Below are 69549 nucleotides of genomic sequence, written 5' to 3'. Positions count from 1 at the left end.
ATCATATCTTGGGTCACAAATCAAGCCTTGGTAAATTTAAGAAAATTGAAATCATTATCAAGTATATTTTCTGACCACAACGCTATGAGATTAGGTATCAGTTACAGGAAAAAATCTGTAAAAAATACAAACACATGGAGGCTAAATAATACACTACTTAATAACCAAGAGATCACTGAAAAAATCAAAGAGGAAATAAAAAAGTACCTAGAAACAAATGACAGTGAAAACACGATGACCCAAAACCTATGGGATGCAGCAAAAGCAGTTCTAATAGGGGAGTTTATAGCCATACGATCCTACCTCAAGAAACAAGAAACATCTCAAGTAAACAACCTAACTTTACACCTAAAGCAATTACAGAAAGAAGAACCAAAAACCCCCAGAGTTAGCAGAAGGAAAGAAATCATAAAGATCAGATCAGAAATAAATGAAAAAGAAATGAAGGAAACAGTAGCAAAGATCAATAAAACTAAAAGCTGGTTCTTTGAGAAGTTAAACAAAATTGATAAACCATTAGCCAGACTCTTTAAGAAAAAAAGGGAGAAGACTCAAATCAATAGAATTAGAAATGAAAAAGGAGAAGTAACAACTGACACTACAGAAATACAAAGGATCATGAGAGACTACTACAAGCAACTCTATGCCAATAAAATGGACAACATGGAAGAAATCGACAAATTCTTAGAAAAGCACAACCTTCCGAGACTGAACCAGAAAGAAATAGAAAATATAAACAGACCAATCACAAGCACTGAAATTGAGACTGTGATTAAAAATCTTCCAACAAACGAAATCCCAGGACCAGATGGCTTCACAGGCGAATTCTATCAAACATTTAGAGAAGAGCTAACACCTATCCTTCTCAAACTCTTCCAAAATATAGCAGAGGGAGGAATACTCCCAAACTCATTCTATGAGGCCATCATTTTCACAAAGAAAGAAAGCTACAGGCCAATATCACTGACGAACATAGATGCAAAAATCCTCAACAAAATAATAGCAAACAGAATCCAACAGCATGTTAAAAGGATCATACGCCATGATCAAGTGGGGTTTATCCCAGGAATGCAAGATTATTCAGTATATGCAAATCAATCAATGTGATACACCATATTAACAAATTGAAGGAGAAAAACCATATGATCATCTCAATAGATGCAGAAAAAGCTTTCGACAAAATTCAACACCCATTTAGGATAAAAACCTTCCAGAAAATAGGCATAGAGGGAACTTACCTCAACATAATAAAGGTCATATATGACAAACCCACAGCCAACATCGTTCTCAGTGGTGAAAAACTGAAAGCATTTCCACTAAGATCAGGAACAGGACAAGGTTGCCCACTCTCACCACTATTATTCAACATAGTTTTGGAAGTTTTAGCCACAACAATCAGAGAAGAAAAAGAAATAAAAAGAATCCAAATCGGAAAAGAAGTAAAGCTGTCACTGTTTATAGATGACATGATACTATACATAGAGGACCCTAAAGATGCTACCAGAAAACTACTAGAGCTAATCAATCAATTTGGTAAAGTAGCAGGATGCAAAATTAATGCACAAAATCTCTTGCATTCATATATGCTAATGATGAAAAATATGAAAGAAAAATTAATGCAACCCTCCCATTTACCATTGCAACAAAAAGAATAAAATACGTAGGAATAAACTTACCTAAGGAGACAAAAGACCTGTATGCAGAAAACTATCAGACACTGATGAAAGAAATTAAAAATGATACAAACAGTTGGAGAGATTACCATGTTCTTGGATTGGAAGAATCAACATTTTGAAAATGACTATACTACCCAAAGCAATCTACAGATTCAATACAATCCCTATCAAACTACCAATGGCATTTTTCACAGAACTGGAACAAAAAATTTCATAGTTTGTATGGAAACACAAAAGACCCCAAATAGCCAAAGCAATCTTGAGAAAGAAAAACGGAGCTGGAGGAATCAGGCTCCCTGACTTCAGACTATACTACAAAGCTACAGTAATCTAGATAGTCTGGTACTGGCACAAAAACAGAAATATAGATCAATGGAACAGGATAGAAAGCCCAGAGATAAACCCATGCACATATGGTCACCTTATTTTTGATAAAGGAGGCAAGAATATACAATGGAGAAAAGACAGCCTCTTCAAAAAGTGGTGCTGGGAAAACTGGACAGCTACATGTAAAAGAATGAAATTAGAACACTCCCAAACACCATACACAAAAATAAACTTAAAATGGATTGAAGACCTAAATGTAAGGCCAGACACTATAAAACTCTTAGTGGAAAACATAGGCAGAACGCTCTATGACATAAATCACAGCAAGATCCTTTTTGACCCACCTCATAGAGAATTGGAAATAAAAACAAAGGTAAATGGGACCTAATGCAACTTAAAAGGTTTTGAACAGCAAAGGAAACATAAACATGATGGAAAGACAAGCCTCAGAATGGGAGAAAATATTTGCAAATGAAGCAACTGTCAAAGAATTAATCTCCAAAATTACAAGCAGCTCATGCAGCTCAATAACAAAACAAACAACCCAATCCATAAATGGGCAGAAGCCGTCAATAGACATTTCTCCAAAGAAGATATACAGATTGCCAACAAACACATGAAAGAATGCTCGACATCACTAATCATTAGAGAAATGCAAATCAAAACTACAATGAGGTATCACCTCACACCCGTCAGAATGGTTGTCATCAAAAAATCTAGAAACAATAAATGCTGGAGAGGGTGTGGAGAAAAGGGAACCCTCTTGCACTGTTGGAGGGAATGTAAACTGATACAGCCACTATGGAGAACAGTATGGAGGTTCCTTAAAAATCTAAAAATAGAATTACCATAGGACCCAGCAATCCCACTACTGGGCATATACCCTGAGAAAACGATAATTCAAAAATCATGCACCACAATGTTCACTGCAGCTCTATTTACAATAGCCAGCACATGGAACCAACCTAAGTGTCCATCGACAGATGAATGGATAAAGAAGATGTGGCACATATATACAATGGCATATTACTCAGCCATAAAAAGAAAGGAAATTGAGTTATTTGTCGTGAGGTGGATGGACCTAGAGTCTGTCATACAGAGTGAAGTAAGTCAGAAAGAGAGAAACAAATACCGTATGCTAACACAGATATATGGAATCTTAAAAAAAAAAGTGGTTCTGAAGAACCTCAGAGCAGGACAGGAATAAAGACGCAGATGTAGAGAATGGACTTGAGGACACAGGGAAGGGGAAGGGGAAGGGGAAGCTGGGACCAAGTTAGAGAGTGGCATGGACATATGTACACTACCAAATGTAAAATCGATAGCTAGTGGGAAGCAGCCGCATAGCACAGGGAGATCAGCTCGGTGCTTTGTGACCACTTAGAGGGGTGGGATAGGGAGGGTGGGAGGGAGACGCAAGAGGGAGGAGATAAGGGGATGTATGTATATGTATAGCTGATTCAGTTTTTTATAAAGCAGAAACTAACACACCATTGTAAAGCAATTATACTCCAATAAAGATGTTAAGAAAAATAAAAAAAAGTGGGAGACCAGTAATGGGGTTATTGCAGTAATCCCGGTGAGAGATGTTGTGGCTTGGACCCAGGTAGTAGCAGTATAGGTATGAGAAATAGCTGGATTCTGGATCTATTTTACAGGTAGAGTCAACAGGATTTCTTGATGGATTGGGTGTTCGGGTGTAAAGACAGATAGGAGTCAAGGATGACTCCAAGGGTTTTGGCTTGAGCAACTGGAATAAAGAATTGCTATTAACTGGTCAGGGAAGACTGTGGGAGGCGCAATTTTAGGGGAAGATCAAAAATCGGTTTGGGGCATGCTGAGTTTGAGATGTCTATCAGACGTCTAGGAGGAGATGAGTCTGGAGTTCAGGGGAGAGGTTCAGGGTGGGGATATAGATTTGGGAAAAATTAGTATATGTCTGGTATTTAAAATGTGGAGACCAGATGAGATCATCTAGGAAGTGAGTATAAAGACAAGTGGTTCAAAGACTGAGCTCCTTGCTAAGTCAAGGAAACACATACAAGGGACATTTTGGGGGAAATGGAAATGTTCTAAAACTGTATTGCAATGGTGTGGTCGCGTGACTTTGTAAATTTACTAAAAATCATTGAACCGTACACTTAAAACATGAAGTTTATGGTATGTTCCTTATGCCTCAGTTTAACAGCCTTATTCATATACATTTAAAAAAAGAACTCAAAGAGATGAGAAGGCACTAGTAAAGGCTATTTGAGGAGTGGCCAATGTTAAGGGAAAAGAGCCAGGAAATTACGGGGTTCTGGCAAACAACTCAGTATGACTTTCATTCTTTCTGTTTGTCCTTCCTTGTATCATTTCTCTACTGTATTTTTCACAGCTAAAGTTGGATAAAAGAAGTGGAAAGTGGTGTTACTTGCATTTGCTTGAATATATTCTTAATATATTATTAATCCAGGTTCACGTCCCTGTTCTGCCAGCTTGAATTCTCCCAGACTAAAGGAACTGATAAATATTGGAGAATAGGGGTAATGAGAAGGGGAAAAGGTGACTTCACACAGAAGAATCTTTGCTTAGATGAGCTCTGCAGGTGTATAAACAACAGTGGAGAAAGGGGTCATCCGGATGTGAGTCCTGGAGCCCTGGGCATCCTCCATAGTGGTGGTGGCATCTTTGTAAATAGAGAAGCAAAGTTCATAACAGGTTAAAATGATATTAAACAAATGTCGAAAATTCTGTGGCAATGGCTTTTATATGAAGCTTAAGACATGTGGGTCATGCTTTGTGGCTTTGGGAACTGATAGAGTAAGAGACACTGGCAGATGCCTATCTTCTCATATAAGGGCTCCGGTAGCATTATGCAAAGTAGTGTAGGGTTTAGTCATCATCCCATGGAACACTTCGCTTTATTTAAAGGGTGTGATGTGTTGCAAGATGCATGAAGTCACTTCTTAGAGGTGTACTTAATATGGGAGGATTAAAGAGAAGCAAATACAGTTCTGAGGATCAGAAGAATAACTTGTGAGCAAGCACATATTTTAATTTTTTCCTCCATGCTCAGAAATTGTGTAAAATTTTGTAAAACTTTTCAGAAATTATGTAAAAATCTGAGGCCCAAATAGGGAAACTGAAAAATGAACTCAATATATTGAAATATAAAAATTAGGAGGTGAGGAAGTAACCTATCATAGGTGGCAAATTAAATCGGAACAAATTCATGCCAGCCTTTTATTTTTTTATTTTTACATCTTTATTGGTGTATAATTGCTTTACAATCGTGTGCTAGTTTCTGCTTTCTAACAGAGTGAATCAGTTATACATATACATATGTTCCCATATCTCTTCACTCTTGGATCTCCCTCCCTCCCACCCTCCCTATCCCACCCCTCCAGGTGGTCACAAAGCACCGAGCTGATCTCCCTGTGCTATGTGGCTGCTTCCCACTAGCTATCTACCTTACGTTTGGTAGTGTATATATGTCCATGCCTCTCTCTCGCTTTGTCACAGCTTACCCTTCCCCCTCCCCATATCCTCAAGTCCATTCTCTAGTAGGTCTGTGTCTTTATTCCTGTCTTACCCCTAGGTTCTTCATGACTTTTTTTTTTCTTAAATTCCATATATATGTGTTAGCATACGGTATTTGTCTTTCTCTTTCTGACTTACTTCACTCTGTAAGACAGACTCTAGGTCTATCCACCTCATTACAAATAGCTCAATTTCGTTTCTTTTTATGGTTGAGTAACATTCCATTGTATATATGTGCCACATCTTTATCCATTCATCCGATGATGGACACTTAGGTTGTTTCCATCTCCGGCATGCCAGCCTTTTATATCTTCTACTAGATAATGTGAATCAATATGTTTCTTGAGAATGAAAATAAATGAGCTAAAGACCTTGAGTGAAATACTTGTATTTTGATAGATTGGAGTATGGAGCATTTCACTTTCGCTGCTCCATTAGCATGGGAGATAATATTTGTTTTAGCACATCTCATCCAAGAAGCTCAGGACTAATATAAGTGGATTATTTAGGTTAGAAAGAAACCATTTTTTTCCCCTAATAAACAACAGTTTATTAGATGTGGCTAATCCACAAATCAGAAACCTTTTAAAATTAATTTGAACATATTGCCATTTCATTTTAACTGGTGAAGAGGACCTGCCACCCGGAAGGAGCAGGAAAGCTGGTCCATTGGCCTCTCAGGCAGGGTCTGCTAGGGCTGGGGGGTGGGCAGAAAGGAGCTGGAGGGATTAAAATGCTCGTTTCTGATAGAATGGTGGTAGTTGAAGAGAGCGGGCTCCCTCTGAAGCATGGTGATTGCACTCCTGTTCCTGCAGCCATGGGAGAAGGAACAGAGTGGCCGCCGGGAGATGTGGCTGCTTTGTTTCCTGAGGGAACAGTGCTTCTAGTGGCACTTGACTCATAAGTGAATTTCTTTTCTATGCCAAGCCGTAGGGACAATAAATAAACTGTCCTGTTGAGTGGGCGCCTCCTGACCACGGGTGAGTCGCCTGAGACGGTCAGTGGGATCAGGCAGCATGGAGTAGCCGGGTGGATGCAGGTAGCCATTTGCTCACCCATCCATTTAAAACGTAAAATCAGGGCTTCCCTGGTGGCGCAGTGGTTGAGAGTCCACCTGCCGATGCAGGGGACACGGGTTCGTGCCCCGGTCCGGGAGGATCCCACATGCCGCAGAGCGGCTGGGCCCGTGAGCCATGGCCGCTGAGCCTGCATGTCCAGAACCTGTTCTCCGCAACAGGAGAGGCCACAGCAGTGAGAGGCCCGCGTACCGCAAAAAAAAAAAAAAAAAAAAAAGAAAGTTCCGTCGAGCATCATCTAGGTGCCAGGAATGGTAGTATGGTAGTAGGTGCTAAAATATAATAATGAGCTAAGTAGACATGGATCCTGCCTCCGTTAGTTTAGTAAACTAGTATAGAATTAGAGCCTGCGCTAAGTACACTGTAAAGAAAAGGCACGGAAGTCTGCGAGAGAGCACGATGGGGTGTGGGGAGGCAGGAGCTGAGGTAGTAGGGTGGTCAGGGGTATGAAAGGGAAGAGAAAGGGGGCAGCGAAATGGCCTTGCGGCCTTGCCCAGTTTTCCAGGAGGTGTGAGGCCTGCCCTGAAGGAGTGGGAGGCCAAGCGGAAAGGCCACTTCTGAGAGTGGAAGCTCACCTGGGTGAGCAGCAGAAGGAGCGCCGGGGTGGGAGTGGGGTGATGGTGGCAGGGATGGGGGTGAAACAAGGTCTTCAGAACAAAGCTAAGGCACAAATGCATCATGCACGGGGGAGGAGGGAGTGCTGCCTTCCGTGCAGCCTAGTGGCTGTTAAAAAAAGAAAAAAAGCAGTTACCTGCTTATTTGTAGGCAAAAAACCCTTAACACAGTGCAGCAGTCCCACCTTGTCCACGGTTTTGCTTTCTGCACTTTCAGTTGCCCACGGTCAACTTCGGCCCAAAAATATTACGTGGAATATTCCAGAAATAAACAATTCATAAGTTGTAAATTGTGCACTGTTGTGAGTAGTGCAATGAACTTTCTCACCGTTTTCTTCGTCCCACCCAGGATGTGAATCGTCCCTTTGTCCAGCGTATCCCACCCGTTTAGTTACCTAGTAGCTGTCTCTGTTTTCAGATCGACTGTCTCGGTATAGCAGTGCTTGTGTTCAAGTAACCTTCATTTTACTTAACAATGGCCCCAAAGCACAAGAGGAGTGATGCTGACAGTTTGGATATGCCAAAAAGAAACTGTAAAGTGCTTCTTTCAAGTGAAAAAATGAAAGTCCAACTAGAAATGAATCCCAGTGTCTCTCTCCCTGGACAGGGCTGGGTGAACACAGATACGCTCTAATTCTTGTGCTATCATCTTCCTTAAGTCGTCACGAACCACCATCCTTCAGTTAGCCAGTTTACATTTACCATTAAAACAACCAAATACTTGGCTTCATGGCTCTGTCAGGCAGTTTTAAAAAGTCAAAAGTGAGCCATGACTTGAAATCATTTAAGGAAGAGGAATAAAAAGTTAATGAACGAGAAAGACCCCAGAAGGACATCCTCCATATTCATGACGATCTTACTTTTTGTTCCTCATTTAATTCCACATGTTTTTATTTCTGAAACAAACTTCTAAGATTTTCTTAACGTCGTCTTTTTTACTTTAACTATCCTCCCCCTTTTTAAACTTCCCTCCCAGTTTTAATTGACTGCTATTTTTATTTATGCCTTTGGACTGCAAAACTCAATTGGGATGTTTTCTTCTTTATTATTTGAATATTGTACTGTGCTTCCATCTGTGTCTTATATTTTCTCTCCTATTTTTCATGATTTGACTCAAATCCCCTTGATACCTCAAGCCATTCAGGACCCTCACTCACGCACTTTTCTTCCTTTTTACTTTTTGAATTACTGAATGACGTTTCACCACCTACTCCTTCTCCCTCCTCCACAGGTGGTTGTGATACCAGAGTAGAGCTCTCCATTATGGACTTCGAAGACTTCATCAGTGCTTGAGTGGCTGCTCTCCTGAGGGGCAGTGGCCATCTTGTGCACTTCTCTTATTACTAAGAGACAGGGTGATGCCACAGTCTTTTTCATATTTTATTGACAGATAAATTGAAGTGATAAAGGTTAAATAGCTTTCCCAGTAACAAACAATGGGTCAATGATAAATGTTTTGCCAATTATCTCTCCATTAGAAGTTGGTCCATTGACAATATTCTTCTTCCATAATACATCTCATATAAACATAATAAATACTCTTCTAAACAGAAATGACAGCTTTGTGAAGATCCAAATGCAGGCTCTTGGAAGGGTTCCCTGTTTCTCTGCCCTCTAGTCCTCCGAAGCACCCTCTTTTTCTCAACCGGCTCAGATGTTCAACCCAACTGCTATCCAGCCCAATCTTCCTTCTAAGCTGAGATCCTGTGACCTACTTCTCCTCCCCTTTAACAAAGCAAGTATCAGAGTTTAGAGTTTCCCAAAGATACTGAGCACGTAATTTGTTCCTACATGCTTTGCTTAAGGTCTCTGCTATTATCTCCAGTTTACACACGTTTAATACCATATATTTAAGGCCTGATTCAATCCCTGGAACTGTATCTCTTGGTTCTCCCTGTTCAAACATACAGAATCTCATAGAATATGTCTTTCAGTTAACATGTTTCCAGTTTAGATGTCTTGACTGTTCTGATGGTGAAATCAGTGTGGTTCTATTGGACACTGGGTATTTATGTGTGGCAAGATGGGAGTGTTGCCTAAGGATTGGATGAGGCCTTCTCTCCAAACATCTCTGGATGGTTCATTGCAGTAAATCATCTTCCTTTCACCCCAGGAAGTATCACAAAGAAATTTCCCTTCTCTGTTCACAACACTGGATCTATTTCTGCTGCATGGCATGAGGTAGTTTTACAAACTTAAAAATAGCCTCTTCCATTTTTTCCCATTCTTCTGTTACTCCACCCCTCTGCTCTTCTTATCCTTGTTTCTTCTCTTAGCAAGTTATTGTATTTGCTGAAGGATATAGAAGTCCCATGATGGGTGAGGGGAAGGAACTGGGACTGTAAATGGGAAACACAGCTGCAAAATGGAGGGAGGTGAGGACAGTGCTTTTCTCTAATTAGAAAAACAAAACTGTTTCAAGTTTTCAGTGATCATATGGCCGTGCTTATTAATCATCATCACAACACAAATAATAGTTAACAAAGTGCCACGTACTTTACACGTGTTAAATCCTATACGGTATTTAACACATGTTCTTCCTTTTTTTTTACGTTCACTTTACAGGTGAAGAAACTGAGGTTTAGAGTTTTTACAGGTTGCCCAAGGCTACACAGGCAATAAATAGTGCAGCAAGTTCCAAACCCAGGTCAGGATGACACCCAAGCCCACATTGTGCTGCTTCTCTGCATTCAAAGGTGGTGTGAGAGGTCCATTGGGAAGAACTTGTTGCTATAAAATAAAACGTATATAATAAAAACACAAAATCTGGACAACCTGATACGTTGCAGTATAAGTGTAAATGGAAGCACACACAAATGGTTCTAATTAGTATCACTCTTATGCAGTCAAATCAATTTTTTACTGTTTCTTTCCTCGTTTTGCTAGTTTTCACAGATCTCCAACCACTTTTCCCAGATGCCTGGAAGGTCATTTCCTATCTTCCAGTGATATGCATGTAATGACGACATCAAAGGCTGTCTCTGTTTGGGAGGTCCTGGGTGTTGCCAGGTAGTTCCTAGTTCATCTTTTCCAAGATCAAACTGTAAATAACTATTATCTCAATCCAAATGTATTAGTTTTTCATGCTACCAGAATTTTATAGTGCAGTGATGCAGTGATTGAGAGGTTGAGATTTGGCATTTCATAGGCCATTGTTTGCAGTTCTCTCTCCGCCATTTCTCTAGTTCTGTGGCCTTGGCTATATGCTTTCTAAATTTCAGTTTTTCTCTCTTTAAAAGGGATATAACAAGAGTACTTAAGGTGGTTATTAGGATTAAATGAGCCAAAGCTGAAAAGCGCCTAGTATAATCCTTGATGTAATAAACACCCAATAAATGTTAGCTGTTACTATTAAGAGTAAAATACTAGTCTCATACTTTATTATGCAGTGAGAGAAGGCAAGAAATGGCTGAATGAATCCTCTGAATTTTGTAATATTAATTTAGATTTTTTTTCAGGGGCAATATTATGTTCTCTAAATCCTGTAATGTAGTAGGAAGTATCCATTTTGAATGGATTCTTCTGAATTAGGAGATTGAAAATATTAGTGAACAGCTTTCAGATGGATTCAGTTCGTTTTGTTTTCCCTAATTTCTTTTAAATTTTATTTCTATTTATTTTCCCAGTTTTATTGATGCATAATTGACAAATAAAATAGTATATATTTAAAGTATACAACATGATTTTTTATAACTGTATATTACTTTATTTTTTGTTCAGAGTAAGATTTAATTGACAAATAAAATTGTAAGATATTTAAAGTGCACATCAGGATTATCTGATATACATTGTGAAATAATTACCACAATCAGGTTTATTAACACCTCGTCACGTCACATAGTTACCATTTTTTTTGTGTGTGATGAGAATGCTTAAGATTTATTCTCTTAGCAAATTTCAAGTACACAATACAGTATCATTAACCATAGTCACCATGCTGTACGTTACATCCCCAGAATTTATTCATCTTATAACTGAAGGCTTGTACCCTTTGACAGCATCTTTCCATTTTCCCCACCCCTCTGGTAACTAATGTTCTACTCTCTGTTTCTATGAGTTCAAAAATTTTTTTATTTTTTAGAGTCCACATATAAGTGAGAGCATACAGTATTTGACTTTCTCTGTCTTATTTCACTTAGCATAATGTCCCCTAGGTGTATCCATGTTGTTGCAAATGACAAGATTTCTTACTTTCTATGGCTGAGTAATATTACATCTTATGTATATATATTTGTATATATAGATAAATCTCTATATATACATGTATATCACATTTTCTTTAGCTGTTCATCTTTTGATGGACACTTAGGTTGTTTCCATATGTTGTCTGTTGTGAATAGTGCTGCAGTGACTGTCTGTGTGCAGGTATTTCTTTGAGATGCTGATTTTATTTCCTTTGGATGTATACCAGAGATGGAATTGCTGGATCATATGGTAGTTTTTATATTTTTAATTTGTTGAGGAACTGTCCTACTCTTTTCCGTAATGACTTTACCAATTTGCATTCTCATAAACAGAGTACTATTTTTTGGTGTGTGTGTCAAGTATTTTCATGTGAATGTAAGAGGATTTCAAAGTCAGTTTTTAAATCTGAGCGCTGCTCTTTCTTCCCAGAGTTTAGGGTTAACATGAGGAGAAACTATATTTTCTATTCTGGATACTTTTTTTTTTGGAGATGTTTCCAGGACTTGTTTCTGTGTTTCAGAGACAGCCACAAATGTTGTCTTTGTACCCTTACAAACCAGCAGACGTCATTTCCCAGGCCATCTCTAAACAGGGACCTGGTGGACAATTTTGATGAACAGCTAAGCTCAGGTTATTTATGAGGCATGTGGAAATATGCATGAAGCTTTAAGGATGCTGCAGCAGGTACTTAAAACACAAGACTTGAATGTCTAATGCAATGAGAAGGCTGTGCTTTAAGCAGAAAAGGGAAATCTCTCTTCAAAGTTGCACTACTTGTTTTCAGTGTTCTTTTAATTTTACCATCCCAGACACTTAAAGCCTGTAAGCTCTGCCAGTCTCATACCTGAAAAGAGTTGCTATAGGGATATTTGTGTCTGGTAAAAGATCATAGGCAGATCTTGAGATTAATTGGCAGGAGGGCATAACTCATGATAAATTCTTTTGAGATGTTCGTTCAGAATTGTATTGATTATCTTAAAGTTGTTTTTTTACAGGAACATGGGCAAAAGTACTCTGTAAACTGTAAAGTTATGAATAACTCTTACAATAAACAATATGAGGGTCTTTTAGCCTTAAATAAATGATTAAACTTATTCTGAATAATCTTAAGGAGAGTGCACAAGACTAATGAGAGAGAACACCTAGCATGGCAGTGAGAGGAACTCTAATTATCAGAGGTGTTTTGGGGGAGCCGTGGGCTTTCTTGGGAACTAGTGAGTTTGCAGTCACTGAGCATGTTCAAGTGTGACCCGTGTGTCTACTTGTCATGGGTGTTACAGAGAATGTTGACGAGACCAGCGACTTTCATTCTTACTCTCTTACAAGGGTATAGTGGAGTTCTCCAGAAACGACAAGATCTGCGATTTCACAAGTGATTAAATGCACAAGTAGATATAAGAATCCAGCTATCTTCCATTAAAGTAGACATTAAAAAGATTTGTAAAGTTGTAAAATGATGCCATTCTTCTAAGTAAACAATTTTAGTTTGGGAAAATTGATATTTTTCACAAAAATGTTATTTATGTTAACATGTATTATATTTATTAACGTTATTTTTAATGAATTAATACACAACTATTTTGAACACTTCTCACTTTTTATTTCTAATAAGGTAAATATAAAGAGTTATAATTCATATACACACCTGTTGTCTGAGATCCTCATATTTGTTATCTGTTGCCGTGTAACAGATCATCCCCAAACTTAATGGCTTAAAAACAACAAATATTTATTGTCTCACAGTTTCTGTTGGTCTGGAATTCAGGAGCAGCTCAGCTGGGGAATTCTGAGTCTCACGAGGTTGCAGGCAAGACCACAGCTGCCGTCATTGGAAGGCTTAACTGGGGCTGGAGAATCTGCTTCCAGGAAGGCTCACTCACTGGCTGTGGGCAAGAGGCCTCAGTGCCTTTTGTTATGAATCCTCACAACATCATAGATGGTTTCTTCAGAATGAGTGGTCCAAGGTGGAGAGAATAAAATGGAGGGCATGGTGTCTTTTGTGAGCCAGCCTCAGAAGTCAAACTTTATCATTTGCCACCATCTCTTCATTAGAAATGATTAAGTACAGCCCACATCCAAGGGGAAGTGCATTAGGTTCCATTGATGGGATGAGTATCAGAGAATTTGTGGACATATTTTAAAACCACAACTGTCCTCTTTAAGGACCCCTGGACTGGATGATCTTAAAGGGTATTTTTAACCCCAAGTTTCCATGAGGAAGGGAAATGAGGTAAATGTTTAGGTCAGAATAAAGATCCAATCCAAGAGGCCCTCTTGAAAGGATTTCCCTTCTTACCTACCTGGCAAATTGCCATAATTCTTTAAAACTAAATTTGGAAATTACTTCCTTCTGAAAATATTTAGGCCTCTTCCTCTGTACTATCTCTGTACCTATGTATATGTCTGATATTATGCTTTTCACACTGTACTGCAATTATTTTGTTTCTTATTCTCTTTTCTTATTGGACAGTGAGATTTGGAGGTCAGGGATGTTATCCTATTTCTTTCTTTCTCCAGTATCTGGCACTGTGTCATACTTATTCATCTTCTGAAGTCACATTTACTCTATGTTTGTTTATTTATTCTTTCCTAACTGTTCCATCTTCAGTGCCCTATACTGTGTTAGGCGTTGGGACAAGATTCCTGTTCTTATGGTATATTTTACTAGGAAGACAGACAATAAATAAGTAAACAAACAAACAAGATAGTTTCAGAAAGTGACCCATGCTATGAAGAAAATAAATGCAGACTTAACTATGTGGGTTGCATGGAACGGGGGTTACTTTAGGTGGGGTGGTAAGGGCACACTATAAGTCTACATGTCTGGCCTTCAGTGGCCCAGCCTTGTATCTGAAACTGGGATGGACCCAAGTCCCCCAGCATGGGAAAGAAGTGGACAGACCTCAGAGTTCTGAGTGTAGGGCCTTAGGACATTCAGAAAATGTCAAATGCAAGGTTCCAATGTAAAAGCAAGAAACAGATCTGAGGTGAAGAATCTGTAGGGTCAGTGTGGCCAGAAGGGGCACATCTGTCACTTGCCTCAGGCCATACCTACAGACTGAGAGAGAGTAAGCAAGGTTGCCTGGGCAGAAATGTGAGCACAGTGGGGGCTGCGGATCATCCGGGGTCACACAGAGCCCACAGTAAGTAGTGGAGTTGAGCCTCAAACCCAGGCCATGGGCTCAATACAATTACATTCTTGCTGTCTCCACTAAACTCTGGGAACTTAATGGAGGGGTGTGAGACTTGCCTATTTTAGAGGATCAGAGAGTACAGGTGGTGGTGTCATTGCAGTGTGTGTGGGACATGGAAGTGCAAGGCAAGGTGATGAGTATGGGAGTGCAGAGCTCATTCTAGCCTTTTGCGCTCGCACTAGTCCCATCCCTTCAGGCCAGGTACCCTCGTGTTCTTTTCCTCCCCTGTCCAAACCTGCTCTCAGGGAAAATTCCCTAGTCCAGGAAATGTTCAGCTGGTACATAATACAGGTGTGGTCCAGCAGGTTTCTGCACAGCAGACATGCTGAGTTCCCAGAATCTCCTGGGGGAAAGATTCTGGAGATTTCTCATGACTCTGAAAATATTTTCAAAATTAAGTCTTAATATCCTAGAAACAAGCAATTAACAAAGCAATAAACAAAAACCCCTCCAAATCCTCAAATGTTGGCTCTTCCGTAAAACCTCCCCTGAGTGGTCAACCTTCTCTCCTTTTTGTGGCCATAGCATTTTGTATATGCCTCTTTTCAAGCCCTTCTCATATTTTAAGCAATTAATTGTTTACAGGTCTCTCTCTTTTGAGGGCAGGGACTGCCATTTATTCACTTTTGGTATATTTTACTTGGGTAAATAAAGGAAAAGGGGAAAAAGGAATCTAAAGCCATGCACACAAAGGTGCCATGGGCTGGCGTCTGCTTGAGACATTGCGCCTTCCCCCAGACGGTATCAGTGTACCGCCACAGGAGGCTGGTGAGCTGAATGATGGCATATCTTTCTTACAAAGAATCCCTAATAAGGGAAATGCTTATGTTATAATATTAAGTAATAATAGAGCCAATTGAATTGAATGTCATGTATAATAATGCATAGGAGGAAGATCTGGAAGGAAATGAACCAAAACGTTGAAATCATAATCGCTAATGGGTAGCATTGTTTATGATTTTATTTTCACCTCTCTAATTTTATGTGTTATCTGAAGTTTCTAGAATAAGTATGTATTATTAATATATGTGAGATAAGGAAATTTGGTCTCCCCCCGCAAATATCTCTCAGGAAACAGGGAGTCTCCTTACATTCTAGTCCTTCCAGTGTCCTTTGCATTATGGAATGCTCTCTCTGACATTTTTTGACCCACAAAGTACTATCTGGGGAAGACACATTAGTTTTAAATGACCTCAAGAAATCATAAAATTTTAGATGATTATGGTGACCTTCTAAATAAAAAAAAAAGAGAGCAAAGACACTTAACATGAATTTAATGAATTCCTCCCTAGGGATAAGATCCCTAAATTGCAAGCCTTAGATGTCACTGTAAGTCAGCTTTCTGGAGGTCCCTTTACAAAGCAATAATGTAAGTGATTACACTGTTAAGATTATGAATATACACTTGTAGGATAAATGGAAAAACAATTGTCAGTATTTTGTGAATAGGTACTTGTGGCTTGATATAAAAATTCCAATGGCAGCATCATAGTTAAAAAACACACACACGGGCTTGCCTGGTGGCGCAGAGGTTGAGAGTACGCCTGCCGATGCAGGGGACGGGAAGATCCCACATGCCGCAGAGCGGCTGGGCCCGTGAGCCATGGCCGCTGAGCCTGCGCGTCTGGAGCCTGTGCACCGCAACAGGAGAGGCCACAACAGTGAGAGGCCCACGTACCGCAAAACAAAACAAAACAAAACAAAAAAAATACACACACACACACACAACAGATTAGATGAAAGAGAAGATTATGTCCGGAAAACTGTCAGATGACTCGCAAGTGTCTCTCATGATATGGAGGACACTTGCCTCTAAAGACACATATAGCAACTTTGAATCAAATACCTTAATGGATGAAAGAGTAGGAGAAAAGATACTTCTAAATTGAATGTTATTTTATATAATATGATTTTAAATATGTACACTTAATTATATTAATAAGTTGAATATTGAAATTAGATATATAACTATTTCATCTATATCCCTAAAGGCTTATATTCAAGTTAGTCAAAACCATTAAACATTTTTTTTTCTCTTTGGGAAAGTGACCTTATGTTAGGGTCACTTTCTATTCCTATATACTTTTTAATAAGAGAAAAATCAAGAGCACAACCTTGTTATCCCTTCCAGGGACTCGTAAAAGTTAACAGGGATTTATGCCCTTATGTAAGTAGTTAAACTTTAATGGTGAGATCCCAGTCATCAGCTGGTGGATGGGGAAGATATTTAGGGGAGGCAGATGGGTCTCACTGCCCTCAGAATTGCACAAGGCAGGACATTAACTTGAACCTGAGTGAGGCTGGCTTTGCAGGGGAAGTTTCCACCCGGGGAAACTTCTTGGAGGAGTGACTTTGGAGCTCACTCTACGAGTAGATGGAGGACATATTAGGAAGAAAGGAATATAAAGGTATGTGTTAGTGATATACTGCTGCATTACCAACTCCCCCAAAACCTAAATGCCTAAAACAACACCCATTTATTTATCACTGTTCTTTGGATTGGCAATCTGGGCAGAGCTCAGCTGGGACCGCTCAGCTCTATCTGTTGGCACCTGTTGGTGGTTTAGTTGGTCATGGAGAGCCTCATTCTCAGCTCACAGTCTGGGGCCTGGGTAAATGATCCTGTAATGGCTGGACTGCTGGGCCTCTTTCCCCATATGGTCTTTTTCATCCTCACAGATGGTCTTGTTCACATGGCAGCAGTGTCCAAAGAGCATGAAAGCAGAGGCTTCAGGGCTTCTAGAAGCCAAGGCTTGGAAGTCATAGGATTTCACTTGTGCCACAAACTATTGGTCAGAGCAAGTCACAAAGTCAGCTCAGATTCAAGGCAGTGGGGAAATAGTTTCCACTATTTAGTTTTGATGGGAGTTGCTGTAAAGAATTTGTGGCCATATTTAACTTATTGTAGGGCATCATATGGGGAGAGAACAGCTTCTAGAGGGGAATAGAGGCTGGTTGGACCCCTCATAGTTTTGGTGGTACAACATATAGTAAGGGAGATCTTTAACCACAGGTACATTAAAAAAAATCATCTGTACTAATCTGAGTCAAATTAATGCCTCCCAGACCATTTTATTTGGAATTTATCCTTGGTTGTATTCATGTTTTTCACATATCTACAAATGAATAACCTTATTGACTCAATAAATAGAAAGCATCATAGTCACATATAAAGGGGCTCAACTGAGGCTTTAGAAGACTTCAAACTCAAGCTTAATGTCAGTGAAACATAAACCATTTGATAGATTATGGAACTAGGTTCAGCAGAAAAATAGGCAAGGTTCTGGCTTCATTTCTGTTCCAGGAAAGGGCGTAGTACCTAGTTGTGGATGGATCTTGGTCCCAAACTGGAGGTCACAGCCAGAGAAAAGTGTTCCACATCATCCTGATTATTTCATTCAGAGCACCTAGAGAAGGAACAAGAAAGATCCTGGCCTCTGCACTCTATTTCACTATCATTTAACTTTCCGAGGCTCTACTTGGAAGCATATATCCACCACTCCTCGTCCCTTTCTCCCACTCCTGATTCACCTTTGTAATGCTTCTTTAAACCATTTCCCAGAAAATAGTTGAATCAGTTATACTGTTTTATATCATATGCTTTAATTATAATCCAAAAAGCGGGAAATGGAAAGTATTGGCACACAGCTAATTATCAGATAAAAAGGAATGTTTCTTCAAATGTGGTGAGTAGAATAGCATGTCATCTCCTGTCAATTAACTATGAATATGCCCATTCCAGCACTTTTTAAAAGAATCCCTCAAGAAAGCTGAGAAATACATTTTTAATGGAGTCACCTGTGCCTCTAGGCCTTGGGAACTTTAACAAGGATCACTCCATGAAAAAGTTGCTATAGGCATGTATAATAAATTAAACATGAATTTTAAATTATTCACTGAGTCTTCCTAAGGGATTGAGATGCTGTAGGGATAATGAAAATGCAATGTTAGATTTTAAAAGGGGCTGAAAAAGAAGGGTCCATCTAAATTTCACCTTTGCTGAAAAATGAGCTAAAAGGATAACTTCAAATTAGTAGTACTGATTAATGTAAGCTTGCAATGCAAGGCATTACTATTTTTAAGTACTAGTGCAATTTCATTGGTTCATATTTTTACATGTTTGATCATGTAAAACAATGTAGCAATAGAGCTGAGGGAGAAAATAATAATAATATAATAATAATAATGATAGATGCTACTTATGAGTTACTTTGATTGGACTTTTTTGTAAATTATCCCCAGGTTGTATAGGCGACAACTGAGTATAGAGAGATTAAATAGCTTGCTGATGGTCATTGAACTAGGATTTGAACACTGGCTTTTGTGACTGTTCCAAGTTGTGTTTCCTTCTAACTACGCTATTCTACCCAAATCCTATTGCCTCCTGAAGGTGGATTGATGAAGAGAAGTAGCTAAGGGCTCTGGTGTCAGAGTTCTTAGTTCAACTACCATCTCTTCCTCTTACTAGCTGTGTGACCTTGGATAGTTTCTTCCTATTTAAAATAAAATAGAGAAAATAATGTAAGGGTTAAGTGGGAAAATGTATACAAAGCAATTAACCCAATGCCTGCTATTCAGTAAGAGTTCAATATGGGGTATTGTTACTGTTACTGAAAGTAAACAAAAGGAAAAAAGAATGGTGTGGTTGCCTTTGATGACAAACAGCCCCAAAGTAGTGCCATATGTTCTTGCTGGGTGTGGGAGAGCAGCAGACTGCTCACTCTGTTGACTCGTCAAGCCTGGGTGATCCCAGCCTGTCTCACTCATGGTTTACTGTCCGAAGTCCCCTAATGCATCTGACTGGATGGTGCTCGCTCCCATCCTGCACCATCTGGTGACAACGAAGGAGATGCCTCAGCTCCCTTTGGGTAGTGCATGGCAAGTTCATGGTCAGGATAGTTTCTTTTTCTTTTCTTTTTTATCTCAGGTCCTCCTCCTGGAGCTGAGCCAGCAGGGAACTCTCCAACAGGTTTCTCCTTTTTGAAACATCTCTTCCATCCCTGAGCTGCTAGGGCTTTTCCCTTTAAAGGAAGCCTGATTTAACATTCCTAGCTAAATCGAAGAACATTCTGTGGCTTTTTGAAATTTCTTTCTGAAGATGGGAGGAGAGTGTGACGGGTTGAACTGTGTGCTTTCAAAATTCATATATTGAAGCCCTAACCTCAAAATGTAACTATTTGGATAAAGAGCCTTTAAAGAGGTAATTAAGGCAAAATGAAGTCATATGAGTGAGCCCTAATGCAATATGACTGGTGTTTTTATAAGAAGAGGAAGTTAGGATGGAGAGATGACCATGTGAGGACACAATGAGAAGGTGACTATCTGTAAGCCAAGATCTCAAGAAAACAAACCTGCCAAGTGTTGGACTTCCAGCTCCCAGAACTGTGAGAGAATTAATTTCTGTGTAAGTCACCCAGGCTGTGGTGTTCTGCAATACAGCTCTGGCAGATGAATACAGGTGGTCCTGAAGCAGGATATACTGCCTCAAGTACTCTCTGGTGAAGCCTGAGTTAGAGGAAGAGCCTTCACTGACAGGTCACTGAGGGTCTCAGTTTGTGAGGGGCAGTGGAGGGATAAGAGTGCTGGGAACTTTGAAGTCACCCTCTTGAGAGGGTCTTCCATCTTAAATATCTTTATCCACAGGTCTGAACTTATATCATTAGCAATTTATATGGAAGTCTCTTTTTTAATATCTTAAAATTTTATTTGTCAATTATAATTCAATAAATCTGGAAAAAAAAAGAATTACATTTACAAAAGGAAAGAACTAGTAAGGCAAGCAGATCTAAAAACTCGGATTGCTTCATGGCTGGCATGCAGTCCTGGGGCCAGGCGTCTTTGTCCCAGGGTCAGGCAAGTCTTTTTTTTTTTTTGGCTGCATTGGGTCTTTGTTGCTGCACGCAGGCTTTCTCTAGTTGTGGCAAGTGGGGGCTACTCTTCGTTGTGGTGCGCAGGCTTCTCATTGAGGTGGCTTTTCTTGTTGCAGAGCACGGGCTCTAGGCGCATGGGCTTCAGTAGTTGCAGCACGTGGGCTCAGTAGTTGCGGCATGTGGGCCGTAGAGCACTCAGGCTTCAGTAGTTGTGACATGTGGACTCAGTATTTGTGGCTTGCAGGCTCTAGACCACAGGCTCAGTAGTTGTGACGCATGGGCTTAGTTGCTCCGCAGCTTATGGGATCTTCCTGGACCAGGGCTCAAACCTGTATCCCCTGCATTGGCAGGCAGATTCTTAACCACTGCAACACCAGGGAAGTCCCAGGGTCAGGCAAGTCTTGAAGCCTTTTTTTTTAGTTCAACAAGCTCATGATAAAATAAGAATGCAATAGATCACTGGGATACTATTGATAGACTATGGATGTGGGATGTGGATTTTGGAGAAGGGTTCCAGGAAAGGGGTAGTGAAGGAGAAGATGCAAAGGCACAGATCATCAAGTCCTTTCCCTCCCAGCTCTGCCCAGAGCTAACCCTTCTGACTGGGTTTACAGAAAGAACGGTGGAGTTTTGTTTCTTCCTTGGTACCTCATTCCAGGATAGTGAGGCTCTCTGGGCTGGGGGCACAAGGCTGTGGTGATTTCTTCATGGTCAGTGGTTGAGATGGCTGTCCTTCAAGAACCTCTTTTGACCTTGTAGATGCTGCAACATTTTTATCAGAAATTTCTGCTTTAAGTGTAAGGGATGTGGTACAATTGAGGAAGGAAGTATGGAGAACAATCAAAACAAAACACTCTGGCCCCAGTTCAGTAAAGCAGAACACATTCCTGCCTCCTGCCCTCCACCAAAGTGTTTAACTTTTCCCTTTTTGTTCTTACTTCTGATTCTAGTGTGGTATAGTTTATAACTTTGATATTTTTATTTGTCATCATTTTGCCTTAAACATGAACACAAAGAAGACTTCAACAGCAGTAAACAGTAGTTTGTGGAAATGCTTTTGTGTTTGAAGTTTGATTAAATTTGTCCTTCAATAAGATTTCTGCTCCTACCCACACTCTCTCTCCTTCCTTCCCTGGAATCTTCCCCCCAACACTGCAGCCCATCCTCACACCCTCAGGATGTTAGCAGGTTTAAAGGAAAAGGATTTACTTTTTTAATGAGACTGCTGAAGACTGAAAAAAGCCTTTAAGACTCTGCAAAATGAATTTCTAAGTATATAATTTCTGACCACTAGGGCAGATTTTGTGAGGCAGGAGACCATTCCAAAGTTTCCAGTAGGTTAGTCTCTATACTTAATGAGAGTTTTGTGTGTAAGATGTAAAATTATGAGCTGTTACTTGTCTTTTTTTTTTGCATATTTTAAATTGTATACCATGAATAATTAGTTTCCTAACATGTATACTCACACTCAACCTTATAGCAAAAACAAAAAACAAAAAACCAATCCTGTACCTATTAGAAAATTATCTCATTGAGTATTTATAGCATTATTTAAAATGGATGTATATTATTTCATTTTATATACCATACTTTATTTAACCAACCCCCATTTCTGGACATTTCAGTTGCCCTCATTGTCTTTGCCATTATGCTTGTAGCACCCACACCTGTGACTTCATGGGGTGTTAGCTTCATTCAGGTTAAGGGGAAAAGCATGAGTCTAGTTTACAGATGGCTCTGCTGACGCCAGCTGGACATGGACTGCTGAGGTGCCAGCAGAGCCACATGCCCTGGAGGTTGGAAGTGGGAAATCCTCCCCACGGGCAGCACTTTGAGCAGTCCACCTTGTGATCCATTTTGCTTGGAAGGAGAGAAGACCTGAGGACTGACGGCAAGGAGGTTTAGGAAGAGTCAGGTGGATGATGCTCTTGAACTTGTGCCCCACATGAATGCTGTCCAAAGAGCATCTACTCCAAAGGCAACTCTCCATAAAAGGGTGGACATGGTGAGCTGCTCTATGGATGTCACTCAGCCTCGTCTCCAGCTATACCTGTGCTTGCCCAGTGTTTTGTGAACAAGGTCAGAGTAAGAGCTGGAGGCTGTGAATACCTGCAACAACAAAATTTCGCCTTACAAAGACTGACTTGGTCATTGGCCCCTTTGAGTGTCAGGTTTTCTAAGCAATGTCTAATCTGGAACATTTCATATGGTGCCATATGCTAAGTGAGGCATGGAGGGATTAACCACCTGTTTGGGTCACTTCTGACCTAGCAGCACCAGTTGTGGAATACTGAACTACCAGGACCTGTATCACTTTTTGGAAACAATATCAGGGCTGAGTGAATGGGGTGGCTTGGCTTTCTACAAGGATTTATCTGTTGTCCTGATTAACTCTGCTCCAGAGAGCCATGCTCAAAGCACTAGAGCACTCTGAAGAATCCATGGTGGGTTCCAACACCATTCTGTAGGTATTCTGCGCTGAGTGAACTGGTGACAACCTTTGACTGGTAGGACTAAGAGGTGAGTTTTTACCATCATTTCGTGTGGGTTTGTATTCACTCTTATCTAGATCCAGCCTTGTAGGAATGACCACGTCTTGCTATAGAGCATGGGTGACTAACTGTAATAATGTCTTAGGGTATGCATATGCTCTTCTTCAAAGAACAGGCTTGGAGGACAGAGAATCAGTTGGTTTCTATGGAAGGCTTTGCTTGTTTTCTAATACACCTGGTACAATACTGGTTCCCTTGCACAATACTGACTTGTTAATCCAGGAGATGGTTACATATTCTGTAGCTTAAATTTTTTTATTGTAGTAAAATACATATACCATAAAATTTACCATTTTAACAATTTCTAAGTGTACAGTTCTGTGGCATTTAGTCCATGGCTTTTTGCCTCTTAACTTGAGCCCACCTTTCCTTTCTATGGAAGCTTCATTCTCTCCAATGCCATGACCATGTTTCCTTTATGCCAAGATGCCATTAACTGTAAAACAAGCCACTATATTAATAGCAACATTTCATTAAAAAGTTATTCCTGGTAAGTTTCCTTGAATGTCAGTTATAAACCACATTCCTATTTCAGAAGAATTAATATGTATAAAATGCACATGACAGAATTGAGGAAATGTGTAGGTTCTCTGTGTTCTGTGGCAATGGCAGGAGTTAAAAAAATGTTTCTGAGGGGAGAGACACTTTCTCTATGGCATCCATGAGGATCAAACTGGAAACCCATAGTTTATTGGGCAGTCACAGGAAAACCATGACACTGCCAGGGCAGGGGACCTCTGAAATAAAAGGAATGTTTAGGTTTGTGGAGAATAAGAGGCTGTCATGACAATCTCAGAAAAAACTTAATTGAAGACTAAATAATCACTACCACAGGAAAGGTTTTCATACTTATTGAGCATCTACCTTCTGCCGAGAACTTTACATACATTTCTTACTTTACCCGCAGTGCAATCTTGGGAGGTAGGTTTGATATTTTACAGAGGAAGATAAGCAGGCTCGGACTGTTTAAATAATTTCCAAGATCTGATGCCTGGCAAGTGGTGGAACTGGGGTTTGACATTTGGATTGTATGACTCTAGTACCTGCGTCCCTCTCCTTCATACCAGTTACTTACTGGGTTCTAGCCACTCTGTAACATGATAGAAACAACGGAATTCCCTAGTCTCCTTCTAGGCTTGCGGTTTTAATATGATCTTCTGCTTTAAACCCCCGTGGTGGCCATTCCTATAGAATCATTTGTTGACTGACCATGTGCTACTTTGTGATGGGTTTCTATTTTGACCCATATCTAAAACTTTGTTATTTATTTAACATCTTATATATTTTTGTCCTTTCTCTCTCATAGATGAGAGAGGACACTGATTTGACTGTTGTATCTCCCACAGCATTTTACAAATATTGGTGGTCAGTTACTACCTATTGATTTGATTTTAATGAGTGGTAGGGAGACATTTTCTGATATAGCTGATCTGAAATAAACGTCATTGTCAAGATCATTTAAGGCATTAAGGTGTGGTTCACGGGACTTCTGACAATTCTTACACCCACAGTGTCAGAGATTCAGGGAGACTGATGAGGGAATAAATGGAATTTTAAAATTTGAGAATAGCTTTTTTGTTAAGGATTTCTAGAAAATATTTGCACTACTTTCAATCTTTGCTGTTAAAATCCCTGTAGATTTTGATCAGCGTTTTCATTATATTCATATTTTGTCCTCAATCAGATTATTGTCCACTTTCACCAGGGAAACTTCCCTTACCAAACAGGCAACCTTATTATTATTGTTTTACCTCTGAGCCTTACCTTTTTGAATATTTCAGAAAACTAATACTGAAAATTTTTCATGCTGAAATATCTATCAAGATCAAAGCAGGGCAGGAAAACATAAGCTAATTTTATTCAGAAGGTTCTATTCCCTCTTGGCCTTGCCGATTGTTTCCTGCTCAGGACACGTCCCCTGAGAGGGTGACGCTGGACAGCAGCCTTGAGAGTCAGTGAGAATGGTCTCAATGAACAAGAGAAGAGATAAACAAACTCTCTTTCACTTCATGGTAGTACTTATTTTTCATTGGAAAATATGCATAATTCAAACTACTACAATTCCCATTCTTATGCCAAATGTAATCCTGGAGGAGACTACTGCTGGCATGAGGTCTGGAGTTTGTACTGCCTCAAAGCCAGTAGCTTGTTTTTCCATCTGGGCTAAGTACAGAGTTTGCAAGCTTTTTTTTTCTGACTTATTCTCTGGTAAATTCCAGCCTTGGGCTACTATAGGATAGTTTTTTTTGCAAGGTTTTGCCCCAAGAGCTGGAAATGTACTATGGCCCTTGTTTAAAAATGTTTTGTTACTAAAAGTACAAGTAGTTCTTCTGAGGTTTGTGTGGCCACCTCAGGCTTGTGGGTTCAGTTCAGAGTTTCGATTTAGCTCTACAAGATTTTATGGCTTGGCTACCTGAGTGGCTGGCTGTCACACTATTCCTTCCTCCAAGCTGGGAAGATCTGCTGGAGTACTTGTCTAAAGATTTCCACATTTTGCTGTGGAATAGTCATGGTGATGGCTCAAGTGTTCTTGGAGGGTGTGCATATCTGGAAGGTCCCTATCTGGTCTGACACTTCTCCAGTGGTTGGCTTTTCCTGATGGGGAGGTGTTTAAGTACTCCATCTTAAGGATGTACTATCAGTTGCACTGAACTGATTTATGTAGGCTTTCTCAAAGTTTGGAGCCTGTGTTTGTTTCCTGTTGCTGCAGCAACAAAGTCCACAAAGGTGAAACTCTGAAAATTTATTTTCTGGTGTTCTAGAGTTCAGAAGATCAAAAGAAGTCTTAAGAGGCTAAAATCTAGGTGTTAGCAGTCCTGTTTCTTTCTGGAGGCTTCAGGGAGAATCTGTTCCTTATCACTTCCACTTCTAGAGTACCCAAGCAGTCCCTGGACGCATCACTTCAAACTCTGCTTTCAGGGTTACCCTGCCTTTTCCTCTACTGTAGACAAATTCTCGCTGCCTTCCTACTACAAGGACTCTGATTCCATTTAGGGCCCACTGGTAATCCAGAATAATCTCCCCATCTCATGATCCTTAATCACATCTGCAAAGTTGCTTTTGCCATATAATACTCTGGGGAATTGGACGTGGACATCTTGGTGGAGGTGGGGGTGGGTGGAGGAGAGGGCACCAGTCAGCCTACCACGGAACCTGATGCATCTGAATTTGAATCCTGGCTTGAACAATGTTAAACTTTCTAAAGCTTAGATTGCTAATGTCTAAATGGTGATAATAATGCTCATCTCTTACTAGGTTGATGTAAGATTTTGATGAGTAAAGTAAGTAAAGCATCAAGGACCCCACAGGCTTTTGGTTAATGTTAGTTTTTCTTTTTCCTGTCTCCTCTTATAATATCTGAAAAATTAAAGACTTCAGTTTGAAGGCAAGTGAGTCTTTCAGCTTTATAATTATTGTAGCACAAATACAAAATACTAAAAATACTTCTGCTGAAGTGATTGTCACACAGACAAAATACTGGTTAATATCCAGTTAGGGATCCAAGTCAGCATGAAACTATAATGTAATGCAACAGAGAATGTATTATTGTGTTTAGAGATGTACATATCGTAATATGAATGGAATTAGATGCTTTCAACTTAAATATCATATTGAGGATTTTCTCCTCTCAATGTCTACTCTGCTTTCTTTCCACAAATCAGACCACTTTGTGTCTGGGGGAAAGGGAGTGAGAGGGGAAGGCATATCATTCTTCAAATGCTATTATGGTTTTTATTTTGGCATGGAATAAAGCAATGATAATTTGTTTAACAAATATTAATTGAGCATCTCTGATAGACAGTGGTCAAGATGTTTGTAACATAAAGATGAAAAGCCATGATTTCTACCTTTAAATGGTTTATAATCTAATGGAGAGACAGAAAATAGATAACTCTAATAAATTAGAAAGAATTATAATTGGTATAATGGAAGCACTGGGGATGAAGTACTTAAGTCTGCTGGAAGAATTGGGTAAGATGTGGAGGACAGGTGGTCATTCTTGAGCCAACTCTTGAGGGAGGGAAGGCATTTTCCAGATGAATATGGGGATAGAGTAATCTAGGCAATGGAAGCTGTATCTGAAAGTGTATGAAGGACCATAATAATACATGCTCACAGAACCGTCACTAGCTTAATGTGGTACGGGCAGATAGGTGTAGAAATTTATCTTGAGAAACAAACATCACTGACATTGAATTCAAGGATGAATTCAGGTTCATTTTGTATAGGTAAACCTGGATAACCTAATATTCATTTACTCAACAAATATTCGTTGGGCAGCTACAGTATGTAGGAGAGAGTGCTCTGGGCATACAAATTTTAGAGGACTCCATTCTTCCCCTCCAAGTCCTTAGAGTCTAGTATAAGAGCTTGTGATCAGTGTGTTCAAACTAGAAATTTGAAGAGTTTGCAGTTAAATGCAAGTGGATGTTTCTTGGGCTAAACCTTTATGAAAGTTGAGAGCCTTGAAAACTGGAGTTAAAACAGAACTTAAAGCCCATTTATTTTATTATCCTATGGCAGTAGCGATGACTGGCTCTTTTGAACATTTTCATTCCCCTTTCAGAGTGAGGAGTAGTTACTGGGCGGTGGCTTCTTGGAAGTGACCAAGGACTGCATTTCCCAATTCTTCTTACATTTCAGTGGAGACATATGACTAGCTTTCACTGTTGGAATCTGGCGCACATAACTTGTTGGCTGAGGTGGTTAAGAAGCAGGTGCTTTTTCCATCTTCTCTTTCCTCCCTCATCTCTGGCTGGATTTACAAAAACAAAAAACAAAAAAACATACAAAACAAAAAACCCTGTATGTTTCTGAGGATGGTGTTGGTAGAGGCACAAGACAGGACTTGGTCCTTGAATCACCACTTCAAGGAAAGCTACCAGTTGACTAGAAACACTCTCATTGATTAATACAGGAGTGAGACATAATATTATATTGTTCAAAGCTACTAAAAGTTTGGTATTTATTTGTTTCAGCAACTTGTATTACCCAAGTTATCACAATAAGGGTTCTCTTATGCAACATACCACGATTCCTGGGATTGGGTCTTCATCGTATCATGGAGGGCCAATGATTTTATTTGACAAATCTAATTGTTAGACATAGCTCCCTTTTATTAAGATAAAATCTGATTAAATTCTGTCTTTTTAGCCATTATTTCTGTAGCAAGGCCAGGTAAGAAAATGTGCATGTGTTTGTGGTATGAAGGGGCTTCCTTATTCCATCATTGTAGAGGGAAGAGGCAAGTTTCAGAGGCCAAGTCTAGGTGGTAAGCATGTTAACTGGAAAGGGATTTAAGAAAAAAAATCCAGCTGAAGACAGTGTGGTCAGAGGCAGAGATGGTCTTGAGAAGGGCTATCTAGAAGCTCAAAGTGAGCCTATGAGCCTGTGAAGGTCAAGAAGACCCTCTCATGATAAACACCATGAGGACTGAGAGTTCAGCATCTAAATCCAATGATAGGCGTGAGGGGCTAGATGTATCTTTCCATGGATGGTGGTGGGGAGCTTGTTCCCTAAAGGGATAAGAGTAGATGAGACAGGAGCAAGAGAAAATAATTTACCCTTCTCTTTATGTCCTTCATGAGTTTTATCTTTTCCAACCTAAGCAAACTCTTCTTTCTCATGTTTTTCTTATAGACACTATAAAATTATTTTTACTTTCTTCTGGATTTAAGTATGTGTAGAATTAAATACTGTACTTCACATGTAGCCAGTTTATTGCAGAGGTCAGTGAGAAGATTATTCTAATATCTGAATGTTATATGTATGGTAGAGTGTTAGGAGGCTGGGCTTTGAAATGAAATAGGTTGGGTTTGACTTCCCAGTTTGACTTACAAACTTGATGCTTTTGGGTAAAATACTTCTTTGAGCCTCAATTTTTGCATTTATAAAAGAAAAAATAATACTGTATCATATGACTATTGCCATGTTAACAAACCACTCAAAACTTAATGTCTAAAACAATAACCACATATTATTTCTCAAGAGACTATGGGAGGGTTGGTTGAACTTGGCTGGACTCTCTTATATATCTGGACTCAGTAGGTTGACTGATCCAGAATGACTTCAGCTGTGATGACTTAAATGGTCTCTTATTTTCTAGCAAGCTGGTCTACACTTGCTCATATGGTGACTAGCAGGGTTCCAAGATGAGGAGAATGGCAGCACACAAGGCCTTGTGAGACCTGGTTCAGAGCTGGCATGATGTTACTTTGGTTGCATTCTTCTGGCCAAAGAAAATCCAGCAAAAATTCGGGGGGTGAAGATTCCATCGCTTGATGGGGCAGAGAGGGAATGGGAAAGGAAGGAAGAGGTACAAAGTCACATTGCGATGGATGTGGATAGAGAGAAGCCACTGAAGCCAGTAATGCAACCAATCTACCACAAATAACCTTCCTCCAAGAGATTTAATCAAGGGTAAACAAAATATACGTATAAACTACCTAGCACCCAGTAGAAAATCAATAAATTCTAGTTTTTCCCCTTTTATTCCTCTCCTTTACTTCTTTCCTGTTAATGAAGTCTGAAAGTTTATTAGTCTTCTTAGCTGCTACATTATTATTCTGGGACTTGAAATAAATCCCAAACTAATTTTTTTGGTATGAATCTGTCTCTCACCTTCTATATTTATATAACATGTTATATTTTCTGGTCCTTAATTTAAGGTTTAAAACTTATCTTTAAGTAAATTAAAATTTATTATGTGCCTAGTAATGGTCCATATGTTGTGCAAAGTGTTGTACATAATAGTGTGGTGATTAGGGGCACCCACTCAGGAAACAGGCTTCCTGGTCTTGAATCCTGGCTGTGCCACTCAGTAGCTCTCTGACCTTGGGCAAGTTAACTAACCTATTTGTTGTAGAGTGGGAATAATAATAGTATATTTTATCATATAATTGTGAGAATAAAATGATTTAGTATTTCTGAAGCTCTTAGAATGGTGCTTGGCACATAGGGAACTCTATATGAGTAATAGTTAAATGAGTGAATAAACCAATCTCTTCTTTCACCTTCAGTTTATCACAGTTTAACACTGTGAGATCACAGTTTAGTGTGATCTCAACTCTACAGCTCAAGACATTGTTGAGTGATTTTAGCACTTCCCCACTGAACACATAGGAAACTTATATAAATAGTTATTAAATAAATGAATAAAAAGTCCCTAACTTCCAAGATATTGCAGCAATACACTGTGTTGAAGGGATATAACCACAAGATATTGCTGACTGATTCAAGGCTCTTCTCCCCAAGCCCTGTGTGCCTTTAGAATTCCTCTCAATACAGTATTCCAACAGCTTTTACAAATTATTCCAAGCAGATACCCAAGAAGCAAACTATTTTTCCTACCTTGTCTTCTGGGTTGCTCTGACCCTGCATTCTAACTTGTCAAGATGCTTTTGAGTCTTGATTCCTTTGTTTTTTTCTATTATCTCCCAGTCTGATTCATCCACAAATTTGAAAATTGTGTATCTTATTTTTTGGTAAAAATATTTAAAGATTACCATTAAACAAACTCTGTTGCACCCAGTGAGGAAGCACTTTCCATGTTGGCACAATTGTGTCTTAACTATCTTGGGTGTTTGGATTATCCAGCAAATTTATAATCCACACGTGTTAACTTTCATCATTTTATCTACACGGATATTATGAGAAACTCCAACTGTTGGCAGAAATCTGTTTACATGGTGTCCATTGCACTTTTTAGCTCACCAGCCTAGCAGTTCTAACAATAAAAACAGTGAAGTTGGTTTGAAATCACCTAATTAATAGTAAAATTTTCTATTAATTATTATTAATCACAGTCCAATTTTTCACAAAAACATGCTTAAGATTTTTCTCTACATGTTTGTCAGGGAGTGGTCTATATTTTACAGACTCTAACCTTTTTCTTCTAGTTATTCTTTTTTAATTGATTAGAATATTTGGACAGTATATTTTTCCTTTAAAATAGCTTCAAAATTACTATAGTTATACATACGCATTGTAATAAATACAGATAATATTAAGAGGGAAAACAAAACTTTAAAAAATCACTATATATAATGGAATATTATTATATATAATACTTATAATAATATATAATATTATATATATATATTTGAATATTATTCAGCCATTAAAAGAAGGAAATCCTGCCATTTGTGACAACAGGGATGAACCTTGAGGGTATTATGCTAAGTGAAGTAAGTTAGACAGAGAAAGAAAAATACTGTACGATCTCACTTATATGTAGAATCTAATAAAACCAAACTTATAGAAACAGAAGATTGGTGGTTGCCAGGGACTGGGGGGTGGAGGATAAAGGGAGATGTTTGTCAAAGGGTACAAACTTTTAGTTATAAGATGAATAAGTCCTGAGGATGTAATGTACAGCATGGTGACTATAGTTAATAATACTGTATTGTGTACTTGAAAGTTGTTAAGAGAGTAGAGCTTAAATGTTCTCAAAACACACACACACACACACACACACACACACACACACGTAACTATGTGAAGTGATGGGTATGTTGACTAACCTTTTTGTGATAATCGTTTTACAATGTATATTTGTATAAGATCATCACCTTGTATACCTTAAACTTACATGATGTTCTATGTCAAATATATTTCAATAAAGCTAGGGAAAAAAATCACCCAAATTTCTACTATCCCGAGTAAACTGCTATTAATATAATGGTGTTTCCTCTTCCCTTCCCTTCCCGTCCCTTCCCTTCTCTTCCCTTCCCTTCCCTTCCTCCTTTTATGGAAAAATGCTATCCATACTGTTTCTTAGCTTTTTTTTCACTTAACAATCAATTATTAACTTATTCCTATGTTATTAAATATTCTTCCACAGCATCATTTTTGATGGTTGCATACAGCTTTGTTGTATGAAAGTAACATAATTTAATTAGCAATCCTCTATTTTGGGGCACTTGTTTTCAATATTCTATATTATAAATATTGTCATTTTGAACATTTTTATGGATAAAATTTTGTGTACAATCATGATTATTTTATTAGAATATATTACAAAAAGTAGATTTGTTGAGTCAAAAGATTCATCATTTTTAGCTTTTTAATAAATTTGTCAAACTCCCCTCTCCCTCCCAAAATATTGTTGCTGTTTGTATCATACTGTTGTCTGTTCTGGGCATTAACATTAACATTTTATTTAGTGATTTTGATAGGTACAAAGTTATCTAAGTGCTTTAATTTGCACTTATTTGAGTAATAATGAGGTTTGACTTTTAAAAAATAAATATTGTCCCTTTAAATTTTCTCTTTTGTGAATTTCCTACTTATTTCCTTTGTCTGCTTTTCCATTACTGTAACCAGTTTTTCCTATTTATTTGTACGTGTGCTTTATATTTTAGTGTCAGTGACTCCTTGTCTGTCATGCATGTTACCAAGCTTTTGTTCAGTTTGCCATTTGTCTTTAATTTTGATTTTGTTGGTATAAGTACAATTTAAAATTGTATGTAGCCAAATCTAGCTACAACTTGAAAAAATTGTCTTTGGTATTATCTTCCAGTAATTTTGTATTGATATAATTAAATATTTAAACCTTCCAGAACTGATTTTTTGTGTATTACTGAAGCCAAGACCTCACTGGATTGGTTTCTTATTCCCGTCCTTCCACATTCATGTCAGTGAGAGCAGTCACGCTCAGGGCCAGGAGGCTGAGTTGGAAATACCATTGTTCTAACTAATGTGGCATCCACAGCGTACATATCAGTGAAGCCAGAGGAACATTCTGATAGAATTTGTGTTTGCTCTGATCTCATCTTATTTTCTTCTGCATTTTCATCATCATTGTTTTTTTTTTCAGTTGAGATAACCACTTCCTTCCTTTTTTTCTGAAGTTCACTTTTAGTGAGCTCAATGGGTGCTACAAACTGGCTAAATCTAGTTAAAAATTCTAGCTGGGCCCACAGGCATTCCTTTCTATTATAAAGGCCTTAATATTTTTATTATTTTAGCTCAATAGCATTTTTATTTTGCTTATTAATATTAGTTTATGGGAAATAGGCAATTACACAAAATACAGGATTGGAACCAAAATTTGTTTTCAAAATGTGAGTTTTGAGACTTGGAGGATTTCATTTGAAACTCTCATTTATATAATTACAAAAAAATTCATGTTTCAGGAAAACATACTTAATTTTAACATTATCACAAAGTTAGACAGTCAAGTATTTCAAGGGGAAACAAAACAGAAGCAGTGTTTACAAATTTAGACTACATGAGACATTGTGGAGACTCTTTTGTTAGTCAACAACACAATACATAATTTTACACACTACACTTCAAAAATGATGCATCTGTGAAAAATATGATAAAGGTCATAGTGTTGAAGACTTTAAATTCACGGTTGGTAGAGTTGAAGACTAAATTCAAGGTCAAAGTCATACCAACAGACTTTAAATTCAAGGTTGTTGTGATGAAAACTCTAAATTCAAGGACAGATTGTCTAAGAAAGGACAAACGACTAGCATTCAAGCTATTTAGTCAATTAGTTCCCTGTGAGTACAAAATATATAGGAATCACTAAATGGATTAGCCTAATTACAAATTCTGTTCATTTCTAAATAACTTATAAGTCTTTTCACAGAATCATTGTCACATATTTTCTGTCCTTGTGTAGGTATTTCTGCCTCATTTTAAATCCTTATTCAAAACAGTTCTCTCCCATTTCCATATTTGTATAAGTATAAAATATTTTTAAACAAAGAAATGTCTGTTCTAGACATTTCTAGAGAACTATTTTCCCACTAGAGAAAAAAAAGATTCCCATTTCCTCCTCTACCTCAAAAACACAAAGCAAACCCAAACAATCCAATTCCTAAAATAGTATCTCATAGAACCCAGGGCCTGGCACGATATTTCATGCTAGGTTTCCTGCTATAAGCTGAGAACAATTTGATTATTTACATTATTGAGAAATTTGTTCAACAGGCTGGATTCATCCCAGGGCTTCCATCAGCAGAGGCTTGCTTTAAAAAAGGCGAGAGCAGTGGCATCTTTGAATGGGAGCATCAAAGACTCTCCTCCGTCTCTCCTCCTAGTATTCTTCATCAGATTCATCCATATCTGCCAAATGGTCATAATCGTCTACTTCCTCCTCCTCCTCTTCTTTCTCTTGCATCTCTTCATGTTTATTAGGACCCATTTCCAATCGAGCTATAGACACCCTGAGTGTCGGACATGCCATATGGAATCAGGGAAAGGTGACATTAAAGATCTTGTCTTTAAAGTAAAAAAAAAAAAAAAAGGAAGATATAATATCCTTCCATATAGCGTGATGTTATATATGAATATACAACTTGTGTATTCATATACCCAGCCTGGACTGATGATTGGAAATTTACCAACAACTCCAGGTCCTTGAACTTCTTCCTCATTACCTTTATTTTTAAATTTTTTTTAAAGATTTTTTTGATGTGGGCCATTTTTAAAGTCTTTATTGAATTTGTTACACTACTGCTTCTGTTTTATGTTTTTGGTTTTTTGGCTGCAAGGCATGTGGGATCTTAGCTCCCTGACCGGGGTTCGAACCTGCACCCCCTGCACTGGAAGGCGAAGTCTTAACCACTGGACTGCCAGGAAAGTCCCTTCACATCACCTTTAGCATTTGGTATTCTCCGGTAGCGACTGTCTAACTGACAAGCCTTCGCAGGAAGTGCGTCTTTTGACATTTCAATCCTGATTTGGTATGTGAAGAAATAGTGGGGTGGGTATACAGAGCTGAGTTCCTGCAGAAACGATGTGGAAACTGAAACTGTAATATCCCCAGTCATTGCTACACACTCTGGATCATAAACATATCTGAAAATTTGGTCTCTGATGATAGGGAAGCCACCTGATACAACGTTGTTGACATAAGAAGTAAACCAGTCAGTAAAAGTAGCACCTATGATAAACACGTCAGTAGCAGCTGGACTCTGAGCCATTTGGTCAGACATCTGGTAGTGAGGTAGGAGATAGATGGGCCCTTGGGCTGGACAGCTGGTGTTTGTCAAGTGGAGTAAAACTGAAGCTTTGTTCTCACGCAAGTCGCTCCAAGGACAAAGCTAGTGGCAGAAGCTGAGCTCTGCTGAAGTAAAGAGATAAGATGACCACTCCTGAGATCAAGGAAAACTTCCCTGTCTGCACGTGAGCAGGAAGCCTCCTTGGGGGTCAAAAAGGGAGGGGATGCCACCCCATAATAAGTGTGGACATACCCCCCACAGGCCTCTGGGGTGGGATCCATCTTAGCAAAAAGTTGTGCATGCATGTTGGGGAGGGTCCTAGGGCAGGTCAGGTGTGAAGATAGAAATAAGAAAATTGGCCAAAGGTAAACAAAAACCCGGAAGGACTGTCCCATATAAGTGATTTAAATCACCTCTTTATTGTGCTACTCATTTAGGATGCCCATACTCTTTCTCTCTGGGTGTGTATTTCTGCCTTGCTTCTGACTTAAATAAGCAAACTGCTTCTCTGTGTGCTCACCCACATGTTATGCTGTATCTCTAATAATAAACTTTGTACCTGTTTTTACAATTTTTGCCTCCTTGAAATATTCTTGCTTTCAAACAGGGGAAAGAGCCAGGGCCACTTTGCTGCTAGCCTCTAGTGCCTGGTGGTCTAGTGGCTAGGATTCCTGGTTTTCAACTCAGGCGACCCACGTTCAATTCCTGGGCAGAGAACTAAGATCTCTCTTCAGGACCACTCATTGCTCTCTCTCCAAGATCAGTAGAAAACTTCATTTTTGTTTCAGCCCTTCCACTGCTATGTACCGACTCAAACCAGTATGTATGCAAAAAGTTAAAGGGAGAAAATATTTCAGTCCCTGTCTCTACTGGAAGCCTCCAGCAGCTGTATAGATGTCTAACAAATCCTCAGAAAGATAGGATTAGACAGCACCATGCTTCCCAACAACCCAGGAACCACTAACTTCTGCCCATTGTGGATGTGATAGTAACATCGATAATCATCTGGAAGTTTGAAGCCCATCTGAGCTTCTGCAGCATCTAGGTCTTCCTCTTAAGCACTCTCTTTCAGAGAGAAAACCATCTGGACATCTGGGTTACAAATATTTCTTGAGATCATCCCAGGCCTTTGTAATAGTAGCATAATGGTCAATATATCTTCCTGTATCAGAAAAGTATCTGTGAAGAGGGATTTCCAACACTGGTTCTTCTGTGTTTTCTCTTCCTCAGGTATCAGCCAGTAGTTTTTGCAATGTCTTCTCCACAGCGAATCATGACTTGATAGCTGACTAAGTCTTTAACTGACATAGCAACAATTGATTAGGTCTCGGTAGTCCAAGAAGGATAAGATGAGGAGCAGGGGATCGGTGGGCAGTGATTCCAGGGTCGGGGGTGCTGACTGGTCTCCATGGCCGCCATCTTGCCCGGCCCCTTGCAGGCCTGGCTCCATGCCCCCGCCCCAGACCCCGCAGCCACCACCCGCCTCCACGGCATTTGTAAGCTGTGCATTCTATCCATGATGGGTATCAGATGGAGGTAGCTCGTCATTAGCTCCAAAGCCCTAGAAATCTTTTTGTCTCTAAAGAGGCAACATATAAGTGAATACTGTTGTGAATACCCAAGTGAATCCGTAAGCAGTTGTGATATGATGGAATCTGCCACTGATTCCTGATATAAAATTATGCAAGGGAAAGGAACTAACATTTATTGGGAACCAGATACTGTACGTACATTTACATAATTAAGTCCAAACTACAGTTTTGCCGAGGTTACATATTAGCAATCTGATTTTCAGAAGAAAAAATTGAAGCTAAGGGATTAATCAATTTGCCTAGAGTCACGTAGCTGGTACAAGGTGGAGCTGACATTGAAATAGAGCTCTTAAAACATTTAGGCCACTGAGGATCATGCCTGCCTGTATCATAGTTCAGTAATCAACTTAACTCTTGGCTCAAGCATATACCTTAAATGCCAAGATCAAGTAGCAAACAGATGTGGTATTGAATAATCTACGTCTATGTCCTCTGAGGTACCCAAAGTTAGAACATAGTTATTTTGTGGTCCCTTCCTCTGTACCTAGTTCAATGATGGTCAGTAAGTCTCAGGAATCTGACTACTCCCATACTTCTTTCTTATGTAGTCTCAGAATTTCTGATAAAAAGGAGTTAATACTTACTAGCCACAGATTTATAGTTCCAGAACCACTGACTTAGATCATCTAGTAATCTTTTAATTTTTAACACACATACTACTCTAATGGGAAAAAAAATTGACCTTACCAAAATTCATTGCAAGACATACTTCTTAGACAAGACAGTAATGAGGCAATGTCTGGTTCCTGTTAAAAGTGAAAAATAAGTGATTCATAACCCAAACAAAAGTACAGACTTTATCATAAACATCATTACCCAATGCATTGTCAGTAGAACATGCTATGAGAAATATGAAATGAGACCTTTCTTTATACCTTAATTTAATTTAGTCGTCACTTGAATCCTTCCTGACAGTTTAGAATCCAACCTATTTTAAAGTGGCTAGAGAAGGAGAGATACATACTCACAACTGGAAAGAGTTGCCATATTTATCCAAAGTTCACACCAGGAAGCGACCAGTGTGTTGTTTGTTTTGTTCATAGTTATATAGTTTTGTCTCCATAGACGTTTGAATTTCATGCTCAGAATTAAAAGTAGTAAAGTGCCAACAAACATCAGTGTTTCTGAGAAGGCTATGTAAGATTTCAAATCTAAATGTTGCAAACATTATTCCTTTCTTCCTTGTCTGCCTTAATCTGTTTTCCCTTCCTGTGGAAACTAGCTTTTGTTTTGAAAACTGACATACTAATAGATTGTTGCAAAGGAAAGCAGGAGAAAACAAATATTGTTTTAAAATATTGCTTATATGCCTGAGTATAATGTGTTTATTATTTTTAAGCCAAGTATTTGTTTTACTTGTTTGGAAAAATAAACTCTGTGCCACAGTGCATTGCCTGCTAGTATTTTATAGAGCCATGTATGGCTGGTCAGTTATTTTGGGGGGTGATGGGTGGAGGATAAGAATCTCATGCAAAAGACATATATAGGATAGCATAAAATGAAATTTACTTATCAATAAGAGTCTGAGGGGCAGCCTGACGTAATGGAAAAAATCCTGGATTCAGAGTCAGGAGATCTGTGTAAATGAGAGGTGGTTGTGTTGGATTTCACTTTGAAATATTCTGTGACAGGAAATGGACTTGGGAGAGGAAGGAAGAGGGACTTCCGGAACTTCAGAGTGGTACCGTGAACATTAAACAGAAAGGATAGCTCTGGACAAGCCTGTGTGATGTCCTGTCCTGTGGAAAGACTATTACTTGGAGAGAACTGGGCATGTGAATGAACCTGAGGATGTGACCTTGGAACCCTGTCTGGTTTTGGTGGGGAGTATGCTTGGTTAAGTGCAACCTAATTTCTTCCTGGAATCATCCTTGCTTGTCTCTTTAAAGACTATGAGGCCAGTCAGGGATATACTCTGCTGGTGGAAGTGACTGGAACCAGAGACTCAGGTGACATCACCTGGGAAATAAATGTAGGTTGAGAAAAGGAGAAAATCCAAGTTTTCTCCTGAAATCCAAAGTTCAGAGATTGAGTAGAAACAGAGGAGCTCAAGAGTGAAAAAAAAAAAAGTCCGGTGAGGTAAGAAGAAAATTAGGAGAGTGGGTGACACTAAGGCCAAGAGAGGAAAGTGTTTCAGGAAGTAGAAGTTGGTCAATAAAGCTACATATTGCTAAAAGTCTCAGTAAGATGGAGGCTCAGGTGTGTCCATTAGGTTTGGCAGCATCAGGTTATCGGTGACCTGACTAGAAAATGGAAGAATCAGAAGCTTGACTGGAGTGATCAAGCTGAGATTGGGAGGTAAGAAAGTGGAGACAGGAGGTATAGTTACTCTTTTGAGGTTTTTGCTGTATAGAGAAAGAAAGAAATGTGGTGAAAATTAGAGGGTACTTTGGGTCAAGGGAGGGTGATTTTTAAGACCAGGTAAACTAGATCAGATGAGACGGATTCAGAAGAGTGGAAAAAATGGATGATGCAGGAGAGAGAAGGCAAAACTGCAAGGTAATGAGAGGATGTGGATCAGGAGATCCCAGTGGAGCAGGTGGGCTTTTTTTTTTTAGAAGAATAGACACAACTAAGTAATGTCAGGAAGGAAGGTAGAAAGAATAGGTACAGAAGAAAGTAGATAAACAGAAAGTCAAGGGAACACCATTTAAATTGCTTCTTATTTCTCAGGAAAATATGAGGTAGGGTCAAGGGCTAAGGTGATGTTTGAAGAGAGAGGAGGAAGTATGTAATAGTTGTCTACGAGAGTTGGAAAGCAGTGTACTGGGGAAGTGTAAGTAGAGTACATGTCAGGAAGTATCAGGTACCCATTTGTGACCCTGAGTCATGAATTTATTGTGGAACTAATTAGAGGTATTAAATAGTTTTCTTTTCTTTTTTTTTGTGTGTGTGTTAGTTTCTGCTTTATAACAAAGTGAATCAGCTATACATATACATATATCCCCATATCTCTTGCATCTCCCTCCCTCCCACCCTCCCTATCCCACCCCTCTAGGTGATCACAAAGCATGGAGCTGATCTCCCTGTGCTATGCAGCTGCTTCCCACTAGCTATTGATTTTACATTTAGCAGTGTATATATGTCCATGCCACTCTCTCACTTTGTCCCAGCTTACCCTTCCCCCTCCCCCTGTCCTCAAGTCCATTCTCTAGTAGATCTGCATCTTTATTCCTGTCCTGCCCCTAGGTTCTTCATAACCTTTTTTTCGTTTTTAGATTCCATATATATGTGTTAGCATATGGTATTTGTTTCTCTCTTTCTGACTTACTTCACTCTGTATGACAGACTCTAGGTCCATCCACCTCACTACAAATAACTCAATTTCATTTCTTTTTATGGCTGAGTAATATGCCATTGTATATATGTGCCACATCTTCTTTATCCATTCATCTGTCGATGGACACTTAGGTTGCTTCCATGTCCTGGCTATTGTAAATAGAGCTGCAATGAATATTGGGGTACATGACTGTTTTTGAATTCTGGTTTTCTCAGGGTATATGCCCAGTAGTGGGATTGCTGGGTGGTATGGTAGTTCTATTTTTAGTTTTTTAAGGAACCTCCATACTGTTCTCCATAGTGGCTGTATCAATTTACATTCCCTCCCACAGTGCAAGAGGGTTCCCTTTTCTCCACACCCTCTCCAATGGCATTTTTCACAGAACTAGAACAAAAAATTTCACAATTTGTATGGAAACACAAAAGACCCCAAATAGCCAAAGCAATCTTGAGAAAGAAAAACGGAGCTGGAGGAATCAGGCTCCCTGACTTCAGACTATACTACAAAGCTACAGTAATCTAGATAGTCTGGTACTGGCACAAAAACAGAAATATAGATCAATGGAACAGGATAGAAAGCCCAGAGATAAACCCATGCACATATGGTCACCTTATTTTTGATAAAGGAGGCAAGAATATACAATGGAGAAAAGACAGCCTCTTCAAAAAGCGGTGCTGGGAAAACTGGACAGCTACATGTAAAAGAATGAAATTAGAACGCTCCCTAACACCATACACATAAATGGTTTTCTCTATCAAACTTCAGTTTCTAGAATATGGCCAGAGTTGAGTTGAAGCAGATTTGATGTTCCAGGCAAGTAGGAAGGAGGGAGACGGGGGAGAGTGATTTTCTGGGCATGGAAGATAATGAGGACATGAAGGCTGATGAGCTGAGAAAAAAGTCATTGGTAAGTGGGGGAGTGATCAGGACATTGATATATGTGCTCTCTAAGGAAGTGGAAGTGGGCGAATTGTAGGCCTATGGTATGGGCTTCAAACAAGCTGGGTATTTTTAAAAAAAAAAGGGCAAATGAAAGCTTTGAAAGTAGCACTGGGAGCTAGGAGGACACCAACCAGCATCTGAAGTTCATGGGCTGTAAAGAAAAAAGCAAACTCTGCTTTTGTCCTTAGGAAGAATAAGATTTCAATTAGAGAAAGAAGGTGAAGGAACCATTCAGAGAAAGGGAAGACAGACAGGGGGTTCCATATGGCCCAGTGAAGAAGAGGGTAGAGAAGAATGGAGAGGGTGGACATAGGACTATGGGATCCAGACTGGAGGGCAATGGGTGGATGAATGATAAGACATTAGAGTTCTGAGAGTGGTTGAACAGAAAGGGATATAAGGCATGAGAGTTTAGTCTTGATGGCCTCTTAATGGAAGGCCCAGCAGTTCAGATCTGTCTCATAATATAACTATAAGGAACAGGGAACTGTGGACAAAAGATACTGTACAGGCTTCCTTGGGTTTCTGGACTTTCTTGGGGTTATTACTACTAGCTAGCTGCATGCTCTAGTCTTGCATGAGCAAGTTCTTGTCTGGCTCTCACTTTATTCATGTACAAAGTGAGTCACTTCCCAGGACTCATGTGCTGTTTTCATTTTCTGAAATGGCCCTTACTTTGTTGCCAGGCTGTTGAAATCCTAACCGTTCTTTAAGAATCCTCTCAGAAGCCATCTCCACCGTTAGGCTTTTCTCAGTTTCATCACCCATTTCAACCAGTTGTGAGCTTTATGTTCTCAGAATCACCGTAACACTGTCTGAACCATCCCAATGGCAGATATCAGTCTTCCAAATAATACAGTTATTTGTGTTTATCTCTCATCCTTGTCAAAAACTCCATGAGATAGGAAATGCAATACATTCTTTTTGCTCAAGTAGATGCTCAGTAAGTGACTTTCGAATGTAGTCACTTACTGAGTCAGTAAAGCATACTTCTGGAGGACACAACAGTATTGAAGTAACAGAGACTATTAGAAAGAAAAAGTGAAAAATACCTTGTATGATACTTCAAATTTGCATGGGACATTTCGGTAAGTAGAAAATGCAAATTTACTAGGTCTAAGAGTTGTTTGTATGCCTCTTGCTACAAACTTGAAGCAATTACAGATACAGTAAAGCTATTAATAGAGGCTTAAGGAATCCTGTCATGTTAAATGGAAAATAACAGGAAGAAAGGAGGAGGTGAAAATTCATATATTTAAAGACTATTGGAAATACAAGGAAAGCTAACTGAAAGAAATAATATAATTCCTAGGCTTTAAAAAATGCCAAGGTAGAATTTGTACTAATACAAGTTAGTGAAGAATTTCTCTAGGCTAATGGTTGCCTAAAAATGTATCTGTATTGGGAAGCGTATTAGTTATTGGTCTGTGAAATTGCATGAAATGATTTGGAATGTGATGTTGCTTTGTCTGTTAAGCAGAGTATTTTTTAAAAAATATATTTACAGACTACATTTTAAAAACTGAAATATAATTGACAGTTAAAAATAGTATATGTGGGCTTCCCTCGTGGCGCAGTGGTTGAGAGTCCGCCTGCGGATGCAGGGAACACGGGTTCGTGCCCTGGCCCGGGAAGATCCCACATGCCGCGGAGCGGCTGGGCCCGTGAACCATGGCCGCTGAGCCTGCGCGTCCGGAGCCTGTGCTCCGCAACGGGAGAGGCCACAACAGTGAGAGGCCCGCGTACCACAAAAAAAAAAAAAAAAAAAAGTATATGTTTAAGGCATACAGTTTGATGATTTAATATGCATGTACATCGCTAAATAATCACTGTAATCAAGCTAATAACATGTCCACTGATACAGGCTACCTTTGAACCAAGGCCAAATCTATCCTGTTTTTGGGGGCTGGGTGTGGAATTCATTAGACTTAATACTGACAAAAATAGGGTGGGACTATGTAATTTTTTATACAATTTTTAAAGGTTACACTCCATTTACAGTTATTACAAAATAGTGTAAATGGATTATTTTAGTAGCTATATTTTTTGAATCCAGAGTTGAGTCACATGATCTGACAAAAAAAAGAATGTACTTATTGGGACCAATGGGACATAATGTTGGAAACTGGACATGTTGGGAAATTCCAGAAGTTTATGTTGTGTAACAATTCCACCACCATCGCTACCACCACCACCACCACCACCACCAAAAATAGTAACAAAAATTTTCTGAGCCCTTACTGTGTGTCAGTCTCTATTCTTCTTTACATGTTGTACCAGTTACAGTTCAACCAGAGACACAGAACTAGTAGGAGATATAATATATATTAAGAGATTTATTTTGAGGAATTGCCATATGCGATCGTGGGGGGTCCATAGGCTGGGTTGTTAGGAAGGACAGACAAGCTGGAACTCTTGGGTGTGAGCTGAAGCTGTATTCCACAAACAGAATTTCCTCCTTCTCTGGGGTGACTCAGGTCTGCTGGTAAGGCCTTTCAACTGATGAAATCCAGCCCATTCAGATTATCGAGGATAATCTCCCTTTCTTAAAATTACTTGGTTATGGACTTTCATCACATCTACAAAATGACCTGCAGAGTAACATTTAGATTAATGTTTGCTTGAATAACTGGACACTGTAGCCCAGCTAAATTGATAGATAAAACATGTATTATCTGATTTAACCCTCAAAAGAATTCCTCCGAAGCAATTCACACGAATGACAAATCTTGGAGCAAGGGTTTGAACCCAAGGATTGATGTAGGGCCCGGGGATTATATACCATGCTGGAGTGCATTGTAGGAGAGAAACTAAAGCCATACATAGTTTCTCCTCTGAAGCATCTCTTGGGACAAGCCCCTTGTATTTCCCAGAGAGCAATCAATCCCTTTTAACTAGGATTGGTGACTGCTCTCAGGCTGTCACATGGAGGATATTATTCAACACCCAAGTTATAGTGATAAAAAGAACTTAAACTCATTAGCTCCCTGGAAAATTGCTTCGTTCCCTTAGTTTCATTCAAAGGGTACAAGGGAAACCAAGCAGTTTGTCTTTGTCATCCTGTTTGCCCCTCGATACATTTTACTAAGACCACGAATGTAAAACTTGATATTGAGATGGGTATTAAGCCTAAGTTAAAATTTAGGTGATGACTATAGAGGGTTTATTTTAATCTAAATCTTTCTTAGCTATAATAAGAAAGAGCAGACCATCTGGTAGAAAGAGTAGAACGAGATGGAAATGCAACAGAACTGTGAACAGAAAGGGCAATCCAGTAACTGAACTGTAGATGGGGGTGGATCAGCATGTTGTGGTGACTGTCTCTGCTTGAGCCTCTGGGGGGTCCTGGTGGAGAGGCTAAGATTGGCTGGTGTCAGGGTGGACCCTTCAAAACCCATAGGTAGGTTTTGGAAAGTACTGTTGGTTTCCAGCCCAGTGTCCTGCTGAGGCTGGGATCTATGATCCCTGGGCTTTCCTGTGACCACACTTTTTCTCTCTTCCAGATCCCCTACTGATTGGATTTTACCTCTCAGGAAGTGCATTCTCCTTCAGGGTCTCAGTTAGATGCTCTGACAAACAACAAGGGCAACAAAAACACAAACACTTTGCTCCTGTGTCTGTGACAGACTCTGCATGCCTTACTTTGATTGCAAGCTTTCTTGAACACTGCTCTTCCTAAAAGGGAAGAACTATGTGAGTAGGCAGAATATTGACCCCCAAAGATAGCAGATCCTAACCTCTGGAACCTGTAAACGTTACCATAGATGGAAAAAGGGTCTTTGAAGATGTGATTAAATAAAAGATCTTGAAATGTGAGATTATTCTGTATTATCTAGGTGGGCCTTAACTCCAATCAGAAGTGTCCTTATAAGAGAGAAGAAGATGTGGCACAGAGAAGGAGAGGGTAGCATGAACACAGAAATGGACAGGAGTGATGCAGCCACAAGCCAAGGAATGCCAGCAGCCATGGGGAGCTGGACAGGCAAGAACAGATTCTCCTCTAGAATCTCTGGAGGGCTCTAGGGAAGATTGTGCTCAAGCGATACTAATTTTGGACTTCTGGCCTCCAGAACTGTGAGAGACTAAGTTTCTGTTGTTTTAAACTGCCAAGCTTGTGGTATTTTGTTACAGCAACCACAGGAAACTAATACAGCATCCTAACTTTTCCTTCAGATGACTCCTAATATCTCATCATCTCCATTAAGTCCTCTGTGAAAAAATAAAGAATCCTAATAGAGATTCTACACCTCATCCAGTGCTCTATTTACTTGATCTTCAGGAGAAAACCCAAATGTTTATTGGTTTGTTGTATTGTATTTATTCTTGGTTTGTTATAAGCTAAAGAATGGAAGGGAATTTTTCATTCACTTTGTGAAATAGCCAACATAATGCTCTATAGACACTGTTTTAATGATAAGAACATGTAGAAGACTTTAAAAGAGAAAGAATTATGAGAATAATGATGTTTGGCCTTCAAATCAATACCTGGAAAAGGCCATCTGTCTCTTTCTTTTCTTATTGTTGCTTCTGATTCCTGGCTCTGTTACTTATGCTGATGGAAAGGCTTCTATTGTTCATCAATTATTACAGCTCTTTTAGCTTAATGGCTTACTTAGTATTACAATTCTCTGTATTAAATGCCTTGAATCAGTTTTTAGGCCAGTGACCCAATGGTAATAACAATAATAACAACAACAATGATAATGTAAAAGTGGGCTTTATACTATTTTATGTCACTTACCACAGTAACCTATAAAGGAAGTAGATGAGAAAACTGAGGTTCAAAGCATTTAAGTGACTTATCGAAGGTCAGAGCTAGTAAAGGGCAGAGCTGTATGCTTAACAATGACATGATGCAGTTTTTTAATCTTAAATCGTTCAATCTCATTCAATAATGATCACAAATCAGTATCCCAGATACAGCTCAGGCACTTCAACTCACTCCACCTTGGAAAATGGTCCCCCCAGCACCTCTTTCCACTCCCCACTTTCCAGAAAGGCTGGGACAGCCATCTCTGAGACCTAAATCAGGTTCCAGGCATGAGGTCTAGGGAGTCTTGGGAATATGATATAATTTGTAGCAACTGGTCCAGTCCTCTCCTCACCCTCCTTTTCTCAACTCTGCTTAAGCCTCTTTCCCTGAGGATTTGCATGTATCAGTGTACATTTTGATCCCACTTGGATTATTGTACAGCTGAATTTAGAGCTAGAAGAGGTCTTAAAAATATTTAGTTCAACCACCTCCTTTGACAGATGAGAAAAACCACATTAAAAAAAATACAGAAGACTTTAAGAGAAACGAATTATGAGAATAAAAAGTTAAAAAATAAAAAGACAACTCTCCTCTTTCATTAGAATGGATTTCGGATTAGAATGGCCTGCTTGTCCAGTTGCTAAAGTAAGTTAAAGTGGCAAATGTAAAGTAAGCAAGGTTATTCTATGACATTCAGAGTTTTCTGATTATCGTACAATCTTTTTTTGCAGATCAATGCGTTTTAGCATTTTATTACAACATTTAGAGTGTACTTAGATCCTTTAATTATCCAGCTTATCTTAAACTCTTAGACATGCTTTAGGATACAGATCTTTGGAACAGCTAATCTGAATACCAATGATTTGGTTAGGGTCTTAATTCCTAGAGAAGATAGGTTCATTTGAATTTCCAATTTAGGATATAATTTCATCTTGTTTTGTTTAAAATGTCTTAATTGGTAAAATTTGTGATAATTTGGCTTTTCTGTACTCCCAAATTAAAGAATTTACAAGAGAAGGAAAAGTCAAAGAGTTGTGTTCAATATATGAGACAATATTAAAAATCAGTTCATTTTAACAGCAACATTGAGAATTTATAGTATCAGCAAATAACACTTTATTTTTCTCAAATCTGGATTTGATAGATGACTTGGCCACATCTGTTACTCTGCATGAGCACCCCTAACATGAATTCTGTCTTATAGGAAGGGAGCCACAGATTTACTGTACGTTTAGAGTGGCTTTATTATGTGTACAGAAAGTTTTACGTAAAAGGATGTTTTACGTCCTTTATAAAGGATGTTTATTTCCTGCAAACGCTAGGAAATTGCCCAAGTGCTCATTAATAAGGAACTGGTTAATATAATATAAATCTATAAAATGGAACATTCCATTAAAAATGCAGTAGCTATATATATGTATGTATGTATCTGTGTATATATATGTATATATATATTATACATATAGGTGGTGTAACCCTCAAGACATATTTTTAAGCGAGAAATGAAAGAGAAAGGTCTATACAGAGCACTGCTATTTGTGTTTTTAATTAAAAATTTACTTTTCATTTTGAAATAATTTTATATTTACAAACAGTTGCAAAAATGGCATGAGAATTCCTTTTTATCCTTCACCTAGTTTACCCCAAAGTTAACACCTTACATGACTGTGGTACAATGATCAAAACTAGGAAATGATCATTGATGCAATTCTATTAATGAATCTGCAGACTTTTTGCAATTCTTTTCATTTCTTCCACTACTGTCCTTTAGGGTACTTTGATCTGGGGCAGCATCTCCAGTTCATCAGTCTTTGCCTTTCATGACCTTGATCCTTTTGAAGAGCATTCATCACATATTTTGTAGTGTTCCTCAGATGGGTCTTTCTAATGTTTTCTTGTGATTTGACTCAGGTTACAATTTTTTTTGGCCAGAATATTGTAGAAGTGGTGTTGTGTACTTCACTGTTCATATCTGGAGACACCTCTCATTGCTGGAGATGTCAGCTTGATCACTTGGTTAAGGTGGTGTCTTCCAGAGTTCTCCATGGTCAAATTATTATATTTTCCTCGTTTATTAATAAGTATCTTATAGGGAGTTAATTTGAGACTGTGTGAATATCCTGTTATTTATCATACTTTTTGTCTACTAATTTGCGCAGCCATTAATGATTTTTGCCTGAAACAATTGTTACTGTGATGTTTCCATTTGTGTTTTTAAAAGTGACGTACACACCTATGCCTGTGTCTACATAAAATATCTTGGGAACGATATATCAGAAACTGCAAAAAGTGATTAGCTTTGGGGAAGAGGGCAGCTAGACAGCCAACTCAGGGAGATGTTTCACCATGTAACCTTTTATGCAGTGTGAATTTACCAGGTTCATATCTTATGATTTGGGGAGGGATAGTGGTAGGATCAAATTTGTTGATTTAAAAAGTAAAATTATCTTTTCTAGTGACACAAGAATACTGTTTGCTATCAAATTAATTTATGATAAAAATTACTGGGAGAGAAGAGAAGTGAAATTCTACTTAACAAAAAGGATTTTGCTATTTTCTTAAATACAAATTAGAGACTGTTTCATAATATTATCTGAAATCATAACTACTTGGGTTTGTGATCCAGAACTGTAGCTAGCTGGTAAATTTTATCCCTAAAATATAAACAGCATTAAAATTTCACTTATTGAAACTTGTGATAGATTTTTAAACTAGGTCTGTATTGTATAATCGTCTTTTGGTATAAATATTAATTCTAAAGAAACATCAGTTCAGCAACAGAATATGGCACTCCTACTATTGAGAGAAGCCATGCTGAGCAAGCGTATTAGAATTTTATTTGTAACGCTCTGATATATTTCTTTTCACAACTAAGAAAAAAAATGCTTTAAAAATTCCACGTCTTACATTAACTATGATTTCTTATCACAATCATTATTCTAAGAGAAGTTTTGGAACCGTTCAGAAAATTTTAGAAACACTGACTCTTCTTGAACTTTTGCTGGTCAAATACGCGATGTCTATGCTACTTGTATAACTGACGGAATACCAGCCTTCCCAGTTTGTGAGCAAAATGGGTCACATTTATATTTGTAACATGGATGTCTATGCCTCTCTTCAACAGAGGGCTCCTCCTCCTTTTTTTTTTTTTTTTTTTTGCGGTACGTGGGCCTCTCACTGTTGTGGCCCCTCCCGCTGCGGAGCACAGGCTCCAGACGCGCAGGCTCAGCGGCCATGGCTCAAGGGCCCAGCCGCTCCGCGGCATGTGGGATCTTCCCGGACCGGGGCACAAACCCATGTCCCCTGCATCGGGAGGCGGACTCTCAACCACTGCGCCACCAGGGAAGCGCGAGGGCTCCTCCTTTAACATGTGAAAGTAAGTAGGAGGCTTGGTCTTACATATTTCTTGAGTTATCCGCACAGAAGTCTTTTCAATGCCTTATGTGATTTCCCACCATTCCAAGTTCCTCCATGATCCCCAATGGTGATACTGTTGACTCTTGTTCTGTTCTGTTTCTCTCTTGTCATCCCTGGCTGTGATGATGCTCATCTCACTAAAACCACTAGAGAGCCATGAGGGGAAAGTGTGTGTGTGTGGGGGGGGAAGTGTGTGAGTGTGTGTGTGTGTGTGTGCATGCACAATTACTTTGTTTCTTTAACCTTCCTGAGATTTGTGTAATCGTTAAAACAGCACTGTCAAATAGATGTTTCTGCAGTGATGGGTATGTTCTCTACAACTGGCACTGCCTGATACGGTAGTCACTAACCATGTGTGACTAATGAACACTTGAACTGTAGCTAGTGCAACTGGGAAAATAAAATGTTAACTTCGTTTAATTTTATTAAGATTTAAGTGGTCGCACGTGACTAGTGGTTACTGTAGTGGACAGCACAAACTGAAAGCATGGTTTCTGCAATCTGATTGTTGCCAGCTGTGTGATCTTGGGTCAGCCTAATTTTTCTCAGCTGTTGGATGGAGGTAATTATGTACCTACTTCATAGGCTTGGTCTGAGGATTAAATGATACGTGTGGAGCACAATGCTTGCTTTATGAAAAGGGATCAATAATACTTAGCTGCTGTTTATTATACAGATCACCATGGCTCCAATCCTTCTTATTTGCAGGAGTGTTTCATCTTTTTTGAAGATTACCTGCTCTAAGTACTTGTAAGGTTCCCTTTGATGCACAGCGTGGCCAGGAATTAATGCTTTTAATGCTTCTTCGCTACCACCTTGCCGCTGGGGTTGGGAAAGGAAGTTAGTGAATGTTTCTTAGTGAACTGACACACCTGCAGGTCGTGAAACCTCATTTGCTTCCATGGTTCCCTCTGACCCTAATGTGTCCATGGTGAGAAAAAGGTCATATTCCCCTTCAATATTAGGCCCAGTCAGAAGAATCCCCAAACAAGGGTATTGGGGCCCCAAATGAGCACTTTTAATACAACAGCTCTTTCAGTTTATACAGAGACACTTTTCTCCTCTATATAAGATACAGAGGACAACTTTTGACAAGTTCTGGTAGCTGAGGCATACTGTGTCCATGCCACTATGCCCAAGGACTATGAAACCCTCAACCACCATGGTGAATTTCCACTTGGGATGTCTGTTTTTCTGTCTTCACACTGATGTCCTAACATCCCTGGGGGTAAGCCCTGTGACTTTCAACGGAGTGAATATGGGTCCTAGGCTTTTTACTCCCATGAGACTTCTCATCTCTCAGTAATTTAGAGCAAAATGGATTAAGTGGGAGGAGAGACTGCACCTAACTCTACCTGGTAGCAATCTGAGGCCCAAATGCAAATGGCTCTACTGCGGAAAGATGAAGAGCCTTAGAGCCTTCACGTCCTCTAATGTTTGACCTTTCCTGTCTTAGTCCCTGAGAAACTTAGCCCCATTCTTTTGTGATTCCTTCCACTAAGCAGTGAACTTTCCTAAACGATTACCAAAATAGGAGGGTATTCATCTCACAGTAAATTCTTCTTAACTTAGGGGTTTATTGATATCTGAATAGATTTTAAGGCAGTCCTAGAGAGAGTATTTGCTTTACAGGATAATTGTGAAATATTAAATATGAATTCACTGTGCTAGCAATAGGAATTCTGTCTGTTCAAAAGAGGGAGGTATATATGTTTCAGTCACTTTTTTAAAAAAGTGGTGGTGGTATGTTTCCACCTATTGGTTTTTGAGGCTTTTCTCTCCAAATGCTTGCTTGAACAAAGAAATAATCAGTAGCTATTATTGTGTATAGAAGGATAAAAAAGTCAATCCTTTGTGATATGCAATAGGGAGAAGTATTTTGAAAATGCATTTTAGCTATAACACAATGAATATATAATGACAATGATTCCCTGATTTTAAGCCTATGGGTTATGTGTGCATTAAACACTATTTCAACAATAAAGTAAGAAGTTCAAGAAAATTCTGTTTGTAAAAGACCCATAATAATACAAAAGTGAGGGCTGCTGAAGGAAAAGTAATATAAAACATCCTTTCACACTCATTTACTTTGTAATTATTAGTTAATGATCCCATATTTCTTGGATTGACTTTCTTTTTTCGGGGGGGGAGTTAAAAGAAATTTTATTTATTTTTTAATTAATTTTTATTGTAGTATGGTTGCTTTACAATGTTGTGTTAGCCTCCATGCACAACAAAATGAATCAGCCATACACATACAGATATCCCCTCCCTTTTGGACTTCCCTCCCACTTAGGTTACCGCAGTGCATTAGGTAGAGTTCCCTGTGCTATAAAGTATGTTCCCATCAGTTGTCTATATTATACATAGTATCAATAATGTATATGTGTCAATCCCAGTCTCCCAATTCCTCCCTCCCTACCCCTTTCCCCCTTTGTGTCCCTTGGTATATTCTATGTCTCTATTTCTCCTTTGCAAATAAGATAACCTATACCATTTTTCTAGATTCCACATATATGCGTTATTATACGATATTTGCTTTTCTCTTTCTGATTTACTTCACTCTGTATGACAGTCTCTAGGTCCATACACATTTCTACAAATGGCCTAATTTTGTTCCTTTTTATGGCTGAGTAATATTCCATTGTATATATGTACCACATCTTCTTTATCTATTACTCTGTTGATGGACCTTTAGGTTGCTTCCCTGTCCTGGCTATTGTAAATAGTGCTGCTGTGAACATGGGGGTGCATGTTTCTTTTTGAATTATGGTATTCTCTGGGTATATGCCCAGTAGTGGGATGGTTGGGTCATACAATAGTTCTATTTTTAGATTTTTAAGGAACCTCCATATTGTTCTCCATAGTGGCTGTATCAGTTTACATTCCCACCAACAGTGTATGAGTGTTCCCTTTTCTTCACACCCTGTCCAGCATTTATTGTTTGTAGATTTTTTTGATAATGGCCATTTGGACTGGGTGAGGTGATACCTCATTGTAGTTTTGATTTGCATTTCTCTAATAATTAGTGATGTTGAGCATCTTTTCATGTGTTCGTTGGCCATCGGTATGTCTTCTTTGGAGAAATGTCTATTTAGGTCTTCTGCCCATTTTTTGATTGGGTTGTTTGTTTTTTAGATATTGACCTGTATGAGCTGCTTGTATATTTTGGAGATTAGTCCTTTGTCAGTTGCTTTGTTTGCAAATATTTTCTCCCATTCTGAGGGTTGTCTTTTCGTCTTGCTTATGGTTTCCTTTGTTGTGCAAAAGCTTCTAAGTTTAATTAGGTCCCATTCGTTTATTTTTATTTTAATTTTCATTACTCTAGGAGGTCAATCAAAAAAGATATTTCTGAGATTTATGCCAAAGAGTGATTGGCCTATGTTTTCCTCTGAGAGTTTTATAGTGTCTGGTCTTACGTTTAGGTCTTTAATCCATTTGGGGTTTATTTTTGCGTATGGTGTTAGGGAATGTTCTAATATCATTCTTTTACATGTAGCTGTCCAGTTTTCCTATCTCCACTTATTGAAGAGGCTATCTTTTCTCCATTGTGTATTCTTGTTGTTGTTGTTGTTGTTTTTTTGCGGTACGCGGGCCTCTCACTGTTGTGGCCTCTCCCGTTGTGGAGCACAGGCTCCGGACGCACAGGCTCAGTGGCCATGGCTCACGGGCCCAGCTGCTCCGCGGCACGTGGGATCTTCCCAGACCGGGGCACGAACCCGTGTCCCCTGCATCGGCAGGCGGATTCTCAACCACTGTGCCACCAGGGAAGCCCCCATTGTATATTCTTGCCTTCTTTGTCATAGATTAGGTGACCATAGGTGCATGGGTTTGGATTGACTTTCTTTTGAAATTTCCTTTATGTATTTTTTATGTTTTGATTTCATGTGTAGTATTCATAATTCTTGGGTATATGAGGAGGAGATTTTATGAATAAAAGTTAATACTACTGTTTCAAGTGAGAAGAACTATTAAAATTTTACAATATTGTTTAATCAAAAAGTGCCTTTAATTACAGAGGAATATATGGTCAAAGCCAGAATATGGATGGTAGAATATTTACTTTTACAAACCTACTGAAACCTGGGGATTATTATTTTTTTCTCTACTTCTATTCTAGGACTCCAATTAACATATATTTTACATATCTCTATATTCTTCCACAGGTTACTGAGGTTCTGTTCATTCATTCTTTCTTTTTTTTAAGGCTGTTTATTTATTTATTAATCAGGAGAATATCGAACAAAAGTTTAATAACATGTATACATGGGAGAGACCCCGGAAAAGCCCTCACCTTAAATAGAAGCCCTCACCTGAAATACCGTCCTCAACTAAAGACATAAGAGGATGTTGAGGGTAGGGAGTCAGTTATGGAAGGCTACCAGGAAAAGCACAGTAATTATGATTAGCTGACATAACATTCAGAAAGTTGAAGCCCCTGACGTATGACAACATTGTGTTCATTGTATTGCAAAGACACTGGTCTTCATTGCAGTAGTTGTCAAGCTCAAAAGCAAAATTAGCAATATCAATTTTGTCTGCTATTCTAATGGAATATATGGTTCCATGTGAGTGAATTTTCTATGTAAGTGAAGCACTGATATTTTCTTTAATGAGATTATAAGCTCCTTGAGGACAGAGACCAAGAATTATTTATTTAAAGTATATTTCCTAATGTAAGAACTACAGTATTAGGCACAAGCACTTAAAGAATACACCTTTTGATTTCTACATAATTTAGTTTTCACAGCCTCATTGAAAGGAGCAGGGTGGGTCGAAGGAATCCTACATGCACGCTCTGGAACACTTATTTGTTTAGGTGCTTTCATCCTCTCCCAGACACTTAGCCTTCTGTTTAGCTCACCTCCGTATCCTTGACAACAATCATGGGCCAGGTCAGTGACTCCCACGGTGTCAAATAGCTTGACCTGACGACTTTGGAGTTACATTCTCTGAGTCTGTGTTTTCACTTTGCTAATTGCTAGTTGACTGACTTTTTGCTAATTATTTTCCTTGAGTCTCAGTTTCTTCATCTGTAAAGCTGGGAAACTGATGCAAAGTTGTTATGAGACTTGCATAGAGAGATTCATGTATGTGCACTTAACCCAGTGTCTGACATACAATAGGCACCAATAAATGTCTCCTCCCTTCCCTCCCTTCCCCTCCCCTCCCCTCCTCTCCCCTTCCCTCCCTCCCCTCCTCCCCTCCTCCCCTCCTCCCCTCCTCCCCTCCTCCCCTCCCTCCCCTCCCCTCCCCTCCCTCCCCTCCCTCCCCTCCCTCCCCTCCCCTCCCCTCCCCTCCCCTCCCCTTCCCCTCCCCTCCCCTCCCCTCCCCTTCCCCTCCCTTCCCTTCCCTTCCCTTCCCTCCCCTTCCCTTCCCTCCCCTCCCCTTCCCTTCCCTCCCCTTCCCTTCCCTTCCCTTCCCTTCCTTTCCCTTCCCTCCCCTATTTCTCTGCAGGGTGGATATTCTTTTCCCTTGTTTTATAGATGAAGTAATTGAGGTATAAAGAAAGATATGTGACTTACCAAAGTTCACTTTTATATTTAGGAAAAGCACCAGAATTAGACTCTAGCTCCCGATCTCCTAGTCATGTTTCTGCTATTAGATCATGCTGCCTTGTGTTTGTTTAACAAAGTCCATAGATGGGATTTGGGGGCTCAAGACCCAATGAAGAAATAGATAACAAATTTCAAACAAAAAGACAATGAGAATTTTATTAACTTATAGCAATGTTTCTTCATTGTAGACTCAGTAAAAGGCTCTAAGTTTAGTCTTATGTCAGGTTTGAGTTGAATGTGGCAAAGTTACTGCCTTAAGGAATCTACAGGTGGTAGAAATAAAAAGACAGGAATCCAAAGGATGATAATCCAATGCAATGCATCATAAGAGCCTCATGAGCCCTGTAAAGCACTAAGGGAATTCAGAGAGGTGGGAAGGGTCTTCTAGAAGGTAGCATGTTTGGGCAAGTGTAATGATCCCCTCTCCATCATCGCGGGTGGGGTTGAAGAGGACTCCAGTACTACGCATTTTCAAGTTCTTCTGCCAGTGCTACTTATTCCATGTTTTACATACTGTCATCATAGAAAACACCTGGATTTGGGTTCAAAGAACCCAGAACTCTTTATAAAAGCAGTTGTGCAAATATTTTTGTTGCCTTATCTCTATGTGGAACAGCTGTCCTGGAAAGTATTGCATTTGCTTCCCACATTTAATTAGTCACTAAGGACCAATATGGGCTATAAATGAGTTCTTTGCCTTTGTTGATAATTCAGGTCAAGCATGGCAGATGGTTCCTTTTGCTGAATTCTCCAACAAGCATCTATTACAGGAAGGTGGACGCCTCAAGTTCAGTAGAACAGCCAAGAGAAAACAGTTTGCAGATGGCCAGCGTTCCTGGCATGGGGATATTTCACCACAAAGTTCAGCCTTCCTTTCAAAGCTGACCTTCCTTTCTGCTTTCTTCCTACTCCTTCCTTCCTTGCTGCCTCCTTCCTCCCTTCTTTTTCATTGATTTTTTCTTTATTTCTTGTGTTCCTTCCCAAGAGGAGTATACCAAAGAAACAGAGACTATGGTTTCATCCTAGGTGGAATTGAAATAAATTTAAGGAGGCAAAAACCTGAAACATAAAATGATTTGTGGATAGAGATAAGTGTAGGGTGAGGAAGCCCAACCCATATTCTTAAAGGTGGAGAGAATTCACAGTAAGTGATCCATTTGAGGCGGGGTTTGCCAGGAAAGTTTCTTGAAGCCAGTTTGCTTACTTTCTTTCCTACTTGCTCTAAAGCAAGTTATTTCAGGTTCTAGCCATTTGATTCCATATGCACTTTGTTCTTTATCCACATCATCAGCATATCTACACTTTGGGGGGCTTATCGTCCAACCCAAGCTGTTCTTATCTTGTTTCCTACTGTTTATATAGTGTCCAAACTTAAGGCCAATTTATGATCAGTCTTTTTATTCTCCATATATTCTTACATTGGTCTGACTGCAGCTTCCCGTGGGATTACAATAGTGATGTACAGGTGATGGTGATAACAAGAGGGCTTGTTTTGAGCACGATTTGATTCCATACTCCAAATTAAAACTTCCTATTGGCCAAACATTGCCAGGGAAATCTTTGGTAGTACAAAGGCAAAGAACCAATATTTACTGAGGACATGCTATGCTAGATATGGTGCTATGTATTTTAGACAAATCCATTCAATTATTACTCACAATAACTTCAGTTTACAAAGGAAGGAACTGAGGTTTACAGAGATAAGTCTACTTACTTAAGATCATACAACTCGTATATGTTGGAGCTAGAATTCAAACTTAGGTCTCTCTCACTCCCAAATCCATACCTTTTGCACTATGCTAAAAAGCTTCCCTAATATAGGGCTTGTAAAGGGTTCCCAGATACTTGGGAATGCAACAGAATCCCAGACATGCCACTGCCGCCAAAGCCACTGTCACTGCCCTGGTGGGAAGAACTGGAATCAAGGGCTCGTGGGTGCTCCAGGAAATGCTGTGGAAACTGAGTGATGTGTGTGAAGATGGCTAGGGAGAGGAAGATGGCTAGTGTAAAAGATGGTCCTCTATCATCAGTTTTATGTTCAGCTATGAACACTCTGCCGTAAAGAAGGTCTGTGTTTCCAATGTTACGGCTCTGTAGTTCCACTGGTCTCTCACCCTGCCTACTGTTCATAGCTTTTTGGGGAGAGTACCAGTGTTGCCTCTATAGAGTCTAGGTGGTGTCATTCACCTTGTAGATCCAGAACCAATGTCCCCTCTGATTGTCTTAGGGCAGGGACCAGTCATCTGATTCAGTCTCAGTCAATTGTTATGGTGTCTTATTCCTTCAAGGGTCTCATTGCCTTTTTGGCATCCCACCTTGGACAAAGCCAATGCAGTCTGTCCCATTAGCTTTTATAACTTTAAATCTCTGTGGAAATACTTAGTAATTTTAGTTCCTTTTCCTTAGGAGGCTTTGGGTTTTTTATATAAATTGTACACGTAATTTCCAGAAACCTCCATACCCACTTCTCAATGGTATAAGAGAGGGGTGGCTTGCCCTCAGCTGTTAAATATTGGAGCTTGGTCTTTAGTCCACTCAAAATGTGATTTCTGTTTAATCTCAGAAGGAGAGTAACCAAATACATGCTCCTTTCTAAATGAGATGACAGTACTCTCTGTGGCCTGGTACTTCTCAAGCTCAGCCCCAGTTTTGTATGGCCTAACTTCCTCATTCTGTTACCATCCATGAACCAAAGCTGACTGGAGGTCAAAGAAAGGCAATAGCAGGAAAGACTATTTAGAACAAGACACAGACATACAGGAACTGAAGGAGGGAAGTGCATGAGTGATGGATGGGGGAAGGGAAGTGAGGGAGTGAATTTTTAATATAGAAGGGTTTTGATTTTGAGGCAGCTTCTTCCTTGTGACAGGGACAGATTTGAAGTGAATGAAGCTTAAGCTTCAAGCCTCTCACTTGCATGAGACTCTTCCAAGGCCCTGGGAGAGATTCTATAAATTTTTGTCTATAATTTTATGCTTTTTTTTTTAAAAAAGGAAATTCCCTTCCCTCACATTGTATAAACTTCAGGCTCCACAAAGCCTGGTTTCATTCCTGCTCTTTTAGAACGGTTCTTGCTAACACAGAGACCAGTCCTAGCTTGACTAGTCGAGAATTAAAACTGCATTGGTAATTATAAAACCTGGCTGAAGGGGCTGCTTAGTGGGAAGAGGTAAGTTGGAACTTCTGGCAGCCCATTTTGTTTGGGCCAGGGATGCTAAGTAAGTTTCATTTCAAATGTCAACCTCAGTCACAGTCATGGTAGTCGTTATGTTGAGAAGGGTTCTGAAGCCAGGTTCATGAGAGGCAAGAAGTGATGGCCACTATGGATACCTACCCAATACTAGCCTTGATGTGGGTTGGACTCCATCTCCCTGGTCCAAGTGGGAAGCTGCAGTGTTACAAATATGGCTGGAAAAAATACAGAGCAAAGGGATGTCTTTTTCTGTGGTGTCTTTCAGAAAACACAAAACAATTCTTTTTATCTGGCTTCATGAATCATACAAAATGTTAGGACACCTGGCAAAGAAAGAGTCTTCATAAGAGTCTTCATAAGACATGTACTGAGCCTGGCTAATGGCTGTCCCTTGAAAGCAGAGCCCGATGCTGAACAGAAAGTGGGCTAGTGCCTCTGAGTATTTTCTCTGTCATGAGTTTGCACGTCACACGGAGACTTAGTGGTCATTTTCCATATGTGGAGTGAGGATGTCAAATGCTGTATTCTGGGCTTAACACATTCAAAGAATCAAAAATCATGGTTCATTAAACAGTTAATAGGTTACAGCAGATTTATACCATGCACTTTTCCTAAATAGTGTGTGTCATGTGTTGAATTATGTACCCTTCCCTCCAGCCCCCACCATCCATTCAATATCTCAGACTGTGACTGTGTTTGGAGAGATGGGCTTTAGAGAATTAATTAAATAAAAATGAGGTCATTAGGGTGGGCCCCAATCCAATATGACTGGTGTCCTTATAAAAAGAGAAGATTAGGACACATATACACATAGAGGAAGAGTGCCATGTGAACATGAAGATGGCCCTCTACAAGCCAAGGAGAGAGGCCTCAGAAGAAATCAAACCTGCACCCTGATCTGAGATTCCTAGCCTCCAGAGCAATTAGAAGTAAATTTGTGTTGCTTAAGTCACCCAATCTCTGATACTTCCTTGTAGCAGCCCTAGAAAACTATCACGGTGTGTTTGCAACGTTCCTTTGGGATTTTGTTCTTTTCCATATACTGTGAAATCTCACATATTTTTATGTTTTCTGTTGTATTCATATTTATTGAAAAGTTCTCTCCTCATTTTTTACTTTTTTTTTTTTTTTTTTGACCATGCAAGCTCTGGGCAGCACATTTAACAGTGGTGATTTTTGCCACAAGCTAGACTGACTTGATGATATTTCTATTTAGACTGCCAGCAAGATTTATTGAGAAGCTGGTGAAAAGGAGGACAATTCAGATTAATTTCACTGAAATGTACTGGAAGATGTAAATAACCCTTGGTTTGAAAATCTGGTGAGCAGTCCTGCCAGTCCAGAAAAATGTTGCTGGAGAGAAAATAGCAGAGAAGATTATAAAAGTACAGGCTTATCACAAAAGAGGCTGTTTTGATCTATATTTTGAATAACATGGTTGAGGTTAGTAATATGTTTATTTCAGAAACAAGATGATGAATTTCTGTAATTATTTGGTGTGTATCATAATCAGCTGTAGAGTCAGCAAATGATGTGCACTGTAGCCCTCAAAGGCTGAGATCACAGGGAAAAAAACACATCTTGATTTGCCGTAATTCATTAACCAGAGTTCATTTGCAGTCTGCTCTCAGGAGAAAAATGTGCAACAAAAAACAAACATGCAAGGCATTTGAAAACAAATAATCAAATTTCTAGAGTGTAGAAATTCAGGCCAATCATATATCGTGTACATCTATATCTAAATGTTTATTTAATATGAATTATTGGCTATTGGCAAGAATTAGGTAGGATACTGAAGTAAGGCAAATCTTCAATCATCGAAAACTGAGTTAATTTATTTTTGTTCATTATACAGCATTTACTAAGGCAAGGAAGTAAGCTGGTTATATTAAGAAGGCATTTTCCATAGCAAGGGTAAAAACAAATGAGCTTTCCTATTTACTTGTCATCTAAGCAAGAACTTCAAAGAATAAACATCAGCCTTTAGAAACAGAGGTATATTGTGTTTCCAGTTTCACTAGCAAGAGCCCTTTCATACTAGTCACTCACATATAAATGTTGACTTGTTGGCTTTCAAAACTTTCTGATATTTTTTATTAAAGACAATAGATTTTTTAAAAAAGGGTTTTCTAAGGAAATTTGACTGTCAACCCCTGGCACTTATCTGCCAGAACTGCTAGGTGGGCAGCCATCTGCAAGGAGTCTTTCACCGCGGATGCTGTAAACCCCTGGTATGAGCCTCCATCCTCCCTTGCCTGGACCACTGCAGTAGCTTCCTATAGAGTCTACTGCACCTTAATCCTCTGTAGTCTGTGCTCAACACAACAACCAGTGTGATAATTTAAAATATGTGTGTTACAAATGCTGGAGAGGGTGTGGAGAAAAGGGAACCCTCTTGCACTGTTGGTGGGAATGTAAATTGATACAGCCACTATGGAGAACAGTATGGAGGTTCCTTAACAAACTAAAAATAGAATTACCATATGATCCAGCAATCCCACTCCTGGGCATATACCCAGAGAAAACCATAATTCAAAAAGACACATGCACCCCAGTGTTCATTGCAGCACTATTTACAATAGGCAGGTCATGGAAGCAACCTGAATGACCATCGACAGACGAATGGATAAAGAAGATGTGGTACATATATACAATGGAATATAACTCAACCATAAAAAGGAACGAAATTGGGTCATTTGTAAAGACGTGGATAGATCTAGAGACTATCGTACAGAGTGAAGTAAGTCAGAAAGAGAAAACCAAATATCGTATATTAACGAATATATGTGGAATCTAGTAAAATGGCACAGATGGTCCAGTTTGCAAGGCAGAAATAGAAACACAGATGTAGAGAACAAACGTATGGACACCAAGGGGGTAAAGTGGAGGGGGTGGTGGTGGTGGTGTGATGAATTGGGAGATTGGGATTGACACGTACACACTGATGTGTATAAAATGGATGACTAATAAGAACCTGCTGTATAAAAACTAATAAATTAATTTTTAAAAATAAAATAAAATATTTGTGTCATTTCATGGTTCTCCTTAGTTCAAACCCTCTATGACTTTTGATCTGTTTCAGAGTAAAAACCAAAGTCCTGACAATGGCCTCTATGGCCCTCCATGATTTGCCCTGTCCCTCTGTCCCTTCCGTCACTGGCTTGACTTGTACTGCTTATCCCCTCTGCTCTAGCGGTGCTGACCTCTTTGCTATTTCTTAATCCTGCCAAGCCCATTCCCTCTGTCTGGAATGTTCTTTCTGCAGTTGTTTACATGACTCCTTCCTCCACACCTTTGGGTTTTTGCTCATGTCACTCTCTCAGAGAGACTTTTCTCTCGCTTTAAAACTGCCAGCCCTCCAGAGCAGCACTTCCCATTCCCTGGCCCTGATTTGTTTTTCTCTGTCAGTCTTATCACCTATGATTTAGTCTCTACCTGTTTGTTTTATTGTCCTTCTTCCTCCACTCGGATAAAAACTCTGTGAAGGCAAGGATTTTAGTCTGTTTTGTTCACTGCCTAGAATCCTGTTTGGCCCATAGGAGAGCCAATAAATATTAGTTTAAGGAATGAATGACTGATGAGGACTTTCCCCAGTAACTTATTTACTTATTTGTCAAAGGCGCCAGCAAGAGAACTCAGAAAGAAACTAAATGAAATTCTAACAATGGGTTAGGGCTCAATGAAATGGAATGAAATAGAGGGAAATAGCAAAGCATTTTGTCTAGTGCCATCTTGCATTCTGCGGGAGTTGACAATAACATAAAAAAGCAAAAAGAGATAGACTGATATTTCCATAATAACATCTCTTTCTATATACTAAGACCATAAAAGAAACAAGTAGGCTACATAACATTCTCTTTCAAGATAATAATATTTCTTCCATTCTTTCTTCCTATTTGTTTTTTGTTTGTTTGCCTAATCACGTAAATTATAAAAATTAATGACAGAGATGGGCCATTTTCCAGAGGTTTGACAAGTGAAAAATCCACTGATGCATTTTTTCTTGTTGCCGTTGAACAGATTTTCAAATGAAGAAGTTTAACTACTTGAGTTTTATCATTGCAGGCATCTGCTAATTACAGCTGTTCCTACGAACTGGATTGGAATATACTTTTTTCCTTTCTCCTCAAATTAAAACCTGACATAAAAATAGCCATTGCTAATTTGAGGATGAAAATTTCAACATTTTGGCTCCCAGTTATTTAGCATCTTACAGAAAAGCACTTGCTTGACTGCTCACTGGCAAAGATAAGTGAAGCCTTTAACCAATGTAAAATGATGGGATAAGATTTACATGTGCTCTCAAAGTAGTAACCTACTTCCTGGGTGAGGACAACTTTTAAAATAGATGTTAAGTACCAAAATATATGATTTCCCCTTCAGAGAGTAATATAGAAGTCCTGTGTTTCCTCATAGTGTATATCCTGGTTTTCTTCCGATCCCCTACCAGTTCTAGCATCTATCAAAAGCCTGGCTTGGAGAAGTAATGTTTAAAGACATCTAGGGGAAAGGAAGTAAAAGGCAGTGAGTATCTGTGCATTAATAATTTTTTCTCCATGACACAAAACACAATTTCTTACCAATTGTGTTTCCCTTTTTGCTATGGCTGCCAGGAAGCTCCAAGTCATGTTTATTAATAATTTTAGTAACAAAATGAGCACTTGGGGCTAGCATATTTGCTTCTTCCAGGTATTCATGGCCTCCAGATATTTGTGCTTTTTCATTTACATTGCATTATTGTGTATGCCTATGGTGAGCACCTTCACATTGATTTGTAAAATATATGGATTATAAAAGAAACAGAACCTTATTTTAGTCCTAAATGGCTTCTTTGTTCTCCTTTCCCCTTTCTTCCTACCCCAATGCCAGCAGCCTGATAAAAAGTTGACATAATGAAAAATAATAAAATTACTTTGTTTAGATTGCATTATGGTCTAGGCCTATGTAACTAACAGCACTGACAATATTTAGAGGCCTTCTATTAATAACTGAATTGTTGTATTGGTTTACTTAATTATGATGAAACAACCAAACTGAAGTTTCTGCAGTCTGGAGGGAATTATTAAAACATAAATAAGAATTATTAAAACATAAATAAAACAATGTCAGCAAATTGCAGTGTGACTATGATCCTGTGTTCTCATGTCTGTGAATAAGAGGATCAAATGCTGGAAGTGAGCTCAATGGGCTTGTTAGAGGGACTTGTCTGTTTTAGCAAGTTTATCCCCAGTGTCTGAAACATAGTACAGGCTCAATGAATATTTGTTGAATGACTATTGAATGAATATAATTTACCATATATGATGTTATATAAACTGTACGTATGAGATGAAGCCTCATTCAGTTGTATTTCTAAGTGGAACATAGGCTGAGTGGTGATGGGAGGGAGGAAATAATGGAGAAATTTCTCCCTAGAACCCACATAGTTACAATTTTGGTGTTCTTCTTGCCTTGGATAGATCTAGATTTCCATTTGGTGTTATTTTTCCTCTGCCCAAAGGACTTCCTTTAACATTTCTTGTAGGGAAGTTTTGCTGTAGATAAATTCTTTCAGCTTTTGTATGTCTCAATAAATCTTCATTTCTGAAGGCTATTTTTACTGAATATAGAATTCTAGGTTGACAGATTTTTGTCTTTCAGTGCTTTTTAGATGCTGCCCCATTGTCTCTTGGTTTTGCTGTTTACAACAAGAAATCTGCTGTCATTTTTATCTTTGGTCCTCTGTACTTAATGTCTTTTCACTGGTTTCTTTGAAAGATTTTCTCTTTATCATTGGTTTTAGGCGATTTGATAATGATGTGACTTGGCGTAGTTTTATTTATACTTCTTGTACTTGGAGTTTTTTTGAGCTTCTGGATATTTTTGTATTTCTATAAATATTCTTGAGATTTGTTCTGGGATTCAGTTAAGTTACTTGGAAACAGTTTGATCCTTTTAGTCTTGCTTTTAGGTTTTGCTAGGTGGGAGCAGAACAGTCTTTTGTCTAGGGCAGATTTTGCCCCACTACACAGGACAAATTCTTCTGATCACTCAATCCGATGTCTCATTAATTATGTGTTTTTCCACTCTAGCTGGTGGGAACAGGAACTATTTCTGGCTCTGTCTGAGCTCTGGGAATTATTCTTTCTAATCCTTTTGGGCAGTTGTTTCCAAGACTTCGATAGTTTTCTCACACACGTGCTGATCATTACTCAGCTAAAGACTCAAGGGTGACCCTTTGCAGATCAGAGCTCTCTCTGGTATATTACCCTGCAAATTCTAGCTTTTTTAGCCTTCCTAAATTCCCAGCTCCAGCTCTTTAACTCAGGCAAATTGTGGGTCCCAGCTGGAAGGGTCAATCCTCCTCCATGTGTTTCTCATATCCACTCATCAGGCTAACCTGAGCATGATCTCATGGTTAAGGCCAAGGAGCATGGTTGGAAAGATAGCAACCATGGACAAAGAAAATTACATGAGTGAGCCCAGAATCAAGAGATGAAAAACTGAAGGACTGTTACTGCAATGAGTCTGCATAACCAGCTTTATGGCCCTTGATGCATGTTGTCAACTTATTCTTTAGAAAGAATATACAATGTTACCAGCAATATATATGTATACCTGTTTTTTATATGGTCTATTCATCTTTGAGTTTTACATATTGATTTATCTTTTCAGTTCTTGGTCATATACTTGATTTTTCTTCTTGAGGAAACTGGTTGTGAGTCATTTACATCATATGACTCTTCTCTTGTTTATGAATATATATATATAGTATAATTTCTTTATTGATTAGCCTTGCAAATAATCATCTAAACTCCAGAAATATTGATTAATGTAAATTTTTTCTCTCTCAGTCAATGGAATTATATGAACACTTTAGGAGATATAACCAATACTAGCCTTTATTTTGATGGGAAATTTCCATAAGATAAGAACAGTTTACTTAGAGACGAGTGTGATTGAGAAACAATATGGAAGTTAGAAATGGATTTAAAAGCAAAGACGCTTAGAAATGCAAGGACTAGATGTTATCTAGTACAATGTCCTCTTTATAAAGATATGTACAAATAAGAAAACTGGGGCATAGAGCAGTTTAGTTACATGTCCAAAATGAAAAACCTATTAGTGATGCAGGGTCTGGTACACAACAGGTATGTAATAAGAATTTTTTTAGTGAATAAATAAAATACAAGACTGGAATTTATGTCTCCTATGTTTGGTACTCTTAATTATATGATCAATGTCTCTAGGATTGAAAACTAGCCTCAGCTACAGGACAGAGAGAAGCAAACTGGATCCACTTAGGGAAGCACAAACTTTCAGGGTATTAAAAAAAATTTCCTCAGTAAGAGATTGTGATGGCTTTCTACAAACATCCAAGTAGTAGATGTCTTACTGTTCTCCAGAGGTGTGTGGGCCAATAAGTGAAGATGTGAATGAGGGAGGATGTCACACCCTAATGTTAGCAAAGGTGATACCAATGAGGCAGCTCCCCAAAGCCTTGGGAATGTGGAGACTTAGACTAGATTAGGGGAAAATAGTCTAAGACAGTGGTACAGTTCAGATCTGATAAATTCAGCTGTGTGAATAATGAATAGATAGAATGCAAAAAAAGTATATCCATTCCCAATGTCAGGATGTAATTATCGTATGGAATTTGGTCTATTTTAACTTTATGTTGCTTTTAATGCCTAGGATGTCAGCTCATCAGGAATGTCTAGTAAAGTTTATCTTTTTGTAAATTACCTCTTTATCAAGTGAAGTATTAGAACTTTTACTAAATGACTAATCTGGTACCAGGTACAAGCCTGAGGGTATTAACAGTGTTTCAACATAAAGCAATGAAAAAGACAATCCTCAGTTGTTAACTACTGGTTTCCCACAGATCAAGAAAGGTAATAACTCAGCACAGCCATTTAGGCTCCTGGGGACAGGATGAGATAGGGCGAGGGATTGGACAGGTGGTGGTTATGCAGGAATGAATGTCCCAGCCCCCCAAGAACTGGACTAAATCTCCCACAGTCTTGTTTAGTAAGAATTTTATGGTTGACTGACTTGAAAAATGTTTTCCATGGTCTGTTGGTGTTAATTATCAACAGGTATTGCTGGGTATTTGCAGCTGGCCCTGGCAGGAGTGCTCCGGAGAGAACCAAGACACAACAGTCCTGGAAATTTGGCAACTGTGGTGATAAGGGAGATAGAAACTCATAGATGTGATTTGCATTTTTTAGTCCACAACAATTAAGATTGACAGGATTTTTGTATAAAGTTTATAAAGTCATGAAGAAGCATACACAATGGTGAGCTCTCCAAGGGCAGGAGTGCCTTGGTCTTTTTTCCACCTGAAGACTTTGCATTCACTCTTTCCTCTGCCTGGAATGTGCATGCTTGCCTCTCGGTATTCAGGTCTTAGCTAAATGCCACCTTCTCAGAGAGGCCTTCCTTGATAACCCAGTCTAAACTAATTTCCCCTCTACCCATCCACTTCACTTTCTCACACATCATTCTGCCTGCTTGTCTTCACAGTATTCATCATTATGTGCAATTAAATGCTTTTGTGTTGATTGTATGTCCTATGCTGGTGTTTAAGTACCAGGAGAGAAATAATACCGTCTGTCTTGGTTGCCGTGATATCCCAGAGCTCACTAAATGTTTGTTGAGTAATTGAATGGAGCAAGCATAGCCTATTCAGTGAGTCATAAAATCACGTCAGAAGTAGAGTATATATCCATCAACAACCCAATCAAAAAATGGGCAGAAGACCTAAGTAGACACTTCTCCAAAGAAGATATACAGATGGCCAAGAGGCACATGAAAAGCTGCTCAGCATCACTAATTATTAGAGAAATGCAAATCAAAACTACAATGAGGTATCACCTCACACCAGTTAGAATGGGCATCCTCAGAAAATATACAAACAACAAATGCTGGAGAGGGTGTGGAGAAAAGGGAACCCTCTTGCACAGTTGGTGGGAATGTAAATTGATACAGTCACTATGGAGAACAGTATGGAGGTTCCTTAGAAAACTAAAAATAGAATTACCATATGACCCAGCAATCCCACTACTGGGCATATACCCTGAGAAAACCGTAATTCAAAAAGACACATGCACCCCAATGTTCATTGCAGCACTGTTTACAATAACCAGAACATGGAAGCAACCTAAATGTCCATCAACAGACAAGTGGATAAAGGAGATGTGGTACATATATACAATGGAATATTGCTCAGCCGTAAAAAGGAACGTAATTGGGTCAGTTTTACAGACGTGGACAGAACTAGACACTGTCATACAGAGTGAAGTAAGTCAGAAAGAGAAAAACAAATATCGTATATTAACGCGTATATGTGGAATCTGGAAAAATGGTACAGATGAACGGGTTTGCAAGGCAGAAATAGAGACACAGATATAGAGAACAAATGTATGGACACCAATGGGGGAAAGTGGGGGTTATGATGAATTGGGAGGTTGGGATTGACATATATACACTAATATGTATAAAAGAGATAACTAATAAGAACCTGCTGTTTAGTACAGGAAACTCCACTTTGCTGTACAGTAGAAACTAACAGCATTGTAAAATAACTATACCCTAATTAAAGAGAAAAAAAAAGAACTTTGGGTACAAAAAGTCAATGTTTTTTGATGATGGTAATAGGTAGGATTGACTATATAATTTATCATCAACCAGCAAAGCTTTGAAAATTGAACAGGTTTTAAAAATATAATACAACTATGAAATTTAAAAAAAAGTAGAGGGTATGTCTTGGCACTAAAAGTTAGTTTTCATGTTCATTAGAGATATTATAGAACATCTATAAGAGTTTATACCTTGGTAATATTAGTTGGTTCACAAAGGCATGAAATATTAGTGAATGACAGATCCAGTAAAGTTCATTAAAAGACAGTAAGGATTGTGGCATGCAGCTGTAGATGTTTTTTTTTAAAACATATCTTTATTTATTTATTGTTGGCCGCACCATACAGCTTGCAGGATCTTAGTTCCCCAGCCAGGGATCGAACCCACGCCCCCTGCAGTGGAAGCACAGAGTCCTAACCACTGGTCTACCAGGGAATTCCCTGTAGATGCCTTTTACGAAATGTCCTTTGTTTTTTTCCTGTCAGAAAGCAGAATACTGTACAGAGTAGTTTGTGGTCTCATCCAGAATAATGTTTTTAAATTTTTCCATATCACATCTTTATTGGAGACCCCAGAGAGAGAGCATGTCTCTCGGTTAGAGATGGGATAAGGCAGGAGGAGACTTTGGGATATGACATGGAGGGATTTCTTTTCTACCTGAGAATCTCCCTAATTGTGGTGACACCTTGGGGCTCTGATCAAGCAACATTTATATGACATTAGACAATGTAAAGAAGAAGAAAGAGGAGGGGGAGAAGGAGAAGGAAACAGGCTGTGATTTCACAAGGGTTAATTTCACCTGAAAACACACTTTGTACAAAACCGAAAATAGACACTCTATGTGGTCTGAGGTTTGAGCAAAGAATCAAGGAAATTTGACAAGTGCTGACTTTTGGACCCATACACTACCCAAATTTGAACCCTGACTCATAACCTTTCTGAGCCTCAGTTTCCTCACCTGTAAAATGGGGATAGTAATAGTAGCCACCTTCTAATTTTGTCATGAATGTTAAATGAGTCAATACAGTGGAAGTGCTTAGAATGGAATGGGGCCTGACACATAAATGTTAGTTTTTTGCTTTTTTACATAGAAGGAGCCAAGTAGCCAGTTACATAGGAATTGGTGGTAGAGGAGTCAAGTGTTTAGTGGCACAGAAAAGGGTATTAGGAAAGAGAGTTAAGGGGAAAACAGAATAGGACTAGAGTTATTGTTCAAGAAGCCTGAGGAAGCTAACAGAGGAGGCTGAAAAACAGGTCAATTTTCAGATTGTGGAACCGCGCAGTTTTGGGTGGTTGGAAGCTAAAAAGCCTTTGTGCATGAGATTATCACGGACCCAGGAGAGCCACATGGACCTGAGTACTGGAAGTGGGATTGTAGAATGCCTACTTGGCAATACACAGTGGTTTATCCAAGCTTAGCTAAACCTTTTATCCTCTCAAGCATCTATGTGCTTCCCTGTTTAGGAGACCATGTTGGAATTTAAGACTCAAGAGTCAACAGCACTGAGCTATAGGATCAGATAGGCATCAAACACTTGGAGGCAGATAAAAACACATGTTCTGGCAGTACCTGGATTATTTGCCTCAAAGCCAAGTGAAGTTGCAAGCAGCTTTACTAATTACAGGGTGGGAAACTCTAGAAGTTTTCTAAAGAGCAGGGAGTGGTAAATGGAAAATAATACCACAGTAGTCATAATGACTAATTATAAGGTCTAAATGTCATTGAAATGACATTGAATGTCATACTTTTTATTTAGCAAGTTGGATTATGGCTTCATTTTACTGTATTTAAAACAGTTCAGGTTTAATGGTGTTCTCAGTTCCCTAATTTTGTTTCCTCTATAATGTCTGAAGTTTCTCAACTGCAGATTTTCTTACCGTAGAGGCATTCAGAGACTGGGGCAGCACTGCTATGCTACAGTAGAGATGGATACTCAGTGGGTAAGCTGAGAGGCTTCTCAGAGTAGCAGGGATTTAAGTTGGGTCTTAAGAAAGAAAAGAAACTAGCATTTATTGCATGCTAAGTGCTTAACACCTAAGCATACCAGGAACTTTATACATATCTCAGCCCTCACAATAACACTATATATTAGGGGGGATTATCCTCATTTTACAGTGGAGAAACGGGGGGTCAGAGATATTAAGTGACTTAATAAGGTGATACTGTCAGCGTTTGAATCAGAGATGTCTAATTCCAGAATCCGTGTTCTTCCTTCTGTA

General features: G+C 39.0%; 1 pseudogene; it reads right to left on the bottom strand.

The window, feature by feature from the left end:
- Window positions 1-33088: 33088 nt before the first annotated feature.
- Window positions 33089-36392, bottom strand: LOC111184663 (F-box only protein 3-like; annotated as a pseudogene).
- Window positions 36393-69549: the final 33157 nt, after the last annotated feature.

The sequence above is a fragment of the Delphinapterus leucas genome, chromosome 1 (genome assembly GCF_059928025.1).
Source record: "Delphinapterus leucas isolate spDelLeu-1000000601 "Yukka" chromosome 1, BTC_Dleu_Yukka2, whole genome shotgun sequence".
Lineage (NCBI taxonomy): Eukaryota > Metazoa > Chordata > Mammalia > Artiodactyla > Monodontidae > Delphinapterus > Delphinapterus leucas.
The sequence above is the reverse complement of the archived record's forward strand: the minus strand, read 5'-3'. Positions and strand labels throughout refer to the sequence as shown.